A 72089-nucleotide genomic window follows, 5' to 3' on the forward strand; every position below is an offset into this window, starting at 1 on the left:
AAAGGATCGATCAGACATACATTCTGTATCGTTGACTCGAAAGTTGTCCTATTAAAGACTGTATTCTTGTTTTTTAGCTAGTTGCTATGGTAGTGTTGAGAGGGACATTAGGACCCAGAGGAGATTCCAACAATGGGACATCGGTAAGTTAGTAAAATGTATTTATATAAAACTTTTCACAGCCATAAGTCACAAAGTGCTTAACATGAGCATTATTTCAGACAAATAATAATGGGAACAACAACTTTTGACATTGGTCCAGAATTGAGGGAGTACACTGCAGCCGACAGATGCTAATGGGAGCTGCAGTGTAATCGCTCTGGGAAACTCCTCACCATCAATGGACGCCCACTATAAGTACTTGTTTTTGCAACTGGCAGGCTCAGATTGATGCTATAAGTCTCTGACAATATCAAGGAAAGGACCCTACAGAGAAATAAAACATAATTCTTACCTTTTTCTTTCTGTTTGTTATCGTGTCACTGTCATGCGACTTGTTGCTCGTCACTGGTGGAAACTGTGACTGAGACAATGTGGATGTGAAGAGAGATTACAGGAAGGAGACTTCTCAGAGCAACAACAAACATCATCAAAAAATCAAGTGAAAAGAAAAGCGTTTTATTTCTCTGTGCGGTTCTTTCCGTAATGTTGTCAGACACTTAGAATAACAATCTCAGCCTGTCAGTGGCAAAAGCAAGAACCTTCAGTGGATGTACATGACGATGAGGAGCTGCTTTGTAATGTAAGGTTTGAGCCATTCGTATTTCAGTGACCTAAATAACGATATCATAAAAGGAATAGGCTGCGGCGCCGCTCAGTCAGGGAATGAGAGTAGGCGAGACTTAAACATACACACTTAAGCACACACATATGGTATGTATACACTCACGCTCTACTTTGGGAGCGTTGCGTGTGAGGCTTGTTGAGTCTGCTGAGCGAGACAGTCTCTGCTCTGAGCTCTGTCTGCCTTAGAGGTTATGCAACACAGGCTGTGCCACACTGATTTGAATATCCTTCCCCAGAAACGGGGATGGTATTCTTTTTTGGCAAATGAACACAAAAGTGATTTGACTGTTCTGGAAGGAAGGGAACTGAAAGAAGGAAGAAAAAAAAAAGCTAAATCAACAAATCTGACCTCCACTGGGTTCTGGTTCCAGTCGCGTAATAAAATATGGGAGGGTACTGCACTTCCAAAGCGTGACAAGTCAAAAAGGAATACGCTGTCTTACATAACAATCTGAATTCCACTTATGTCTGCTATGCATGCATGCGAAAGATATCATTTTTCTATGTGACCCATTCATCCAACACCAAATATAGAGTGACCAAAGCTAAGCCCTTAGCCTCAGCAAAGTCCTCAGCTATGAGAAACACATAATCTGATTCTGGTTACAGCGTGTAAACAACATGGACCACCAGAGATGAACAGACCTACACGAGCTATTTCATGCTGCATTTACTATGACGCGGCTGCAGGCAAGATAAACATGTTGTTTTGTGATGTAGACACCGTGTCTCTCAGAATCCATGCAATGGACCCGGGAGGCGTGTAATATTCTTCACAAAGTGCTGCTATCATCTTCACTCTAATTCTATTTTTATTTTTCATGGTGTGGTCGCTGTTCATTAAGGGGGCGGAAAAAAGCCACACTCTTTTCTTCACGGAAAACCAATATGGTTTTAATACAAAATTGCCTCTGACACATGTTGTGCCGATCCCATACAGTGTTTGTTGTGCATTGAGAAAAGTGCTTGTACTTTGGCACCTGCACACACACACACACACATACATGCTGCGTTTTTCTCCTACTTAATCACCAAAACCGCAGGTGTAGCTTAAGCAAACGGCCATTGTGTCAGCAGATCCACTCGTCGTACGCTTCCTGATATCTTTTATCATTGTGGGATATTGCCACAGAAACACACATCGGTTCTGCTGACAGGCATGGGAGGAAAAAACATATGTGACCTGGTAGATGGTCAACATGTCAGTATCCATGACACTAAACTGCCTGGCCTCGGCCTGCATCGGAGAAATGAATCTGATAAAAGCCCTGTCACTTTCTGTGTCTCTCTGGTCCAGAGGTGAGTCAGCGTCTAAAACAAATCGACATGATGCCAAATACATCTCTGAGGGCCTGGCAGCACCCCTGTTCAGGTTGTCTGTGATAGCAAGGCTTGATTCTTATAAATGTTTGAAAATTGCACCATAATGATTTTCAATGAAGAATTATGTGGCCATCCAATGAATTCTGCTCTATTTATTTGTCCGTGTGGATCTTTTTTTTGATAACTTGAGAAGTCTTTGTTGTCATAACCTGACAGTTATATATTATAAGTCATATAATTATCTTTGTTAAAGTTTCTTTGGCTGCATTAATACTTTATTTTGACAATTGATGACATGCTTTACATTTTAAATGATTGTAATCTTTTTTCGGCCACTCAACCTGCTGACGTGGCATGTTGGCAGACCTGAAGAGGTTAGATAAGAGTTATTGGTTAAAAGGCTGAGCGATTCTTCAAAAAACTAAAAGAAGAGGAAACATGATCTGGCTGCTCACACAAGGAGGCGTGCATATCCAACTCGGACAGTTTGTACAGTACAGAAGGTTCTGGAGCTCTCATGAACACTCGCAGCATAGATCATATCCCATATATCATATTCTCATACTCAGTCAGCTGTCACTTTTATGCCCTTGGCTAGAACAGTCCACAACATTAGTCATGCCCACCTTTATCGCTGTGGATTTATTTAGGAGGTGACAAGAGAAATTCACAATACTTCACTCCATGTCAGTAAACACTGTGCAAGGCGTGAAGTGAGTTATTAGAGATCCTGTAAGAGAGCGAGAGAGAAGATTGAAGGGCCAGGCGTTTAAGCATGTGCCTGTGTGTGCAGCCTGCAGTGTATTTGTTGATTACAAGCCTGAAGGTTCACGACTGTTTGTCTGTCTGTGAGTATTGTTTGCTCTGGGCGGCTCTTTTATTTCCCTTGAGAACACAACAACCGAAATATAGAGATCCCCGGTTCCACAAGTCCATGTCGATGTGTCCTTGGCTGAGGCGCTTCGCTCCTTATTGCTCGTGCCTGCGGTGTGTGAATGGCTGTGAATGTCAGTTAGTTCTGGTGGCACCTTGCGTGTCACGGGTGTGAATGGGTGAATGACATGTAGTGTAAAAGCTTGTAAAACGCCACACAAGTTCAAACCCATTTACCATTTACATTAAGGCCGACAGACACGGCCAAAAGTCGAATGGTTATCATTCACTTTTTGTGTTCTTGTTTTTTTGCCCTCTTTTATTTTTTTAGAAATAGAATAGAATTAACACAGAGATAACAAAATGTGACTGTAAAAGTTACTTTTTGCAAATTATTTTTGCATCATTGTATGATTTGAAATGAATAAAGGATCTTCATTAATATCATGAATAAACAATGCATCATTTATAATCAATTAAAGGACAATTCCAGCATGATTTGAGATGTGTGCTTTTGCAAACAGTTCATGCTCCTTTGTGTTGTGCTCTGAATCTCGGGTGTAAGGAAAGAGGCTGTTGTATTATTTACAGATTGCAAAATCTTTTGTCGCTTTTTAGGCAGAATAAACTATTTTTACAACATGAACTTGATTTAAATTGACTTTCAACTCCCGGCATGAATTGATAACAACAGTTTATTGAGAGAAATGAAAACAAGAAAGGAGTGAACACACTTTCACACAGAGACTGTCCTTTGACGCAGAGGAGAACAAGGCTTAAGTTAAGAGAAACACGAAACCCAATATTTCAGACAAACCACTACTTGAAAGCACAATGACAACAGGTTGTAGTTTTGAAGTGCCTGTATGTGCAAATGGTTTACTGTTACTGTCATTCACGCTGTGGGCGAGATTGAGGTGTGATCTACCTTGTAAAAGTACTGTGTGTGTGTGTGTGTGTGTGTGTGTGTGTCTGCGCAGGTATTTGAACAAACAGACCTTGTTTGTTGTCATGTAGAAAAGTACTTGTAGTTAATTTTTTGATTGCACGCATGTATGTATGAGTGTTTTTTCACACCATGGCAATAGTGCTGCCTACGAAACAGCGGGGAGGCTCTCCTCGAAGTCAGGCCAAGTTATGTTTATACTTTTAACCTTATCGTCTGCAACTGTGGCTCCCCAGATGCCAAGAATGTTCAGCAGTCTTTCAAATGCAGTTTGTAAGGGAAAGGGGTGACAACAACAACACCTAAATAGGCATTCATTTTGCAATTCAGGTTATCGCAAAGTGTATTTTAGCATTTGGAGTATGTGCAATGTCTACCTTTTGGGTGACGATGAATGTTTGTTCCCTATAGGAACCTGTTAATCCCATCACACTGGTGCTGTGACTCCTCTCACGTAACGGTTTGTTGTCTGTCTGTCAGTCACCTGAACCCGAGCAGCTGGGCATGTTGTGTGCTGATGGGCCTGCTCTGCAAATCGACACATCGTATCCTCAAAGCTCAGCGACACCACTTGATGACCAAATGATTTATAGATCAAAGAGGCTGTAGACATGCACATGTTTATGAGTGATAGATCACACTGGTAGCATAATCCACTTTTCAATTAAAGCTCCGAAGCAACTTCATAAGTTACTTTTTGCTGAGACACATTTACATGGTCTTTTCCATTCTTTATAAGCATAAGCATAACCTGTAGCTTTGATATGATCACGTTCTCTAACATTCAAAATGCAGAGGTTGTCACCTTATGTCATTGTCAATTTTTTGGGTTGTGTTGGGCAGTAAAACACCAGTGTAACTGCCCTGAAGTGTCATGTGAAACAAAGAGTCTAATGTGTGTTCATATGTTCTTTTACACTTGGGGTAGAGGTTCAGGATGTGTGTTAATTTGTGCGGCTGGCAATAAAATGTGTTATGTCATAAACACAAAGTGTGAACTTCTCTGCTGAAACACATTGACTTCAGCTGCATGAACTCCAGTGAGCTCATTGTATTGTGAGGTAATACATCAGATCTGCATCCGGTTTCATGAATCTACTGCTAAAAAACATGCATTCAGCAGTGAAAAGGACATTTCTCTGCTCAGGTTGACAGAAGTAGCTCAAAGGCACAAAGACAAAGGGGAGATGTAGACGGCTGTCAAAATGTTCTGCTTCCATGATTGATCATCAACCGCAATTGAGTGTTTAAGATGTGAACGCAAAGGATAGAAAAGAATAGAAATAACTTAATCATGCAAGTGCAGCACAGATCAGGTCTATTCTGTGATACGCAGCTGCAATTGCTCTTTTTTATTCAATGACATTTTGATGTCATGTGCATTCATATATAACATATACATGTTGATTGTAATGCATTTCCCTCAGATGCAAATTCTGAAGTCTAAACTGCAAAATAAAGAGAAGGATCACTCCTTACCTTACATTTGGATGGTTTGTTACGTTACATGAAGGCATCTGAGGTGAATAACCGTTGGAATGCAACAGCAGTGCAAAGCGAGCTGAAATCAAACAGCAGTGGCCTGACTTTTAATTTATAAAAACATAATCATGGCGCTGCAAATATGGCTGTAAAGACTTGGCCCGCCAGCAAACAATCCTCTCTGATCCACAATAGCTCCACGCAGCGGGGGACAGGTTAAACGGCTGTAAAGGAACCCTCATAAAGTTCACAACCCTGGAAAAACCGCAGGAAGGCAATAAAAGCATCTGAGAACACGTTGTTCTGCCTTCCAAAAGGAGCTCAAAGGAGGCGGCCGCCCATTGTAGGAGCAGCACAAGGCAGGTGTGAACTTTGAGGATACCTCAGACTGTCAATTTCCAAATGTGTGATTATATGACTTCATTATATGTGTTCACATTATGGGATTCAATCATATGTGCTCAACTTTATCATTCACTGCCAGCTGTGTGGCAGGGTGTAAACAAGTGATTCTTCATTTTCCTCTGGAATATTATATATAATATAACTTTTAGAATTTAATGTTAAATGGAATATAAATAGAATTAGAAATGAAATATTAAACATAAAAAACAAAAGTATAAATAGTATTTATAATATTCAGAAGTGCAGAAATGCAGGAGTCTAGTTGCAAACACATTTTGTGCTGCTGTACTCAGTGAACTGCTGCTATTTTGACATCTCAAACATGTTCCTCCTGTCAGACTCACGCCTTTTTCATGGCAGACATGTCATAGCAGGAAAAGCAGAGGAGTTATTAACGACTTAATTACATTTTGATAAGCCAGTTACAGTGTCCTGGCATTGTGCGTGTCTCTGTCTCACTTGTTGACTGGAGCCATCGTTGATTGCTGACAAGTCGAACTGTCTGGGTTGATATTTTTACATTTATATATTTGCCATTTCATTTGTTGCATTGCAACTGTTTCAGAGCTAATACGGTTCGGCCTTTTTCACAGACGATATATTTTGTCACAGCGGCAAAAGCAGCAGGTGAAAACATTCAAATCTATGATTTCCATTTCTCTTTTGAACATGAATCTGCCTTTAGCTTTTTACTTCTGCCGATTGCCTTTGTGCAAATCAAAAATCAGAAGTGAATATTTTTCACGCAAACCAAAATGACAGAAATGACAAAAATGTGAATACCACTTGTAACAGAGAAGCTTTTAAAATGTACATTTGTAACCCAACATTTTCGATTGATGAAATGTACAGTAGAGATTCATCACTAAAGTATGTCTGGGGAAATGAACTACAACAGTGTTCAGCGAGTAAATGTTTAAATAGCAGTAACTGCTACTGCGCTCGTCTCGCATGAAATTGTCTGTTTCTTTCCCTTGTTTGTGTTTTTTCCTGCCGTGCATGTCCCAACAGAGGAAGGTGTTTCCCCACTTCTAAACAGAAATAGGACAGTCACAGTATAGTGGTTATTATCATCATCTGTTGTTCCATGTTGATATGCGTGCCATGTCCGCCCATGATTTGCTTCTGTGGCAACCCAGCCAACCCCACCCAACCGCACATAATGAAAAGAGACTAAACCCCGGATTTGGGAACATTGTGTTGATGTCAAGAAGGTAGAACGGCTCATTTTGTACATGAGGGAGGAAATCCCTCTTCAGCCTGAGCATTAAACTGCAGCAAATGGCTCTATTGATGCTGTCATATAACAAAAACAAAGTCTGTCTACCATAAGGATCATGATCGATGATCACTTTAATGATCTTTCCACATGTAACAGTGTTCAAAATGTTATCACGTTATCAATGAACTTTGTATTTCTCTTTATCGTGTGTGTATCAACGACTCAAAGGCAAATCCTCCACCAGCTCTCTACAACACAACTGTATTCACAAGGTTGTCTGCAGTTCATTTCCTGCCCTGTGTACATCTTAAACTTCCTGCAGCCCACTGACAGCTCTCTTCACATGGGCCACAACTAGTCCAGAGGACGAGGGATGTTTACCACACACAGTCACACTAATAGACCACAATGGAGGCGGGAGAGTGCATAATCCCTCAAACAATACCAAACAACTGTTGTGGTAGAAAGTAGTATGACCATAAACATGCTGCAGTAAACTGTTCCTTGAACTCAACACTGTCTTTGTACATTAGTAGAGGTTTACTGAAGGCATAGCAACCGCCCTCATCTTTAAGTATTGCCAAGAATAAAAACTTCCACATATGTCATTTCTTACAATGTCGACTTGCATTCTTATTGCTTGTGTCACGTATAAAAGATGTTGAATACAGATCATGAGATTGCCTCTTCAGAATTACACCCGTGCGGCACTGAACTGCTGTGTGCAGCACAACAATGTGGCCCTTCTGTGTGTTTTTAACTTGATTTATTACAAGTCTTGAAAAATCTGTATCGAAATCCAGTTCCCATAAAGTCTGTTGGTTTGTCAGACTTTTTCATTTCAGTTCTCCCGAAAACCACAAAATCCTGGTCCGTTTTGAATTTAATGATTATTTTACATAAATTGTCTTTTCATGTCCTGATATGTCAAACAATAATGAGGACAATCTTGTGACTGGTGACCACTGGTATGAAGGAGCGTAGCTTGAGAAATGTACATTTTCAGTCTTACACAGGTTATGCAACCATCTCCCCTTTGCCCCTGCATGTGTCACATGGTAGTGTGGAGGTCAGCGGGGCTTTACATTATGTGCAGGCTCTTGCTGTGCAGGTGTTGCCATGAACCCGGGTGCATCACATGAATCCAAAACCAGTGGCTCCTGACCTTTTGACTTCATGAATGAGATGTCCTGAGCTGGCCGCATTCCAAAGCGGCTTTGATCAGTCGGGATACAAACACAGCGGAGAGCATCGGGGGAAAAAACAAGAGGTTCTCAAGGGATCACTCACTCACTCACGAGCCAAGACCCGAGCAACTAAAACGCTAGCTGTTTTAATTGAGTCTTTTATTTTCAGTTATTCTGAAAAACAACCAAATCAGATTTAATTGATCTTGTCATTGTGGTAAAATGACACCAAATGATGCATTTTGAGTTGTTTTCTGTCCAAGATTCTAAAATATTTTCAGTTTTTTTTTTTTTTACACAGGTGAACTGTTCAGAAGAACAAATGGCTCGTTTATGTTGTAGCGCATCACTAGACACAGGGGTTTATTAACTGTAATAAATCAAACCAACAGCTTGGATTCAGGTTCGACTCACATTCACCTTTCTAGAAGCACGACAAACTCCAGACACTTGAACCACAGACTCCCGTGTGTGTAGTCGAGTTCACATGGGTTCGTCAGCTTCTTCCTCCGAATAGCATTATCAATGTTGCCAAACAGGATGTCTCAAAATAATTAGATGTGACCTTTTTAAATTTCAAAACTATTTTATGTTCACAGTTCATTTCCACAAAAAACGAGCAGAGCAAGCGCTTTTCTTTTCCTATCTTTCAGCCAAAAACCCACACACGCGTCAACCCTCTGACCTCATTTCTAATGTTGACAACTTTGAGGATTACTTCTTGGCCCATGATGTCATATGTGGACAAAAATCAATGTGTAATAGGACACACAGCTACATCAGACAGACAAATGCTGAGCCAATGATTCAAGGCTTTGTCTGTGCGGCTGAAGTTTGTCCATTTGAGGAAGTGACGGAGGAAAGAGCCGTGTCCACTGGACATCACACGAGTGAAGACGTTGGCTGACAGTCATGACCAGGCAGAAGTAAATACACGACGAAATCTGGGTCTGACAGGTTGTAACCAACCCCTGCTTGAACTTTTGTGTTGTTTTTTGTTCTTTGACCCTCTCTCCCGCAGAAGTTAACGTCAACACCCACTTTAAAGACTTTTCCCTGTCAGCAGATAAAATAAGAGTTGTGAAGGAAGTCATGTTTTTAAGTTGTGCAAAGTCTTGTGTCCCTGAAGCTAGTAATCAGGTTTCTCATGCGAGAGCAACAACGGCACATTTTCCATATCGTACAAGCGTCTGTCATCGGCAATTTGCAGCTCTTTTGAACTGCTTTTGGAAATAGCGCGACACTGCATTGCAGTATGGCACACAGCTGAAATTTGACATTTGTCTCATTCGGCTTTTGCTTTAATGATGACATGATGAATGTTCTGACATTCAGATGACACACAGGTTGTGTACGTCTCCATGAAAAGCAGTCAGACCAAATTATTCCCCTGCATGCGATCCCTACCACACCGAGGCTTATCCCAGCACAAACCCCTGAATTTCCATCCAAAACAGATGTTTGTTTTTTTTGTTTGTTTCATTGCAAAACACGATCCAACACAAACTCGTCTTCTCTTGACTGCCTGGTTACAAGCAAGCGCCAATCTAAAGTCTAATTCCACGCCACAGGTTCTTCCCACACTCATGTATAGGAAGTGATGCGTAGTCACTGACGCGTTGACTCAGATCTGCTGCCTTTTTTAGAAAGTCCGGCGGAAGCGAGAAATGGGTGCGAGCCTTCAGTCATTAACGAATGAATGTGAACACGTCCTGCACATCAGCCAGTGAGCTTTGAACCAGGGGTGCGATCAATGTTTGATGATTCTTCTTGAACACACTGTTCCGAAATGGCTCCCCAAAATAGAACGACAAAACAAGTGTTGAAGCCAAAAATAGTAAATCAAAACAAAGTCAAAATTGTCGACAGACTTTTTGTGAGCCTCTAGAGCCTGTGGCGTGTACACACGAGCTGTGCAGCCAGAAGAATTGTTCTACTGTGTTTGAGGCTGCCTTAGCCATTAGCACAAGTAAGATTAAACGTCGGTACCTCTTCCTGCTGTTGCCGACCCTGCAGCCTCTTTTCATTGACATGCACAAGGTGTTTGGGTATCTCGTTAAGAAGTAGAAAGATTGACTCCAATTATCTATGCCATCTCCCTTCTCTTCGCTACATTAAACCAATGTCCTCCTCAGTCAATGCGCTGCACATCCTGCCTGCCACTAATTCAATGCACAACGTATTTCAGAGCAGCATGATTGATCACATAGCATCAGTTTTGGGAGGGACCACAGTTTCATGGGGAAAGAGTTGAGCAATGGGGAAGACACCGTGTTTTCTCTGGAGCTTTTTTGTTTTTTTATATGGTGGTGATTCTTGGCCCGAGCAGAGACTCTCTGTTCTCAGCGATAGATGGATGTGAGCCTGGTGTACACACCCGGGAAGCCGCAACATATCTAGTTACACACAGACTGAACTGACTGGCTGCCAATCTGTCTGAAGGGAAATGCTACGAGGACAAACTGTTTTTTTGTTTTTTTTCACTCGGGCAGATTCCGATCCTCTTGCAACCATCTATTATTACTTCAATGTCATTAGTGGTCACGCTGTTTTTGACTTTGGGGCGAGAAGAAAAAGTGTGTGTCTTTCTTCAAAGTCAGAGACGAGTCTTTCCTCAGTCTGAGGAGCAACATGCAGAAGGTAAAGCACCTTTGTCTGACGTCGGAGCCTTGTGGTTCATTGCAACATTGTGTTGAATTTTACAAATCGCATGCCGCTCATCACACAGACATCGTCAAACTCAAAGCCGAACATCGTATATTAAATATTGCGATGGAGTTCCGACCACCTCCAAGAGGTCAGTTCAGCAAACAGACAATGTGTTTACCCTGGAATGCAAATAAGAAGGATTTCAGTGGTTTTCTTATTTTAGCGCCACAAAATGAAGTCATCGTGGGCGTTGTTGCAGCTACCTTATCCGTCTTCCCTGACTGTTAAGTTAAGGCAATGAAATAGATGCTGTATTCAACATTACATCATTTAACTGACTGAGTCTGGGATGGTGTCGCATATTAAATCAAAAAGCATTCATTTTTTTGGTGCATGTTGGTGGTGTTGATGAACAAAAGACAGTGTGTCAACGTACTGTTTTATGTAAACATAAGGTTTATTGCAAATGTGCAGTTGTATCCAAACACCATAGTGAACAACTTTTCCGAGGATACTTTACAGCAACAATACCGTTATCTTTACAAAACACATAAACGTTAGCACTAGCTACAAAACAGTCTTCTCCCTGTGAAGGTTTGCGTGGCTTCAGTTGTTGTGAGGAAACAAACAAACAAAACAAAAAGGGCAAAAAGTCTTTGGTGGCTAGAAAACAACAACAACAGAGTTCAGTGTGGAAATGTGTTCCCCTCTTACTACGGGCAGGCAATGTTGTCATGCCATCGTTTTCCAGTAACAGACCAGATACTGGACGATGCTGCTAAAATCAGGAGTGCATCTGCAGCGACAAATGCTGGTCATCTCCACTGCGTTCCCCTCAGGACGTTTCAACTTGATGTACATTGTAGTGACCATTTACTGTGAGGAGCTAGGCAGACAAAGTGGGCACATATGCCTGTCCCCCAAGATCACAAAAAAACAAACACAGATTTTTGTTCAGGATCACAAACAAAAACCCAAAATATAGCAGGATTCATTTCCCCCATAAGCAGCAAGCCCCAACTGTTTGGCAATGCAAGATTACATTTTATGAATCATTACAGCATACTGGTCAGTGTACTGCAGCAGTCCATCAGCTCTAACCGGCTGTTAACCGCCACCTCTGACGCCTTAGCTTATCCTGATGATTATTGTTGTTATGCTTAGATGTACATGAACACATGAGCAATACATTTCAGGCACAGGGAAAGTCCTCGTTATGTGGTTGAAATGTGCGGCCGAGGGGTGGGGGGGGGGGGGGGGGGGGGGGGTTTGAGATGGGACAAATCCACACGACGGGGCTCTTCTCGTTGAGACGTGGAGGACCGCCTTCGACGGGTCTCCTCTGGGGGAGCAACACTCCCCAACACTTTCCAAGTTGGCACCTGCAGGGCCAGCCCGATCGACACCTCCTCACCACCCTCTCTGGAGCAAAGGGTGTTTGTTGGACGGGTTCGGCCTCGGCAGGGGAAGCCCCCCCGCCGTCTGAAAGCAAGCGCTCGTCGGTGCATCGTCAGCCCTCTCTCTATTCTCTACACGGAGAGACTACGACAAAGAGTTGGGACGGTATCGGAGGCCCGGGCCTGACACCGCACCGGTCAGAGCGTCTTAAGTTCTGTTTTTGTGCTCAACGGTTCTTTTGTGTCCCATCGGTCATTTACAGCCCCGATGCTTCACCTTCGTCGTTTGCGAAGGGTTCTCGGCGGCTGCGATTTACGTTCAAAATGGAGGTCCATTACTGTAAAGAGACAGTGGCTCTGCCCGCCCCAAGGCAGAGCCACTTATACAGCAGAGCCAGTGCGGTGAATGCAGGGCTGCTGCAGGTCTGCGGCCACCTGGGCGCTCAGATTGTCCAGGGGTAGCAGCACGTCTGCCGGGATGCGAGACTGGAACTTCTCCAGCTGCTCTGGACTGGCCAGGTTCTTCAGCAGGTAGTTCTCCCTTTCCAGCTGGTTGTTCTTCTCCGCCAGCTCTTTGATCTGCTCTTTGAGGATCTCCACCTCCTCGCGCACCGCGTACATCAAGTGGTTCTTGACAAGATCCTGTCATAATAAAAGAAACAGAAATGGATCAGTTTAGAGATAAAAGCAGATAAATGCTCTCTGCTCGGCTGCACAGCTGATGCTGTCAGAGCAAATCTTCGACGCCAGTTAGTCTATTTGCTGGAGCTCTTGTAAGATACAGTACAAGTTACAACTTTGACTCAAGGCTGTCTTCAATAATTCTGTGCTGCAAAATAGTTGTCAGTCTTTGTTTCTTTTTTGTGAAATCCCTGCTCTTGTCGTCTCCTCTGTCACATGAATAAAGCATACAGTAGCCTGTGCTGCCTTCACATTACTGCCTCGGGCATTCATAAAGAGCTGGTTTAGTGCAGAATGAATTGGGAGGTTAGAGGTCAGCGGGTTGACATGCATGTTGTGTGCAGTGCAACCTATTCTCGTGTGTTTGTCGTGTGTTTGTCGTGTGTTTTGTCGGTTATCTTGGCTTACCATCGCCTGTTCGATCTTGTTGTCGATGGCCACCACGCTAGCACCAGAGGCACTGCAGGAGAGGAGGAGAAAAAGAGGCCATGAATGAACAGTTCAAAGCCACAACTGCCGTTACCTTCACGTCAACTCAATCCCCAAAGTGTAACTATTCAGAAAAGAACCATGTTGCTGCTTCCTGAATTGGTTGGCGTTTGTCAGCGAAACACAAAGCTTGCAAAAGAGAAAGGAAAACTGTTTACCCCGCTGTTACCTAATGTAGTCTTTGTACACACACAGCTTTGTGAGCAATATCAGGCTTTTATTGAGGTGATAGTGTAACGAGCACAGTGTGTGTGTGTGTGTGTGAGGAGACTGAACGGCTCTCCGCAGATATCAGTTTAAAGTCCAAATAAACAGCAGATGGAGAGATAGCTGAGCACACAGACTTCTGTAATAACACGTTATATCAGACATTTCACACGAGCGCATTTGTTTTGAACGGCTTTATGAAAAACAGGAACGCTGTCTGGAGGCCTGCAGAGAAGGAGGAACAAAAAAAAAAAAAAAAAGGCTCGCGCTCATTGCTCCCATTCATAACTATCCAAGCGCATTATTAAAATAAATAAAACGCAAATCAACATGTGGGCGACTGTGTCGGATATTTACCTGTTGTCAAGTTTCACCGATACTACGTCTCCTCCCAGGAACGAGGAGAAGAACGAGATGGAGAAGTTGTGTAACTGGTAGACGGCCACCTCCATGGGTGTTTTGCCGAACATCTCCGCGCTCATGTTGAGTACCAGACTCGTTTGGATCACGCTTCTCGCCACGTTTACGACTGGTTGTTTCACCTCACTGTATATCCGGATGTGTTTCGTCTCTGTCGTAGCGATGCACTCACTCGCTGCAGTTAGCTGAGCGTCGTGCTGTGTCGCTGTGTCGGTGTGTGTGTGTGTGTATAAGCTTCGCCGGTTTAAACGAGCGACTGTCTGATGCTATTTCTGCCACCGGCTGCTATTTGAATGGCTTGCCTCGTGACGTCAAGCGACGCGCGCATAAATTAGTCAAATGAGTCGGCGGGTCGGGGTTAATGGTGCCTTCCCTTGCCGTAGGGAAAAAAACACGGATTTAGGACCTGGGACCTGGACCTAGGACCTGACCACTGATACGTCCCGCCTCAACTTTTTGCACAATAAACCTGAAGGGGGGAGATAACAAAGACGCCTGCGATTATAGTCACGTATGCACGAGGCTGGCTCTCGTAGTATTTTGCTGCTTTCTTAAAACGTCTACAACTGTACAAACATAGAACAGATTATGAATATAATCGTCCTATAGTTGTAAAGTGTGCTCCATTGACATATTCAATGCTTATCTGATAGTACGACAGAGTTTTTACTTTATTTTGTTTGTATATTTATTGTTCGTAGAGTACGATTATGAGGATATCTCATCAACAACCAATCAAAGACAAAACAACTCAGTGTTATCGTTCCATTAAATCAATGCATTTTACATCTTTATTCTGCAATGAAATGTGCAGAATACCCCTTTCAACCAGTTCATTTATAAAACAAAACGAATGCAATAAAAACAATACATTTTAGGTTGCATTTAAGCTTTCTATTCGTAAACAAAATGAATACTCAAAAAACACACGTTTTAGATGAGCATTTGAATGCAGCATCGCGTGTGTCCTGCCTCTGAACTTTTCTTCTGCCACACTGGCTCTTGCAGTTAACCCACAGACCGAGACCCGTCCTCACTGCAACAACTATCCTCTTAACCACCATCCGAACAAATGTAATCTCAGTAGTCCTGCATAAACAAGTCACTCGTGTTGCTAGTAAATAAATAAAAAACTCGATTTGGGCACAGGAAGGACGCATGTGGTGAGGATTCGTAGAATCTGATGTTCACGTGAATCAATTCAATGAAATCAAGCAACTTCTTCAGCAAAAGTTTCTAGAGTAGGTGATTTTAAAGAAGTAGCAATTTAGTAGTTCTTGATTTGCCACGTGTACAATTGTACAACTTAAGATAAGTCTGCAAACTGTCCTTTATTGCTACACGGCAATGACAACAATAATGTTCACGTTGTTCCCATCACTTTATTGTTGTTTGTTACATGCTCAAACGGAATGTCCTGCACCTGATGTACACATGCACAGGTACTCCACAAAGGTACTTTGCTACCCTCTCACCGGTACATTTCCCCTCAGTCTATACCGGAACTCTATTGGTCTCTAGTGGTGAAAACGTATAATACACCATCCCGGAGGGACAATGTCAATAACAAAGGCTCTGTTTCTGGACACGGTGTTTACCACGGAATTTTCCTTGCACCTTTTCCTGCCTCCACAAATCAACAACTCCAAGTTGTTTTTCCGACTTCGAAATGACATGGCAAATTCTTAAAGGACAATCGTTCATTCATTCATTCATGTGTTTGATGTTTGCACGGCATAGCCTTCGACTTGTTAGTTTTAATTGCACTAGTTCACCCTAATTTGTGCGTTAAACAATAAAACAGTCATGGATATTTCAGAGAAACACAGATTGTAATGCATTAGTTGTGTGTGTACCACAACTTCTTTGAGTATGAATATCCACACCACTGATTGGCAGGGCATATGGAATGAGTCCATAGCACTGGTCTCTGGTGTATGACCTCTTGCACTTCACATACACTTTTGAACTGGCATCTTACAGCATGTGGCGCAACTGTGCTGAGCATCCTGCAAAGTGCAATAAACAATGTGTGTTAGAAGCCAACCACAGAGAAAAACAGAGCTGCTATCTGTTATCTTTTCACAACATTTTTCCACTGAGTGCCGGCAGCTCTATTGAGCAATAGACCTCGTTTTCAGCGAGGCATCCATGCAGGTTTTAATAGCTTTAATATAATTTCTCAGCGCTTCTCTGCTGTCACATTACGTTGCCTTTTGCTGTTCCAATTATCGAATCCAATACCGATAGTAAGCCAATTCATTTTTTTATTAGGGAGCCTCTGTTGCATAATAATTTCAGTTCCAAAGCAGCAAGAACATTTAGAACATTACCGGCTAGTCTCAGCTGATCGGGTCTTACGTCTAAATACTAGCAGCCATTCAATTTGGTTCATGCATAACCTATGAAATGCAGTTAAAAAAAAATATATATATATATATATATATATATATATATATATATTTCAAATTTCATAAAAGAGGCCGCACTGCATAGAAAAAGAAAACATGGATTTAAAATGATAACAAATGACCAAGAGCCTACTCTTTGATCATTGCATAGCAAAGGTCTGCCACGTCCTTTGGAGAAAAAAGGAATTCTGTTATGTAACAAAATAATTGGAGTGGAAAGTCTGACTGTTGGTAGTTCTAACAAGGCTAAGCAGAAAGCACATTGACTGGGTATTAGGGCCCATAGCGCCTGTCGTCTCAGATTTTGTGCTGTGGGAGTACAGCTGCCAGGTTTAATATCAGACCCTGTTCTGGCAACAAGGGGCTGGTGAATTACCTTGCCCCGCTGTGATAGTCCCATTTAGGATAGAGGGGAGTCAAACCGATTGCCTGTGGTTCTGCTGAGGTGCACAGATAGAGACTACACAGTGGGGAGCCTTCCTGCATGGTTCAAGTAGAACATATGAGCCACATGCAGTAAGACGGCGACAATGTAAACTATGAAGCCCTAAACTTGATATCCGCTACAACACAAATATTAACCAGTACAAAGTAAATAAGCAGTTCTAGTTTAAATTGTGTTTGCATGTTTCTAAACCTTTTTAAGTGCCACAGATATTGACCATCGCAGCCATTTCAAGAAGTAAAGCCTTTGCATTTCTGTGGAACTCTTTCTGCCTGAACATGTTTGGCGAGCGCCAAATCCAGTGAGTCACGCCACAGCCAGGCGATGGGCCACGTCTTCCATCAGATGTCCCACGCGTAAGAGCCAACTGCATTGTATAATACTGTGATTCATCTGCACCAACGGCTGAAGAAGAATGAAGCTGAGACATGCCTCCAACGTCTGGCTGTTTTTGGGGTTTGGTCGCACCAAATTCAAGATGCAACACAATGCAGCCCAACAAGAAACACCAGTGGTCAAATCCAAGGAGAAAACAAAATCTATCAGTTTGAGATCTCTTCTTGGACAAAAGGTCTTTTCTTTACTGTGTGTCCCATCTGCACTCTCATAATCAGGAATGCATGGCGTGTAGGAGAGTGTGGCCCGAGAGCACACAGCCCTGCCATAGGCTGCAGCCAGAGGCTGTCTCAGAAGGAGCTGTTATTGTGGGCAACAGGAGCGGTTACAACCAATGAATACTGAACAGTCCACGAACACGAGGACACCCGGGGGCGCTCATTATTATCGCATCACCTATAAGTCTCCTGAGCCATGAATAGAAACGAGGCACATGGCCTTGGTCTTGCTGGTGAGGTTTTTCAATAAATTTACCAGGCTGTCAATTTCTGCCCTTGGATTGCATGTGACGTGATCGCTTGTATCAAACACGCAGTACACGCAGAAAATGATGGCCGGAGTGACATTGTTATCCGAGGGCTGCCAGAGTTATCATGTTATGCGTGCATTAAACGCTGCAGCCAACAATTAGTTATGAACTCAAAAGATGAATTTTCAACAAGGTTGACATGTTTTATGTCAGAGAAATGAAAATGTGTTATAGACGCATAATAACGTATTAAGCACAGCTGATACAAAGAAGATTCATTTACGATTCTGTTTTGGAAATTTCATGACAAACACTGCATCTCTCAGACTCTCCTCCGCTGTCCCCCACTTACCGCCGATCTGGCCTCTTGAACAGACTCGGTGAGTAAGGGGGCAAGTAACTCATAGCTCTCTCCGGATAGCTGAAGTGCTGGTAGTGGCAGCAGAATCTGTGGGGCGGTTCGGCCAGGCGGAGGGCACACAGCGTCCTGGGAGAAGGTGGCACAGCCCCAACAGGCGCGACTTCAGTGGGACGCGTCTGAGTGTGTCCCATCTTGGCTTCCAAATGAAGGGGCTGCTCAAGAGGCAGGAGTCGTCTGACTGTTTGCTCGCTGTTCTGTTGCCGTTTTGTTCCCAGCAACTGTGCTCTCAAAGCACAAAGAGACCATTGAGGGCTGGCGATACCGCTGGATATCCAGCCATAACTGTGAGTGCCATGCTCTGACTGGCACTCGTATGATGTGTCTCCAATCCAGTTGAACACAATGCCCCGGAGTCACACTGAAAATGGCAGTTTCCTGAAAGGGAATCGTTTCATCTCAACACTGCTGGAGTTTCTGTTTCGGGCAGACAAAGCAAAAGATCTTTCACTGAGTTTGCCTGAAAGGGACAATGCCTATCTCCATACCTCATTTAATCAGAGGTAATATGTGTAATGAAACACATAGTTGAGCCATTGTTGCATCATGTGAAACAAACTTGTTCTCCATATCATGACCTTTTCCCGACCGGAACCAGATTTGTTTTGCTTGTATGCTCACTTATATGGAATTGATTTGGAGAGCTCCACCACAGAGAACTTATTGGACCACGTCTGTAAAATCAAACTGAGGCAGGTGAATGAGTTCAGTGGCATCTTTTGTAACATTTCAGATTTGCGTGTGTGTCCTATTAAACGCTTTGAAACTGTGATTAAGTGGGTTTGTCAGTTCCAGTAAGTCTCTCTTGTCATGCGGGCTGTAATTAATCTCGTGATGTTTGGAGAGCTATTGCTGCTGGAAAAGGTGTAACAGCAAACGTGAGCCGCTCTCGCCATGATTAATTGCAAGCTGTTTTCAAGTTTGACAGTTCGGTGTTCTCGAGTCTGTCGTCTGCAATAAATGCCTCTTTTTGGCAAGTGCAAGGCTTTGACATTTGATATTCTGTACAGATTGTGACGCACAGACGAGTGTGGTGTGACATGACAGAAAGTCGTGTAAAACCAGTTTCTGCATGTTGTCTTTTCGAAGATGTATCTTTTGGGTTGTAGCATTTGCATATTGGCATTTATCACCAGATGGGAATTAAAGTCATCCTTTGTGCCATGAAGGTAAAAATTCTGAAGACAAAAGCATAATGAACTAAATGTCAAGCAATAACTTTCGGGGGCTTTATAGATGCAAGTCTACTACAGTATAACCTTTAGAAGAATACGGATATTCATTGAAGAAAATGACATTCATAGTAATGTATAATTAAATATTATCGATAATTTGGCCGGGTAAATATCATCATGCGCCCTCTGAAGTCAACAAAATATGTCATAGCGGCGGAATTTCAGCTTCACTCAGTTCAGTTTCTAACAATCGCTGCTCACGACCATTATTCAGCGTTACTTGCCCGGAACAGCCGTTCACAGAAATGTGTTTCCCTGAATCTCAGAAGAAAGGGAGCACATGAACGAGGCTGTGACTGTGACTTTTGCTCTCATATCATTTTGTGATGGCAGTGATGTCAAACATCCTGTAAAACCAAGTTTCAAGGCTGATGGTTTCAGGCTTTAAAAGTTGAAACATTATGTCACATACTCAACATGACTCTAAATTACAGGCACCAAAAGATCAATTTCTATTAGGCTGTACTTCGCTACAGGAGGGTTTTAATCATGATTGCATGGTAGGAAACATAGAAGCATTCATTCTCCTGTATATCCATGAAGGCAGGAACTGCTCCTCACTTGCCTTGATTCAATTTCCCCAGATGAAACATGGCCACTTAAATGCTTAATTTCTACTTAATTTCACTTTGTACGAAGTGATAATAAGTTCATTAACAGTAGCCTTTACTGAAACTAATAGCAGTTTACAGCAGGACCAGCAGTACAGTAGCTAATGGTGCTGTGTGCAGTATATTGCAGTTAACAAGCTTGGGGACATGGCAGCATCTGGCACCAGGCTGTGATTCAGCAGCAGCCAGACAGCTTCAGGCCATAATGTAGAGATTTACCTTGTGCTATAACGGGGAGAATGTTCTGGCTGGATTTACGATGAAAATACTGAAATAGAGCCAAGACCCAGATGAGTGCGCTAGGGATAATGGCAGTATAGTGAACCCATGTCAGGCCAGGCTACAACGTTGCATGGCACCTGTGATTAATACACTGTTGACTGGATCATGTCCCAGAACAAAAGGTTACAGAGTTCAGTGCCATCTGTCTGTATTCATCTGCCTATGCTACTTTAGTGTACTGCATACCTCAGCTGACGTATTTGGTGTGGTTGTGTGTATCTATTTCTAACCCGAGTAGCCCTCAGACTGTCACGGCGCTGAGAAATGGAAATCTACCGTCAGTGCTGTGAAGCTGACATACTGTAGAATCAAAGCTATGGGTGACACCGCGCTATCAGACCTAAGTTGGCAGGTTGTCTTTTTCTTGCAAACCATATCACCTGTTGAGCGAAAATGTGCTACATGTGCGTTTTCCTACGTCAACTGGTGATAACAAAAAGTGCTTTTGACACAATTATCATTAGAAACAGGAAGAAACTCTTTTCTCAACTGACCCTCACCCACGTACAACATTATAACTTATTCCCTCTTTCTTTCCTCGCCTCTATTTTTCTCTAAAGAACGCCTCACTCTAATGTTACCACCTCCTTCTTTCAATCCATTCCTCCCTTTTCAACCTCTCCGTCTCTCCACCTTCCACATCTTTTTGCAGCTGTGTGACCCGAGTCACCGGCAACTGGGACAACACTGGAGGGAGCTGGGCCCTCGATGGGCCGACCCCTGGTGTGTGTTTGTGTGCTCGCTTGTGTTTTTGTTTGCCCCGTTGTGTATGTCGATGTGTGCGCTTCGCCACACGCTTGCATATGTGCACGCACACGCACGTCTGGCCTTGTCAGCACGATCTGGATTTAACTGGATGACAGGCACCCTGCTAAGTATCGCTGTCAGTGTCATCCAAACACAGAATAGTTCCCACAGACTCCAGCAGGCTCCTCCGCTGAGCATTAAAGCGAATCCTTTGTCACCTGCGAGATGACGATGGAGCAACGACTAATTTCCCACGGGTGAATTTGAGACGAGTCATTGGCGGTCATTGGCTGAAGGAAAGTGCATCAAACTCAAACGGCGACCTGAATGAGCATTAAATATTCCTTCATTTGAAAACAGACATAGTTCAACTGAATTCTACCAGTAGATGTATAAATCAGCCACTCGCAAAATAAAGACACGTCTGTCTAACACCTCTCAGTAAGAGATCGCAGTGACCAGGGCCGCGTTTCTCATATTATTAGCCTGAGGAAGCCAAACAAATGATATTAGTCTCCTTCAACAAGACCACAGGAATGACTCGGATCACAATTCAATCAAGCTCTGTCTCAAGCAAGAGCGCTGTAAATCTCAAAGGCAAGAATAGAATAACAACTGATCTAATATACGGCAACTTTTATTTACAAAACCTGCAGAATACAGATACTGGGGAGATCGTACAGCAAAATGAAGCATTTCATTCATTTATCCTGGTTAAATTGTGGACTGTACACTACCTAGGCGCACACACAGGACACTAAACACTGTGTTCAAAGCATGAATAGGAAGATGAATAGAAACAGGACATGGACCACTTCTCCTTGGCAGTGAATGTACTCTGCAGATCTTTAACGCTCACTCCACCCTCTTTGTGTTTTCACTTGGGGCAACACTATTGAAGCCTGGATTGATTGCTACAGACGTAGCATCTGCGCAGTCGGACATCCAGCTACGCTGCGTTCATATGTAAATATGCACATCAATTTAGTCAAGCTATACAGTTGTGTTAAAACCATTCACAGGCCACTTTTCACTTTCTTTCAAAAGGGAACCTGATATAACTCAAAGAGCGGCCGTGGAGTGGTGAAACAGGGAACTCATGTATATTCAGCACCTTGTATCATTGTCCCTTCCAAATAGCGTCACAAATTACAACCACTCCTTGGACTTTGGAGTCTGAGAAAGCCGAGTGGCAATAGGTCTGTGCAGTCCCACATGCAGACAGAGAGACGGGCCGAGAGGACACGGTGTACTGTACGCGATGTTTCCTCAGCCTGTCTGCGTGGGTGAGGATCGCCTACCATCAGAGGACAGGCAGAGACAGACGAGGTCAGGGCCAGATGTGCGTGCCCCATTCTACTGAGTCTTAAAAGGAAAATATGTTGGAGTTTAATGTAAGAAAGCCCAATTAAGGCAGCCACATGTCCGTCGGGAGAAAAAACTGAGATGTATATCCAGATGTCGACAGCCCGCGTGAAGATTGTAAAACAAGTACGCTCGGGCTATAAACACACACATTACATCATCATTCTCAATTCTCTGTTTAGTGTTAATTGCAAGTAACTTTAAAAAGAAAAAGCAATAGAAGTAATTGCAGCCTCGAGGATGCTTTATATGTTTTGTTAAAACCCTCTGTCCTAATCTGTGCCAGAATTCAAAGTACCGTAGTAAATGGTTCACTCATGTAACAATTGAAGTGAAAATAATTATGTTTTACAACAAATAATGAAATTATTTATGTTTAAAAGTGTTATTACATTGTTTCTTATGATTTGCATGTATAAGTATGTATGTTTACACTTACTAACTAATTCATAAAGAATGAATCCAAGTGAAAAAAGTAGATTTTTATCTTTTTTCACCACAGCTGCCAGGATGAACTTTTTTTCTGTTATAATATACAATAGAATAATTCAATCTTGTTTTTCTGACATGCTTCATTTGTGGAGACATCAGTGTACATACATATCTGTAATTTATCTTCAGCAATGTTTTACACTGCATGGCTGTGTGTTCCTCACACGGTGCATTTACTGTTTCTTTTTATGGTTTATTCCCACATCGACCCTGACCACAGCATGAACTGTATGCATGCCTGAGAAAAACATCTGTAATTGATGATAGACAGTACAGTTACACAACAAACGATAGGGCTCCCTACGAGTGGTATGTAACAGCATATCTGTCACTGCATGGACAGTTTATGTAAGTCGGATTCAACTGTGGAGATGCCTGCATGGCTACGAATTAACTCAGAATCATTCACGTCTCCTCTCTGATGCGCTGTTGAACTGTGCATCATGTCAATGGCACTGTGTCCTTGGTATTATTATACTTGGACTGACGGTTTCATTGTATTTAAGTTATATTGAATGTCCTAAATATAAACATATATATTTTAATTGATTTGGTTAATGTTGCTGTAACATGTAACTCTGTTACCGCTAGCCATTTGAAAAGCTGACTAGGGCTAGTTACAGAGCTTGATTCAAGTTCTTCCTACTTTTTTTAAAGGGAATTGAAATTCCCTCTTGCATTAGTGTGTGAATGATACCAGTTCAGCAGGATGTAGTGTAACACAGCAGCACTATGTAAGGATGTGATTCAGTCAGGGGAAGGATCAGCATCAAAAGCTGCTTGTTCCGAATAAACAGGGAACATGGTGATATCCAGCGCTGTGCGGTGCGGAGCTGAGATGTTGTTTGGGAGTTTACAGGAACCCCTGCCTATCCTGCCTTCAAAAGGCCAAAAAGCCTGCCCCCCACACAAAGACGCAAGTTGTATAAGCTTCAGTGATTGGCCACTTGAGTTGTTAAGTTTTCTTTTCTTCGTCACACACACACACACACACACACACATTTGTAGACTTACAGCAGGGTCCAGGAGAAGGGAACAGAAGAGAATTCGATTTCAGCATATTTGGTGATACCTCACATAGACCAGTGGTTCTAAACTGGTCTGGCTGCGGGACCCACCATCACCCCTTAATGACAAGCCGGGACCCACGACCCAAATTATATATATATATATTCAAATTATTTATATATATATTCAAATTATTTACATATATATATATATATATATATATATATATATATATATATGTTCAAGAAGTCTAGTAATGTCTCTGTGTAGTAAACTGTCAAATCAAGTAAAGAAAGTACACATCAATTATATTTTAACAATTATTCTCATTTTTCAAATTTAACTGGATGGATTATAAATAATACATAGAAATACATGAAGAAATGTTCTTCTCATATCAAGTAAAATAACGGCTGGATTAAAGAATAAATTACGTAACACAATTCATTTTAGATAAATTATGTTCACTGAATTGACCTGCAGCTTTAAACTCAGTTCATTCAGGATGAAGTGAAAAAGCCACGATATTTTATTTTTCTCATCTTCTAAAAAGAGAAAGTAGTGTTGGAAGAATTCACCTCTATGAGTCTGTCCAGTCAGAGTCTAATGACTCTGGTCTCTCTGGACGTTTTCTCCTTTGGAAATCGTTCTATGATTTGACTTTCACAACTCTCACTTCAACTGCTCTGCTCTCTGTGTCCTCGTCTCTCCCCGTGTGTCACGGTGTGTGTACATCTCACTGAGTTAGGAAACTTGTCAGAATGCCCATATTTGATTGGCTGAGCTGCATCACGTGATGTGATTCACAACGCATTGGTCAATGTTTTTCCTGCACCGCTGAACAAGTGCTGTAAATGCTGGAATAATTCCGCTGCATAACAAATGCCCTTCAAAATAAAATCACAATTTTCTTCTTTTTTTTTGTCAGGCAAAGGCCCACTGAAAATGGGTCCGCGACCCACCAGTTGAGAATCACTGACATAGACAATACAATGATGTGAATAAAATAAACATTGGCAGTTTAGCATGCACAGTATCACAATACAGTGCATCCATTGAACATTTAGAGATGCCACTTCCATCAGTGTGGTTTTCAGGCTACTTGGGAGTTTCTCTCCTTTTTCTAATGGGATTCTCCTTGAAAACACGTGTCAGCAACAGTGAGCATGCTGCTTTGTAATTCATGCAAATGTTTGAACTAAGCAAGTACGTTATGTAGTCGTTGCTGAATAATCACATTAATTGTGACACTTTGCAATTTGCAAAAACAAAGCGGTTCTGAATAATTGCAAAATTGTTGTGAGGTTGTGACAAGTCTCATAGGGAACATTTTATTCGCTGCTTTGAAATACAAACAAATCTAACTGTCAGGGATTTCCATTGACAATACGCTGAATTCCACCTCAGTTTGATGGCCACAAATAAAACAGTCTCTTTAAAGTTGAGGATTTTGCAGCAAATGATTGGCTGACAGCAAAGTTAAGGTTCAAGCTCTCCTCCGAGAAACAAACAGGAAATACTTCCACTTGAAGGAACCCTTGAACTTGGAGTCGGTCAGAGTACACAAGACAAATTGTGTTTTTGAGTTGTCATTTTCCTGGTCTCGAGGCAGCACGGCCGAGTGAGCAAACACGATCTACCATCCCAGTCATTGTTTAAAGGCTCGGGTAAACAATGTAGGCTAAATTGGCCTCCCTCCTGCGTGTAGCCGAGAGGTCCAAAGTTCACTTATGAAACCACAGAACACCCGTATTTGTTTTGCACGCACGCACCACACAGGTACACAGTCACACTCCATTGCCACAACACTGAGAGATTCATATCCACGTATGCGTGCAAAAAAAGAAACCAACGTGCACCAAGACACGTAGTCACACGGAAATGGACATGTATTTGATATGCGCGCAAATCTGAGGTGATCGACATATGAAGACAAAGCACACACACAGACACATGCATACAAGCATACACTCTGTTTTGGTCTCTGTCTGGACGTGTAGATTGCCAGCGCTTGGCAGGCGGCTGCTTACATTCTTAAGACACTGATATAGAGAGATTCTTCACCAGCTTGACACTTTTCTTAGGACTGAGCTCTTTTATGTTGGATGAGATACACTTAAGAAAGAAATGCTCTTGGAGATTTAAGGATGAACACTGCTAGGAGGTGAGATCGAAGGAAAAACAGCTGACTCAATTCTGTAAATGTCATTTTCTGGCATCAATCAAAACATGAGAACATGATGCTTGAGATCTTTTTGGAATGATAGCTGAGGCTGACATGAAATCTCTAATCAGATCTGTCTTATTGACGTAGGGAATTACGTAAGAGCACTCTGTTGTTTTGGAGATGGACAGATTTGCCCACGTAAGCAGTGTCCGGGAGCCAGTAAGTTGTCACCTTACCTATACCCAAGTCACAGAGTCCAAGCATTGCAGGACAAGGTTCCCATCAGCTTGGTATTGACTCTACACCGTGACGGCACAGCAAGGTGAAGCAGTACAATTCATTCAAAATATGTTCCCTGGAAAGCAATTAAAACTATCCAGAGAAACTTATATAAAGAGGAAGTGACTGAGGGGTCAGGGAGGTCAAGCAGTCAGGCACTGCACCCCAGAGCAGCGTACTGATCCAGGGTTGTCGTTGGCTCCAACCCCTATAATAACACCACAGCACGCTGCAGCGCATCATGAAATGTGAGAAATACACCAGGCTCAACTTTGTTGTTGCAGAGTTATTGCACAAAAGTGCAAGTATGTGCCAGGGTGTTTGACAGAGACCAAGTTGGAACTCTGTCTTGGCATTTTACCGGCCTGTAATCTAAAATCTATCCATCATACAGTGAATCTAGTAACAATAAGTATTTGCCTGATTAAACTTAAATTGCGTCATTTCTGGGGATCCACAGATCTTGGACCTTTCAGCGTATTGGTTTCTGCATAAGATTTATTATTATCTCGATAGATTCTCATGAAGATGACTGATTTTTTTTTTTATCATTTAAAGCCTCTGGCCCTCTTTGTTATTCCAGTAAATTAACCTGTGAATTGTAAACGAAACAAACATCAGTTACGCTATGCAGGCTGTTATGAGAAACCATGTCAGGATTTGCAGAAGTGAAACGAAAGCGGGTATTTCACAGGTTCCCACACCCACTGGACAACTCATGACACACACACACACACCAAGTACATGCACCCCGTAAAAAACGGCAAGTCATTATCCGTTTTTCCCAGCCTACGGGACTGATTGTCTTCTTCACACCGGTTTAATGGCCGTGGTGGGCTTTCTTGGTGAGACTGTAATTATAATCCGACCGCAGAGGAAGCAGCTCGCTGTGGCGCCTGCAAGGTATACCTGGCAGCCTTTATAATATACAAATCAAAATAGTAACAGTATGTGCTCCTTGTGTTTTTAAATGTTGTGTGTTGGAGTGGCACATTTCTGAATGTATCTGATTTTTGGCCATGTAACTTTTGTATCTTGCCTGCCACCTTGTGTACAGACGTTTGTCCTGCTGTCTGTGTCATCAGCCTCGTTTGTTTTCAGTTCTCTAACACCCTCTTTGTTCTTGTCTGTCTGCTCCGCACGCCTCCCCCTCCAACAGTTATTGTTATTCCTGTCCTTTCACACAGTCTCTGAGCAGTAAATCCTATCTTCCTGGCATTCCCCAGGTCTGCCTGAGCCCTGACTCGAGGTAATTATGCTGTCTCAGAGCTGTCTCGTCATACTTTGTGCCATGTATGTCCATCTGACGGACAGAGGCGAGTGATTGCGAGACTGTACTGGATATGGATGCAAGGCAGGAGGGGTCACAGTGACACTTGTGTTTACTCTGAGCTGTATTTACGCAGAAAGGGTGACCACACAGTGATGCTGCCCGATCATGCCCTTCCATCTTGTTATTTAAAAAAAATATTAAAAAGCATTTCGGAGCAGAACGTCTGTCTGTTTCAGTGCTGAAAGCAAAAGTACAAAATATTCAGTCACACACACACACCATGCAGAAACTAGTTTTGTTATTTCGTCTGCTTTATTAAACTGAAAAAGATGGGATTTTGTGTAACACAGCCCATGTAGAAGCACATATTATAAGTAGACATGTGTATGTGTGTGAATGAGCAGATATCTTATGTACATCTCATGAATGACCTGTGTTCAGGCAGATTAACACTTGGCACACTGACACGCCCATGACTGCAAGATATGCATATTTCCTGTAACATAGATACAGCGAACCACATTTTGAAGCAGTATTTCCTCTATTTGACTAAAAGGACACTGTGTCACTGTGTGACTACAGAATATTAGCATTCATGTCGTGTTATTTTGATTTCTATTCTCTCTCAGCTCTTCCATCAAAGCTGTCTGTCTGTATATAAAAAGAAAAAAAAAAGGCAGAAAGTCAAATTTGTGCAGTAACAAGAATCCACGGTATCGCCTGTCCTCAGTTCACCAGATACTGTCTGTCTGCGCTCTGCAGCCCGAGGACAGCCCTTTGCTTTGTGTTGGTGACTGAGCAGGGAGCCACCAAAACAGGGAAATGCAAAAATGAGGGCGAGACATGAAGAGGGGGAGGAGAAAAAGGGAGGGAGGAGAGGGCTTTCACAGCTATTGTTGGCCAGTGTTTCCTCTGGCTTTGGCTGTACTCCCAGTTCTTTCGGTAAACTTTAAAAAAAAACATGGTTACCTTGCGATATGGGGGGGGGGGGGGAGGGGCATGCAGGTTTGTTTGCAAAAGAGAGAGAGCGATAGTCTTAATCTGGCAAAGGCCTCAAATCTGACTAAAATGACTCCCTATTGGCTTTGGGTTTACTCAATCAGCAAAACGTTTTGGCCCGTTCCATCTCGTGAGTTGCTGCCGCACATGATGCGGTGGAAGCCTCAGAGAAACACTGTCATGTGAAAACACCATTTTAGAAGGTTCAGCATTTTCTTTGGAAGCAACGATACCATGGACACGATGATTCAGCATTGTGTTCTAACGATGAGTGATAGTTAGGTATGCCAGATAACAACCCCACCTGTGTTTATATGATGACACATCTTAGAGCTGGTTCAGTAGAATGTTGTTCCGCAGCAACAGTGCAGACATCTGCAAAACTCGTTAGCCTCTTATCACGGGGACGACATCATAAGCTGAATCTAAGTCTTTAATCTGTCCCACTGCACGACTCTTTGTGTTGGTGACAGGCAGCGGGTGCCATTGACTGTTTAGACTGCAGGGCAATGTGATATGCAAAGAAGAGTTACTATGTGAACATTTCACCAATGTGCTCAGGCCTTGGCTAAACTGATCTGTTTTCGAATAAAATTCAAATGCCAGTTAAGATGCCAACATGAGGGCAAATTAATAGAATAGAATAGAAAAGTACTTTATTCATCCCCAAGGGGAAATTTGTCGTGAAGGGGAAATTTGTCTTTGGACAAACAATTTGGAAATGAGAGTCTCACCTCAAAAGACGGGCCCCAGGAGAGGCGCTTAACGATGCTGTTTTCAATGCAATGGCCGAGATATTATTGTACTCACGGGGACAAGTGCTGCCTTGTCTGAATCTGATATGATTTTCTACATATTTGAATATCAAAAGGAGGAAGTATCCAGCTTGTCTTTCTGTTTTTATTCTTTCATATCAAGCCCTTGCTAGCTGTCAAAGAATAACAGCAAGGGACTTTGTTTTTTCATCAGGGTGTTTCTCTGAATTTCCCACTGATATGAGCTACAATAGCATCCTCTCCCTCCAAAGGGCTGGGAAGTGGGCCCGTGAACAAATAGAGTCCTAGAAATACACCAAACCACTAAATGGATCAGATCATGACACATTCATCTCGATTTAAAGTGATAATTCTGCTGATAAAATCATGGAAAGAGCATTGAAGCCAGTGTTTTTCCAACACTTCTGTTTGTTTCTAATGCAACCTCGGGTGAGAAAATGACTCAGCGCTCAGCCAGTAGACCCACAAATTATTCATGGTTGGAGGGTCAGAACGTTCGCCGATTAATCGCTCCAACCCAAAGAGGATCCTCATCCCCCATATGCTACTTGGATTTACCCTCAGGCACGAACTGCTCCTTAAATAGTGCTCCAAATTAAAAAGATAGTTTATATTGTGGAAAATGGCACCATACCTCATTTGTTGCATATTTGCTGCTTTGGATTTGAATCTGCACCTCTAGAAACTCTATTTTCTTGACTTGTTTCGGGTGACCTGAGCACCGAGCTGTAACTGTTTAGTTTAAAAGGGGGTCAACTGTCTCCCTGCTCAGCTCAAGCTCTTCTACAGCAAAAGACGCTCCTACTGATGTCAGAAGACCTCCTGATCCCAGCTCACTTCCACACCGTCGGCTCGCAAGTAACGAAAGGTTGCGACCTCGAGTGTTCCATAAATGTCACTCTTTTCTCTCTCTCTAGCGGTGCAGGCTCCACTTCCCCTTATAGGAAGCCTTTGTGTGCATTGCAGGCCCCTGAAAGACTTGTGTCAGGGACGTGGATGGAGGCCCGGATTGAATATGTGAGTGTGTGTGTGTGGGTGTGTGTGGACGAGTATATGCACAAGAGTGTGCGAGGGACAGTTGAGAGGAATACACAAAGAAAGGGAGGGGAAGAGAGTTTCAGCATTCATCAACATTCCTCCCCGAGTCCCACACTTTCTTGGCATTGGCCTTGCTGGTTCCTGAGCCCAGCATCTATTACTCTACAGCACAAACATCTACACGCTTTCAGAGGGTCGTTGTTTAGCCTAAACCCAGACTGTGTAAGCACCACAGCATGCAAACATAATGATGATCTGTGACTCATTGCTCTCCATGACACCGTACTGGAAGGAATGCAGAAAGAGGTCATTTAATGTCACTGGTGCTAATTGCTGCTTGTGATGGCACAGTAAAATGACAGGGGATCAGATACGACCGGCCCGGCCCGCTCCATGGTACAACTGCTTCTTTTAAACACGGCAACGCAAGGACAGAAAATCGCTCTTGGACAGGATGCATCTTGGTATTTTCGCTCATTTAATTCTGCTCGTCTCTCTCTCTCTCCCTCTCTCTTTCTCTCTATCTCTGCTGGGGAACAGCCAGAAAAAAATCACTGAAACTTGGCAAACACTCGTTTATTTTTCTCTTTTCTCTCTCGCAGGCTTTTGTCTGCCAGAAAGGCATCCACGGGGCGAAAAAGGGCCTCGTGGAACAGCTCCACCTTTTCAGCCTGCAACTGGGACCAAACTGGTCCTTAAACCAGCAAACCTCTAAAGTTGTCGGGAGGGGAACTGACTTGATATTAAGAGCCATGGTTGTATGCAATAAACTGCCCATAGCAACAGCTTTATTTGTTCATGGTCGGTGACTCACCATGATAACTACACTTGCCCTTCCTGGAAAACAATCTGAACATTTGGAGGTCTCTGCTGCATTACCGGTACATTTTTTTTCTTTTTTCGTTTTGCAGTTTCTTCTGTTTTCCTGAGCTCCTCTCCAGCTGTGCAGGAACACTTGAAGCCAATGAGAGTTTGGAAATTTGGATGCAGTAACGAACCATATTCATTACACTGAAGTCTGAGTTTGATTATGGTTCATTTGGATGTGCCTGTCATTTGGCTTTTTTTCTTTTAGAGCATGTACACTGTTAACTGTAACTCAGAGTGGCAGTTCTATTAAATTCAATTTCTACCAAGCACTGCCTCTGCCCGCAGAAAAAAATGAATGTTTTCTTGATTTAGCAAGGACGTTTTTTTGCAAACCTAGATCCATCCGATGAAACAAACTCATTGCACCAGGGCGTGAGCAGGTTGCCTAAAATGTTCTGCTCCCAGCGAGACAGCTGTGTTAACTCTCTCACTTGCTTATTCTTTCTTATCCTCTCAATGTTGTGCAAAAGCCCAAATGAATGATGCAATTATGGATGACAGTGAGGTTAAGGTGAGGCGTGTTGAAACACCACTCAGGTACTGTAGATTAAATTAGGGATATGATTGTGTGATGGGAAGCAGATGTCAGAAACTCCATTATAAATCCAATTACAAATTTATTTTTTAAACACCCACATTCCATAATTGTTTAACGGGCCGAAACAACGTAATGCTGCTTAACTGAGTTTGACATATGCTCCCTGTGTTCATGCTCCTTCGGACCAAACACTTACCATTTGCCCATTGCATTACGAGAGCGTCACGTCTGGGAAACATTACTCTTCTTCTCTGTTAGATTGCACATCCACCCCAAGAACTCCGAATTGTTTACTGAACACAGAAGCACAGCATGTTGCCTAACCTGCAGATGTTCAGCAACTTAAAAAAAATGTAACACGTGATTGGTCCTAGTGCTGCAACCATTCCTGTGTTCCGGAAAGCATGTCCTCATGACCTGCAGAAGCTCTGAGAAGTAATTGTTTTCTTTCCCAGACACTATGAGCACTTCTCAGTAATGGGCTGTGGCAACACCGTTGCTAAAGTATGTCTAATACTAGCTCTGTGCCCTGCAGGGGGAAACACAGCAGTGTTTGTGTGGCTGTGTGTGTGTGTGTGTGTATGCACACTCATGGATATTTGATAAGGCTGCTCTGAGCTGAGAAAAGATGATTTCTGATGTGCTTTCTAATTTTCCTGCACTTTAGTCCCTTTGTGTACGTGTGTCACTATGTGTGTGTGAGAGAGAGAGAGAGAGAGAGAGAGAGAGAGAGAGAGAGAGAGAGAGAGAGAGTGTGTGTGTGTGTGTGTGTGCACCCAGGATACATCATGTACCCAACCTGCATGTGAATAGTGCCCAGGGAGAATAAGAGAATAAGATAAGGCTAATGATAGGCTTGGCTCAGTCCCATTCCACAAAAGCAGCGTCTGGCTGCATTGTGTCGCAGACTATTGTGGTAAGAGACAAACTGACAACAGCACTTGGGATTATGGAACAGGCGTCCAGAGAGAAACAGATGGAATAAGCATCATGAATCTGAAATGAAGTCTGCCAGTATACTTCTAAGCGATGCTGGGGGGAAAAAAATAAAATGTAATGTTGAGTTTCAGAACAAACTATTTCACTTTGGATGCATGTTTAAAGTCAGTCAAACTTTTATGGTCTGGACATGAAAAACATTTGTTTTCACTCCAGATCTACTGTTCTTCACCTCAGCCAAACTTTAACTTGGCCCGTAGTAGCAGGGTGGGTTACCACATTCTCACTTCTCATGCAGAGTAAGAAGAAAGGCAGAGTGGGAAACCCAAACCTTGCCATTGAAAATAGCACAGAATGAAAATGTGAGTGCAGCGCTCAGCCTGGGTGGTACAGAGTGTGCAACTCTTATAACTCCATTATTTCAGCTTCCCTGCATCTACACCATGAACTATACTGAAGACAATACACATATTTTCCGTTGCCTGTCTGAAGGCGCAGGTTGTCGAGTGCGAGCTGCAGTCTGATGAAAAGAGAAAAACGCCTTGTGTAATTGTCACATATTGACTGTATGACACCATAACTCACCCTCAAATACAGGGCTGTGTGTGTGGGAGTGTGCGTGATGAAAGTGTTGACAGGCTGCCTTATTATCTAAATAGGCGCCATGATCCAAACAGATAAGGTCGCTGGCACAAGCCATGGTCACTGCCCCCCCCCCTCCCCTTTCCCTCAGACTTATATAAGTCTCACAGACAAAAACAACTGAGATGGAGAAAGAATGAAGAAGAAGAAAGACAGAGAGAGGGAGGAAAAGATAATGACAGAAGCAAGAGATGTGGAAAATAAAAGAGGGAAGGACTTAGAGAGTTCCACAAACATGAAGCATGGAAGAAGAAGAAGAAGAAGAAGAAGAAGAAGAAGAAGAAGAAGAAGAAGAAGAAGAAGAAGAAGAAGAAGAAGAAGAAGAAGAAGAAGAAGAAGAAGAAGAAGAAGAAGAAGAAGAAGAAGAAAGGGTTTAATGGATGGGCGGTACTGCTTCCCTCTTTTGAAGTATTTGTGGAATATTTAGTTTTTTAAATAATGCTTCCTTCTTTTCATTGTTCTGAAATTCATACTTATTTTGCATGTACTTGCTCCAGGAATTCTTCATTATTTGTTTGTATACGACATTATTCTGGACACATTTTGCTCCATGACCACAACACAAAGAGCCCAGTACGTCCTTGATCAGAGCGTGACACTTTTATTTTTCACTTCCATTGAATTACTTTTGTGTTTTATTATTAGGGTAGGTGTATATTTAATGTATTTTATGAAGATAAGTCGATTCTGGCTGATCAAAGCACTTGTATGATACATGTTGGATCTCTTTTTCATGTGTTTAATGACTTTTGTCAAAATTACTTTTTGGGTAATTTTTCCACAATCACATTGTGTCCAAATACGTTTAGAGGTGAATCCTTTCTTGAAGTGTTTCCCAGCACATGTTGAGGATTTGACTCAGATGACGAATGTTATGAGTTACTTATGGATTTATAATCCACCTCTGGTACATACCGTCCTGCATCTCCACTCTGTCTCTCAGGACAAAGGAGCTTAGCTGGATTCTGTGGTGACGTGTCAACAACAGCATAATGCTGGGTCACCTTTGTGTACTGTATACTGTACAGTAAGTGTGTTTATATGTGTGTGTGTGTGTGTGTGTGTGTGTGTGTGTGTGTGTGTGTGTGTGTGTGTGTGTGTGTGTGTGTGTGTGTGTGTGTGTGTGTGTGTGTGTGTGCGTGTGTGCGTTGCCATAGAGTGTTTCTCACGTCTTCAGCACAGACAGATAAGTTACTCATTCCTTACCCTTGCAGCTGTCAATGAGGACAGGGTTGTTTGATTCAAAGATTGAAGGGCTTAAGAATTTAAAAAACATATTTGCTATCAAGGTCACCATGGAGCCTTTCTAATGACTAACAGAATAGGGGTGGCTGTAATTGTTATTGTCAACAATTCCCATGAAAAGACCAAAATCAACAATCCATGAGTCTATCTTTCCCTGTTCTGTCAGCCACATGCCCATTTGTTCATACTGAAAACATACTGATTTAAAAACAGCTCATGAATGTACAGTTTCATTTTTAAGAAAGGTTATGTAATTCCTCATGTAAATGTTTCTCAAACAAGAGTGTATGGTGTCTTTTTGGGGACTATTTTTCGTCAAGGATTTACAGCAGTAGGGCGATGTATGTGATCATTTCCCAAAACGTTTTTGGAGAACAATGGAGCCCTATGGCACAGAGGATTAGCTATATAAGGTTTTAGCAACATAAATAACACTTGTAAGTAGGATCACTTCATTGTATTTTTAATGGGATTAATTGTCAATTAGAAAAATATTGAATATTGCCAGACCTTGTATTATATCTTAGTATTATATTAGTATTGAATTATCTGTCAAAAACACTTTATGGAACTTGTTAGAAATGTGATGGGTCTGTTGTATTGTGTAAAACAACAAAGTAACATAACTCTATTAAAGGGGCGGGGAATGTAAGATTCTCTGGTTCTTATAACCATCATATAAAAGGTCATTAACACAGAAAGAAACGTTTGCAGCGATCAAAGTAAAGTGCAGAGAAAGAGTTACTGTGACTGCAACATGATTGGCAAATGATGTTAATGTGTTGCTAGGGGAAACCAAATACAGAACCGTAGCGGTGTTGGTTAAGACATGCAGAGCCGTACACAGGAGGTTGCATCAAACGATGGTACAGGGTGTGTCTGTGTGTTTCCCAGTTGACACACACTGATATGTCTGCTGAAGTGGTGTTTGGACAGCCCTGTCTCCAAAAGATTAAGTTGCATTGGGAATTAAGTTTCGGGGTAAATGTGTGTTGTACAACTTGATACCCACTTTATAGAAATAAGACCGTGTTGAATCCACTAGTGGAGGTATGTAGAGTACTCGCATATACCCACACATATACATACAAATACACTTGCACGCAAACCAGTCAACAGAGGTTCCAGGCATCTACTGGCACGGCACCAAGAGCAGCCTGTTCACACAGTCTCAACACAACAGGGCTGTAACTCAAGAGGTCCATTAACAAGTCATTATTGTACATCCCTCTTTAAATTGCTCCCTCAGTGATAAAATCAAGCACAGGGCTGCGCCGCGGGGCAAACACACCAAATACCAAACATGTGTTTGAAAATCTAGGAATTACTAATATTGTGAATCAATCTCTTGCTCTGTCTCTTTTCAACACAGAAGTGGTTTAAAGCCTGTGTTATTTAGGGAACCCATAAAAACATCTGTAAAACAAACACGTATTATAGCTTTTCGCTTCCTGCTGCCCCCTAAAGAACGACTTCCTTTAACTACAGAAAAAGGTTGTGACTTTAACCACAGACGTCTGCAGTCCTCATACATATCAGAGTTCTATCTAACGTCAACAGCACACTATTTTTAGCAAGTCCTGTCTATGTTTCGTCTTTGCAACGGCCTCCTGTCTGGCCGTTTGTCTGTCGCTGACGCTCTCTCTCCAGCTGCCTCTCCCTGTAGCTCTCCCACTCCCTGCCCTGACGTTGCTTAGACCTCGCCTTTGTGGCCTTTGTTTGTTACGGATTGACTCCTAAGACTTGCCTGGCCATGAATCTGTTCTTCCACCCCAACATACTTCCCTCTGCCTTCTCACCACTAATCCCTGTTATATGGTCCGCATCTGTGTCTCCTGCCACCTGCAACCCATGCAGTTATGTAACTCTCTGCAAACTTCTGTCGGACCCATTTTTCCACCAAGTTACACAATTTCATTTTGTTGCAAAGAAGAGCTTGGATCAAAGACAATGTAATTGGATACAGGGGCTGTCATCAGCAACGATGTCTTTATCATGTATTCGCCTTTTATGTGGGCAAAACAGCCTCACTCGCAATGGATTGTGTTGTATCTATGCATACCTTTAGATCATGCTGCTCTCTGTCTTCGTGATTGCGTTGTAGCAGTAGAAGGGATGTGAAGTTTGAATTTCAACACTGGTGCAGATTCACTCTGATCCCTTCGACTGTTACAGCTGGTCGTATCTTATGGTAATTCACAGGCAATGGGTGCCTTAATTGTGCTGTATGTTTGTGATGAGTGTGGCCGATACTCTGAAGATGCTTTTCATTGTATAGCATCTGTCTGCCAATTTTACAGCGGTGGAGAATACAGAGGAAGCACTGTTTTGTTTGCCTTATCCTTACGTCTTCTAGGGGTGGGGGGAAAATCGATACAGCATAGTATCGCGATATTTTGCGTGGCGATATTATATCGATACACGGACGCCAAGTATCGATCTTTTATTCTATAAACAATTTTTTTTTAAATTTTAAAAATCAAATCAATTGCCTTTTCAGTCCACCAGATGGTGTTGAGTTGTTTTCTGGCGAGGTCAGCAGAGGTGCCGGGTCTGCGTGCGTGATTGGTGGGAAGTTGGTCGAAACAAAGATGGAGACATCAGAGAAAGAACTCAGATAAAACATGTTGTTGACACAGTTTTCCTTTGGGGACATAATTTGAAGTTGAAAAAAGTAATAAATCGCAATATATGTTATCACAATACTCAGAATATCGCAATATCGCGATAATATCGTATCCCAAGTATCGCGATAATATCGTATCGCGAGATCTCTGGCAATTCCCACCCCTAACGTCTTCCCGTCCCTACCTGATGTGTGTGTTTCCATACCGTCACAATGTTGTCTGCAGAACAAGCCTGAATACACGTTGTTTACACCCACGTTTCAATAGTAACGCAGGAAGTCTAGAAAGCATTTGTACACAACAAGCACATCCAGAGAAGGGCATGGAACTGGGTGCACTATGATCGCTGTAACTTCTCCAAAAGTGTGTGTCTCTTTTATAACTAGTCTTTTATGCAAATGTTTGCCCTCAAACTATGCAGGCAGAGCTGCCCTGTATTCAGCTCTACCTTGACTGATAGGAGATATTTTTTATAGGTGTGACCTACATGTAAATTATTTCAACAGGTCCCTCTACAGTCATATCCAAGATAAAGAAGGTATAACCTTATTATCATATTGTATTGTAGAGAATTGAATGACCGAAATGTACTAAAACTAAAATATCAAACCGACTTATTAAGCAATAATGCAGACTGAGATGGAAGTTGTTTTTCTGGCTTGCAAACATCTCCTGTAGTTTCACAGACATCATTTTACTTTTGGGAATTGTTAGAATTGTTAAATATGCATTTGTATGGATTCCTGGATGGCTTACACATGGAAAATACACTATCCCTAACCTCCACAGTGGATCACCAAATGTAGGTCTTGGACTTCGCAATGCTATTTCGTGTTTTATGTTTTGATCACAGGGTGAAGCTTTAAAGTGCAGTGGGGTCTCTGACACAGCTGGATCCTGTCTCCACTCCGTTGTGGGAGGGGCTCGGTCATGTTCAGTCGTCAACTGGACCGAAGCCAAAGATCATCTCAGGCCAAAGTGAGGAACGTTTAACACTGTAATGAGGCCTAGGCTTGTAAGAGTGTTAGAAGAATACATACTTATGTCACATCAGAACATCAAACCTAAAAGAGGTTATAAACTTCCCCATCAGAATCCTTTCACTGACAATTTATCATACAACGCACGAACAGGTGACACGATGTGAACCTCATCTCCAATCCGGAAATTCATTTCAGCCATGCAACTTCTTGCAGACACTTGTTATTGTCTCCTCCAGAAGATTCCCGTATGTATTCAGCCGTGTCTGTGCGTGTCCATCTCTGTTTCTGTCTGTCTGTCCACAGCTAATCTCACACACTGCTGGACCAACCAGCATAATTTTTTTGTGTTCATTTATAAGTCTTTCCTCAAGGCACTCCCTTGGTTGCGGTGATTCACACTTTTTGTTTTATTGTGTTACTCCCTCAATGGCTGCTGACTCCTCACTACTCTTAACCAGCCGCTAGGGCCCACAAGTTATCAATAACTGCTTCAGTTTGGACTCTTGCTTCCATACGGATGAATTATTGTTCCTCCATTCATTTTCACGCCTAGATAAGTCAATTGCGTGCGTGTATTTATGTATGTGTAACTACCGCTTAGCAAATGACAAACTGGACCGAGCGCTGACTCTGATCTTGCGTGTACGCACGTAAGATGGGAGAAATAGACTTGACGCGTAAAACACCTCAGGTCGTGGTTACACCTGTGAGACGCAGTTGGCACGCAAACCTGCACAGAGCCGGTGCAGACAGCCGTATGGATTCAAATGAGAGCGGATCTGTTGCGTAAGACGTGCGAGGGAGAAACATACCTGACATGTTTGCAGTCTCGACGAGGGGTTGGATGATTGTGGTTTGTATTCATCGATGAAACATTACAACAGTGGCTGTTGCGGACACTCTACTAAATGCATTTCTCTTGTCTTGTCCATGAACCTGGAGGGAGCTCTGCAGGCTGAAGTGTGCAAACGCTTCTTCAGCCCTGTCATGTGGTCACATTGGTTGCTGCTGCAGAGAAAAACTCTTTCATGAGGTCTTTGACACTTTGTGACATCGTCTGTGCTGCCGTTAAGTTATTTTCCCTTTGTTATTTTGACTGCTTACTGACTGACTGGTCAAAGACCTGAAGTCCTGTGTGATCGCTGCCATGTGATGGTGTTTAGTGACTGCTGAGTACAGACTGACTGCCTGAGGTGAAGGTGTGGAAGAGTGCCTCTCTCTTTGCAAGTGTGGCTCTCTAAGCCTCAAAGTAAATCAACACATTTTCTCTGGTTTCATCACAGGTCTCTGCCTCAAACGCCAAACTCTCTGAGCACATTTCTGTGACCCTCGAATCATTTACATAACAACTTTGCTGGCCACAGCCTCTGCCTCTCACTGGTATTCAACGAGCCCAAAAGATGTCCTGGCATGCTTCCCCGGGCTATGCTGAACCTCTCATTCTGCTAACAAGTGGCAAATGGGTGTGATGGCTGCTCGGCAGATTGACCACCCAGGGTGAGGTCACAGTATAAACCTCGGCCAGGCTTTCATCGGGAGCCGGGCCCCTTCGAAGCATGCACTCAAATAAAATCGATGAACTTGTGCAAACCTCGGCTTAGCAAGGCCGCTTTCTTGCTTCAACTGACAGGATTAGACTGCAAGCACATGCGTGAATGAATGAGTGCGTTTGTGTTTCTGCATGGAAAAAACGTAAAGGGCACACGTTTGAAATCAATGTTTAAATCCTGCGAGAAAGCTTATCCACGAAAGCCACATGATCCGTGTCTGCGATTCCCTCTTGAGAAGGGCAGCTTCAGGAACAAAGTGTTCTGCTTATAGATTCTGTTTGTCAGGTAAACAGTTGAGCTGACACAGACAGATGCATGGCGTGAGTGAACACATTGCCTCTGGTAAAAAAAAAGACATTGGCACTTACAGCCGGATTTTTCTCTTCCCCAAGGAAATGCCAATCCTGTGTGTAATTTTACATCTGAACTGCGGATACATTTTTGACATGAATAGATAAGGTGAACGAGATCAAGATATGTAACTCTGTGGTTGGTGAAGAAAAGCATGAAGCGAAAACGCTGTGTCATTATGACAAAGTCTGAACAGCGGAGCAGACAAACACTGTTACACCTTTAAATAAGCCCTGCCGGCAGGCATTACTCATGACACTGTATACACTGAATACAGTGAATAATAACTCACCTGAGCATCTCCAAGTACAACTTCAAGCCTACGAACATGTTCAAAGTATTGAGCTGCAGTCCGAATCCAAAGTTTCTCCACCCCTTGTTCTTCATCCTCAGAATCATAACGACATACCCTCGCTATCGTCAATAAATCAAGAACAGTCTGTTCCTTCATTGACTAACGCAGCTCCACAGCAAGAACGATATCCCCCAAAACCGTGTCAAATTAAAGAGAATTTAACGCGTTGTTATGTAAGATGGAAAACTAAAGCGAGTGCGTCAGCCAGAGTTAAACCCTGCTGTAGACTGCAATGTGTCGGGTATTAAAAACAAAAGCTTTTTTCTAACTGCCCAATGCTGCACTGATAAGTATCGACAGCTAAAAGCTGCAGAATCAAGTTGCGCACAGTAAATGGTTTTACTTCTATTGTATGGTCTAATAATCAATCATCACCACAGCAGATATGAACAGTATGTCAAATATACAGCAAAGTTAAGGCTGGTTAAAATGTAACTTATTTGGCAGCTTGGCTCCTGGATAACTCTGATAAAGTACTGATAATACCTCTTGGCAACAGAACATTGCTGATGTGATGACATCTGCAATTAACTGAATCTATAACAAACACCATTACTGTTCCAGGCACATCTTATCTGGGTAAACACCATCACAGACTTTCTTTCTGACCAAATATGAGATTTTACCTGAGAGAGGTCACTTAATAATATTATTATTTTTTAAAGAATTCACAGAGTAAGCACCTTATGTTATAACATGTTGTATTATGCTGCCTTCCTAAAAAAGAAGAAAAAAAAACATAAATTAGAATTAATGTAATTCAGTAGTAGTAATTCAGACTTTTTTTACGTGAATACTTTTTTAAATATTTGGTTGAAATGAAATGTTTCCCATTAAATGTCAATGGAACAAGAACTAGTTGTACATGCTTCTTATAATGAGGAAATGGAAATGAGGAAAAAACTCAACGGCGCTAAAAGTCAGTCTGTCACTTCCAGTAACAAGATTCCTTCTGTACACCACCATGAACCAAAAAGAAAACCCCTCTTTTATTGAGAGAGTATCATTCAACATACGTATGTCTGAGATATTTGTTATGTCCTTTAACACATATCTCTGTTTTACTGGCACAGATGATGACAACTTCAGAGTATATGACATTCAAAGGTGACTCTTACGATGATAACAGGTTTGTGTCGTGTTTACTGCCGTTTCCCTTCTAGATCTCTGCATTTTACTGCTCCGACAACCAAACAGACCAATACATAATCACAGCTTCTCAAAGTAAACACTGGACAATAACTTCTGGCTCGGGTTCAGGAGTTCAGCGACGGTCAAAACTGTGGCCGACTGGAAAGATGGTAACTGGTAATTTGAGGCTGAGATCATTGAATGCAAGCTGCCAAACTAATTATCCGACTGACAGCAACTTTGTAGTAGGACATTCTCTTCCTCACAAACTGTTGCTTCAGAAGAACTGTATTTATTAAGCGTTCTTTTTAGCTTCGATTTTGTTTACCTCTCTTCCCGTATTGTGATTTGAGACATGCACATGTAGAAGTGAAAAGCTGGACTTCGTACTAAATGTTCCAAAGAGAATAACTTTCAGAACAAGTTCAAATTTCATGTCCTAATGACATCAGCCTCTATATTAAGTCGTAATCTTATCAGATAAGCGTGTACCTGTCAGCTGAGCAAACAACAGACATACCTGTGGAAGAAGAGCAGTATAGACAGCATGGTCTGGTCAATGTTGCTGTTGCAGATGCCCTCGTTCAGCAGGAAGCAGGGGTCCCTCACCACCGATTCCAGGGAGTCCTGCGTCATGATGTTGTTCAGCTTGTCCGTGTTCAGGTTCTGGTACATCAGCTGGCTACGGAGTAGGCGAAAGTGATTGACACTGGGGCTGGTGGGGCTTCCGGGCAGGCCCCCTGTAGTACCGAGGCCCCGAGCCGGACTGCTGGCCATGGAGTAGTCGCAGCCATTGGCCAGGTCCAGACAGCAACTGCAACAGTCCAGGCCAATGGGCGAGAGGCAGTCATCGTCTGACATCTCTTAGCACAGGTGGATGGAAAGGAAAGACGCCCAGGTGATGAAGGGTAGGTGCAGGAATCTCAGTAAAGGGCTACTGAGACTGAGGTGTATGAAAGAAAGACAAAGTAAAAGACAAAACACGAGCAGGGTGTTTTCCTCAGCTCAGCCTGGGCTGGTCTAGTGTCGCCACTGCAGGACCAGGAAGGCTAAATGGCAGGTTGAGAGATGCAGTCACGCTGGGCCACTCTGCCTGCTTCTATCCCTGAGTTTCTCCTCCTGCGGCTCTGCTGCGTTTAGCCTTTTGTTCGGGGCAGACGCTGCTGCAATGTGTTGCTACTGTGGCAGGAGAAAGAGTGAACGCCCCACACACACACACACACTCACGCCGATTCAGCAGGAGTGAGCTTGAAAGCAAAACCCAGAAGCAGCTTGCTGCTTATCACTTTTTTTTTCCCTGCACTTTTTTTTTTTTCTTCTTCTGTGGTTGGTGTGCCTAGAGACAGAGGGGCTGAGCAAAAAGGGAGGGATGGAGTCAGAGAGGGTGGGGAAAGCCCTTTGATTGGTAAAAAGCATAGCTGGTTACACACACTGGGCCCTCCTCTTTTCTGTTTCAGCTTAGCCATGCACGCATTGAGGGGAAGGCAGACAGACAGAGAGGGAGCGAAGCTTCAGAGCCTACTTGAAACATGTGCAGCTCCGCTGACTCCACCCTGCTGCCATGCTGACAGACACAAGGAGTGGCTGAGTGAGGCAGGCTGCAGGAACACACACAACGACACGATGACATTGTGGTTTTGCTCATTTGTGAAAATTTGGAGTGAGAGTTGACAGCATGGCATTTTATTGGGGTTTTTTTCTTGTGTGCTTTCATCCATTTTGCCTGCCTCTATTGAATATGTTTAATGTCGTCAATAGTAGCATCAGCATAGGCTAATTATGCAATGAAATAAAGTTTGTATAATCGTAATTATTTAGCTCTAGAATTGACTGTGAATAGGTTTGAAGAGTTCATAATACAATACCAATACAGATGGCAATGCTTGTTGTTTTACGACAACATGTTTTTTGTACCAAATCAAGTTATTGTCATAGTAAATGTGTAATGTGTAATGCACATTACTGTCATTAGTATAATTGTGCATGTTTGTGTGTGTGTGTGTGTGTGTGTGTGTGTGTGTGTGTGTGTGTGTGTGTGTGTGTGTGTGTGTGTGTGTGTGTGTGTGTGTGTGTGTGTGTGTGTGTGTGTGTGTGTGTGAGAGAGAGAGGGACTGACAGTGTGCTCTCGACTTGCATAGTAAACATAAACATTACCTAACACTACCTTATCAGGCCTGCCTTGTGTTTGTTCACGATTTAGTCATGTTCCATATCTGTTCCCAACTTGTTTGGGGTTGGGTAAGAGCGTGCTGTGTTCTTGTCCTCCAGACGAGTGTTTCACAAGCCCTGATAAATACCAGGACAATGTCATTGCAACCCTACAGACAGCTCCGGGAGGAATGCACTGCTGAGCCCCTGACCTCGGCCGCTGACCAACAAGTCTGCTGCATGCTGCCTACAGGTCATGCAAGAACAAAACAACAAGATAATTACAATTTAATTTTTTGCACTCTGAGGCAGGCTGCTGCAGTAAAAAAAAGTCCCACCACGCGTTGTTGGTTAGCAGTGGGATCAATTAAGCAGAGAAAATGACTGACCATTGCTTTATTGAGTGTGTAACGATGTCCTCGGGCTGCCTTTGGAAGGACGGGCCGAGGACTGATTTGGGTAGAGACTGCCCTCTAGTGGGAATCTGTTAGAATAGTCACTGATGTACGTGGAACCCTTTTCTGTGAGCATTATTAGCCGATAAGGCAAACACTTTATGCTGAAGAAAAAATAAACGGTGGTTGGCTGAGCTCATGTGGGATGTACAGAATTACTGCTTTAACGATTTAAAAAGCTGTACGTGATTACAATTTGTATTCATTTGTATTTTATCTCAGAATTCAATCATTTTATTTGACTGAGACACCTGTTATTTCTGTAATTGCGTGGCAGTAAAACTAAAGCTCAAATCAACAATCACAAAAGTATTTTTTGAAAGTACCTATAATGGTACAACTGGGGCATTTGGGGAGTAAATAAAAGATTCTTGACAAAACAATTGGATGCAATCATGTCAGTTAAACTGCTGGAATGTTGCCAATACTGGTTGCAACAGAACACTGAAACCAACTGCCGGTGGCAGGACAGTCAGTAGTTTCTGAGATCGGAGGACACGTCTACATTACTAGGACAGAGTCCAGTGACGTAAGTAACACAAGTCAGCCAGTTCATCGCACAGGTTGTAAATAAATCCCCAATTTAAACATATTATCAATACCACTTATTTGATGTTGAAACTAAAGTCAGTGCTCCTGGGAAAAGAAACTGTGTTCATGCAAAACTGTTGGAGGCCTATACCTTAAAGTTTAAAGTTGAATTTGAATAATAAACAGGTGTTCTCAAAAGACAATGCACAAAATAATTGCATTGCCTGAATTTTCTTATTTTGACTTCTCCCCCAAAACAACCCATCCACCTTGCTTTCATCGTGGAAATGCTGCTGCTTTCCTTTTCTTTCTTTTTTTTTGCAATTAAGTCTGTGAGTAGAGTTTTATTGTCACACATATGAATGATGTGAAAAAAAAAAAAAAATTAAATATTGAAGAGGTTAATTTGCACTGAATAAATTGGGTTGACCCAATCAGTGACATCACTGCAGGTGTTTTGACTTTGACAGCTGATGGAAAACACCTGCTTTGACACCACTTATTGGGGTTGTGGCCGGAGGTGCAAAACCTTTGAAGGTTACACACTATAGAGAACTGTGTGGCAGCATAACTTTCACAATGTGTGATTCTGTGTGGACTTCTCATTTACATTTAAATTTTAAACGTGCTGGCAGCTGCAAAACATGTGTAATGCATATTGATCTTGGTTCTCTGGAAGCTTGTTTTTGGAGTTTTTTTCTTTGTCTCTAGAAATGCTGACGGCACCGAGCTAAATAATGTGGACTTGAACATGTGGACTTGACGTGAACAGACGCACTCCCCCAGCTGTCTAAACTAGGTCGGTGAAACCAGCATCGTGAAAGCTCATTGCTTCAGTATCAGTGGCGCATTCCTAAAATCTGTCCAAATAACAGTGATAAGTTCAGTCAGGCCACAAGACATTTGGCCACATTTTGCTCTCGTGTGCAGTTTGCAGGTAAACAGATAGTGGGCATGTATTCTTGATGTACCGTAATAATACTTGTCTATTTATGCAACTACATAATAATAATGAGCATAGTGGCATATAAAATTATTATCACTATAATTGCAATTTCTTTTTTTCAACAGCATGAGCACTTAAATGTGCAGGCTCTGAAGTATTCTTACTAAAGCTTAATGAAGGCTAACATAGAAATAAAGACTGTAATAAGGAGAGTTTGTTCTTCAGACTTTTAGAGTGCACCAAAAATGACCGATTGGGCTATTTACTGTAAGTCTTCATATTTGTTATGCTGAAGTCTTTTTACACTGCCAAGACAAACTTCAGGATGTTGTCTCCTCTGCTTAAAGTTCTTACAGGAACCTCATTAAGCTCTGCCAGAGGGCTTCGTTCGAAACGGACAACATGAGTGCGTATGGGTTGGCACCGATGTAGTACAGCTGAACTTACACCTTCAGTCTGCAGCGATGGGATGAAAGTTGTATTCAGTTCATTTCCCAGTGCCCAGGAACTTGTGAGAAGTGGATTTACCGGTGGCTTGTTTATTGGAATGAGTTTTTATGGGCTGCCGGTTATAAAGTCATCATCAGGGTGAGTCGAAGCCAAGTTTATGTCTCTTCCTATAACTTTAGCTGAATATGACGGATTCCTCGACAGTATATTCTTTGCTTGAATTTTGTTTTGCTTATGCTCACACGCATGCTGTAGGAACACTTTAAGGAATAGTAATATGGGCTTTTATACGGACTGGCACACAAAACACGTTCCTGGCATTAACACTTGTCTTTCAGATGACAAGGCAAAGAATATATTCTCATTTCCAACAAGTTTGGGGGGAAGTTTCAGGGCACACAAGAGACATACTCAGAGAATCCAGCCCATTGCATGACATGAATGGCCAAAGTTGACTCTGCTGGAAGTCAGAGAGGTGGCCCAGTCAATGGGTGAGAGGTTCAGAACAGAGCATCCTCAAATATGTATAAACTGAACCTTTTTATTCATCTTATCTTATCACAGGCAATACAAATAAACAGATTTGATCTCCTTTATCAAAGGAGTCATTTTGATTGTACACCAATCTAGTAGCTGACGTTTCTTCCATGTATTTTATACTGCCCCTCTTTGGCAAACCATTGAAACAGCATTAATGATCACTGTCCATGTAGGTTCTGTAGCTCAGACTGTTTGGATTGTATAATAATAATAAGGGCACATGGTCACACAGAGACAGAATTACCAGTTCACAGCTAATGAGTGTGTTTTAAGATGACTTGAAGAGCTCAATCGTGGGAGAGAATCAAATAGTGGGCCGAAGAGAATGCTAAAGTTTTGCACTTCGTCCTGGATCTTGGGACAGACTGAAGTCTTTGGTCAGAATATCTCACTTCTCTGCCAGCATGGTATGGAGACAGGAGTTCTGTCATGTAAGAGGGGGCCAACTCATTTAAGAAAAGACTGGATGATACCAAAATACGAGTTGCAATCAGCAAGGCGGGAGGATACGAAGGCATGGGGCCAGAAAAACAGAGAATTCATTTGAGTTGAGTCAGATGCTGCAAAGATATACATGAGAAGTTATACAGAGACTGTAAATGACATTCAAGAGGGTACAATAAGGTGACAATCATCCAAGTGCAGTGGATTTTAGCTTTTGAAGTAACACCAATGTTCTGCCGCTAGATGGCAGTGTATGCAAACAGAATATCCGTACACATTAATAACACACACACACACACATAGCTAGTGCTTCATGCGAGGCCATAGTCTGCCTACTTATTTGCATCTGTATGTGTGAACACAGCGTCAGTGTGAGTGGGGCCCCTTTGTGTTGTTTGTAACACTTGCTGTTGTGTGTTGGTGTCGGGTGATTCGGGGTGCCGGAGCTTGATTACGGCTATTATTTATTCAAGTTTGAAAGTACCTTGTTTTTCTACGACACGAAACAATTTGTAGCCATCATCATCATGCTCAACCGACCTTGGTATTTCTGTTTCCAACTTTTGTATATTTTTGGTGCGCTGCAATGCAAATTAGAGCAGAGTAGGTGCAGAGATTGGAGAAAATGTGGCTGCACTGCAAAATGAGGAAAGAAAATTCTGTGGTTTCCAAAGCACTCTGTAAAATATCATTTATTTAATTAATTTCAACTTGAATTTCAAGTGTCAGAACAAGCCGAACAGATGAAAGCCACTATGTATGCTTACCCAGCATTGATTTGATAGACGCCATCACGCTGAGGAAGTGAATCCAAACAGCACAAAATGTTCTCAATGTGATGTAAGTATTTGATTAAAATGTAAAAGAACAGCTTTAAAACGTACAGTTCAACAGTCTGTGGCATAAACATCGACATCAAAATGATTGCTGCGTGTTTCAATTGAACACAATACACTTATTATTTTACAATGAGAGCCAATGTTACATGAACGCATAACGAACATTATCTTTTCTTCAGGTACATTTCGGTGTTCTGCAGATCAGTATAAAGCCACTCCCTCACACCATGGCTCTCATAATGCATCGTTTCTTCACCGCTGCTTCCTCCCATGTGCGCTTGATCTTCTGCCTCAGGCCGTGATTGGCCAAAACATCGGGGCCAGATGGGCTTAAATCCTCCAATTGGCTGGTGTGACATAAGCTTCTCTCGCCCTTCTGAGGATTACATTTGCTGTCCAGTCATCCTTAAGAAGTGTGCCCCACTGCTTAGGCTTGGATTGTGGAAAAGTAAAGCACAACTCTTTACAGGCAATCTCTCATCACAGGAACTTACAGCGCCGAACCCAAGTGGTGAGCATTAGTTGGCTGTGAAGGAGATTCAGGCCATGAGTTAAACCAGGGAAGTAATTACCGCCAGGAAATGGAGGTTTCAACTCTCTTTCCTCCGACTATCAGGCTCGTTCTCAGTCTCTCCAGTGCTCTCCTGTAGCATCTCTTTCACTGTCCAACTTTAATTTCATGCTTTTACTCTTTTCCTTTTTTTTTCTTGAACATATCTTCTGCTAGGTCTCGGTCTGTCTTCCTGTCTGAGGAAACCTGTAGTGACTCGGTGTCAGTACCTATACCGCTGTTGCCCATCAGCTTTGTTTGAGTTCGCTTTCTATCAGAACCCAGGCTTTGCTTTACTTTAGGGCGGCTGTGGATCAGGAGGTCGGCGGTTCTTTCCCCGGTTCCTCCAGTCCGCATGTCCTGGGGTCCTGGGCAAAATACTGAACCCCAAATGGCTCTGGAGGATGAACATTCGTTTACATCCTGATGAGCAGTTTGGCAGCCTCTGCTGTGTGAATGTGTGTCTGAAAGGGTAAATGTTGGCAGGTAGTGGTTGGAAGACTGGAAAGATGCTGTATAAATGCAAGTGCATTTAAAATGTACTTAAATGTTTGTAAGAAATTGGAGCTATGTGATGAGCTGTGTGAGTATTCTGCCACTCATAGAAATCCAGATGCTCCTCCTGGGAAGACATCATTGAGCTTAATTTGCTGTTGCCCCCGAAAAAGACCGTCAGTGATTTAAGTCAAACACATAACTGCACATCCTTCGATGAAGCTTTTTCACATTTAGATTCAGAAAAAGCCTTTCAGTTCCTCTCAGTCACAGATGCTGGAGGAACCTTTGAGCTCAGGTTAAATATAGCCTTTGGACCAAATATGTGCGGGAGAGTTAAGTATTGAAACTGATTGATTGCTTTGAATGAAGCATGATCTCCTTAAATACATCATCTAAATGTGGGAAGTATTTTGTATTCAGACCCCAGCACCAGTAAAGTATGCTAAAACATGTTTTTTGAGAAGCCTACAGAACCTGATCGCAATTCTGGCAAAAGATAAAATAGAAACAGGAAATATAAAATAATATATTTCCATTTCTGATTCACTTGTCCCTGCAGCCAGTGTTTGAAGTGCTGCTACTTTGATTTCTATGCTTGATCTCTCCTCTACATTTGTCTCCATCTTATTTGAAGTTCAAACAGGTTTGATGTGTTTCGATATTGCTTCCAACAATCTTTCATTCAAAGCATTTTTTTCATGACGGTCGTGCTATCTTCTGGGAAGCATCAACAAATAGAAATGTAGGTTGCAGCCTACATAATGGTAATTGGTCATGTGCTTCACACAATAAGTTGATGTTTTTCTAATAGTTTCAGCTCTTGACCGATATTTTTATTTGGAAACTATGAAAGGGCCCGGAAATATTCTGAGCATTGCAGTAAAAGTGGGAAGACATACATTAATGAAAACGAATCTTCTTGCTGATACTGAATTTATAATTCTGACTTAAAGTCAGACCAACACACTCCGAGCACTGCTCTTGTTATTTGTCCCTAAATATCATCCCTTAAAACGGCCTGTAATTCCAGGTGTTGATTGATGTGAAAACGGTTTAACCATATTCTCATTGACATGTGCACATAATCACCCAGCTGTGCCTCTGCTGCCAGTGTGATCGTGTTCAGGAACGAAGCATGAAATGGAGCAAAAATGTCTTTTGCGATCACTAGAGTACCGGTACATGGATTATCCTTGATGGAGGCAAAATAAGTGAAACAGTCGCAGCTAAAAGCAGGTAATAAGCGATCTGCCCCATTTAAAACGTGTCTTATCTCGAGTTCATTTCCAAACCACTTGTCAAGACATCTACGGTAATCTACTGTATTTTACCGTCTGCCTTGTCTGGTGTAAGGTCCCCCCTCATATGCTTTCTGTTTGCTCCGGAGCCCATGTTGTAGCACTCAGCATTTGTTTGTCTAGTCAGAGAGGATGCGTGTCCTCGGTGGCAGGTTGAGGGCAGACACGCCACAAATGCCATGTCCGCAGTAGCACCGTCGAAACCAAGTTCTCTCTCACTTTTTAGGTCATTAAGATGGTGACGCCTCTACATTTAAGAGTAATTAAGCCAGGAAGTGCTTGGTGCCACATGACTAAGCCCCTCACAGTGGAAGTACTAATCCAGGGTTAGCAGCTATATGTCTACTATATGGTCACATTCTCTGACATGATAATACTTGAGCAATTAAGACGAGGCTGTTTCCATTCGTACAACGAGATTTTGCCTCCAGAATGAAATGAAACCTTCCACACTGTGCAGCAGAGTTGTATCTTGCATGACAGGATAACACAAATAAAAAAACCCGCTGCAGAACACAGCGCCGCAGGTCTCGGGTTCTGTCACTCACTGTTAATTAAATCCCATCAGTTGTCCCATGGACAGGTCCTTGTCTTTCTTGGACAAACACCATTAGACCAAGCACACAAGCAGCAGAAGGTGGCCTGAAGTCCGTCCACTTGCACAGTCGCACGACATTTTCAAAGGGAGACTTTACAGAAAGAGTATTTCATAATGTTATTTGTATGTATTTATTTTTCTCATATGCTTTGTTGTCTCTAATGAATTCTCTGGTCATTGAAAAGGAATCAGCCTTCTTGCCGCTGTTTTGAAACGATGCTTTGTGTAGTTTCTCTGCATTTTTAACGGTACTGAGAGAAAATGTATGGAAATTGGCTCACTGTGTGTGTGTGCGTGCGTGTGTGTGTGTGCGTGTGCGCGTGCGTGCGCCTGTGTGTTGCAGGCAGTTCATCTGGAGGTATACTGTAGGTCTCCCCTGAGTCTGATTCCAGAGCATGTAGAATTAAGAGCATGTTTCTTTTATCAAAAACTTGTGATCAAAATATTTAAGTGTGAGATTACTTCAAGATTCAGGTTTTCAGTCGCACTCATGTGAGTATGATATGCATCCCGAAAAGGTGTCAGAAACAAATGACACACTTCTCTGGGATGAGGTTTGAATTTAAATGCACTGAATGCATTATGTAGTATTTTGTGTGTGAGTTACAACAGCGACTAACAATGGTATCTTTACAATGACTATCAAAAACAACCCTGTCTTTGTCGTTGTTTTTAATCCACGAATAGATCCTTTTGTGATTTCCATTTACAAGTCCTTCGATGAACCAAAAACCCTTTGAAAGACAGAGAACAAAATGCAGAGCAGTGAAAACATCTTCACCTCTCTCCCTGTGTGGCTCCACTCCGAGCACGCTAACTTTAGCAACAAAGCACTCGTGGGCATTCATTTCCCCATGTGCTACTTCGAGAGAGCCTGTAAGGGGTTACCGATGCTGCTGCGATTGGGTGACTTAGAGATCAAAAGTCAAGACAACTGTGACAGATTCCCAGCTGTGTCTGATTTCTGGGTTAGTTAGACTGCGAAAGCAAATAAAATGCCTCTCCTTAGAAATAGAGGGCGATATTAAACAGTGGAGGTGGTGAATGATGAGTGCATATGACTCTGTGGTGTGTTTATGTGCATTAGAGTGCATGGTTGGGTTTTATGGATGTGGGCTCGTGTGTGTACATATGGAGGAAGCGAAGTGCCGCTGGGTCGCCCAGCGCGACAGAGAAAGTATTTGAGGCCTTTGCCTTTGATGTCTGTCCAACAACACAGCATGATCTCCTTCTGCGCCCTGCTGGGTTGCCGTTGATGTGGTGACAAACAACGTTCGTGTGCAGCCCTCTCGTTTACCATCGCATTCAAACCGAGGCTCGCTACGAATTCCGGCTCTTTCTTTTATTGTTGTCAGCCAGTAACCCGCCGTCACATTTACTGGCGTTGATGAGAAACCTACAAAAGATGAACATCTTTCTAAATTCTTCTTCTTTTAAGGCCAGCGATCTTTCAACAAAAAATTGTTTTTTACGTATTCGTGGATGAAATGCTGCAGAGGAATGTCATTAAAACATTTCCATCATAATCTGTGTGCATGATTGTGGATTCGTATGTGTGTTACAGCATGTCTATACTTGTAACTCTCATGATAAAGATGCACTTATTCTTCCTCTCTCCCTGAGCCATGTCCTATAGTCGTGTCCTAAATCTGTGGGCAGCTGAAGGCAGGCAGTCCCTCCTGTAGGACTGACGGATCAGGAGATTGTTTGGGGAACCATGACGAGTGGCCGTGACCCTCAGGTTTGGGCAGGTCTTCCCTCCTCATTTACAGCACATCGGTTCGCAAATTGGGAATTGTGTGGACAAAGAAGGGGGACAGTCCGGAGCAGAAGAGGAAAGACGTGAGGGAGTTTGAGTTAATGTGCTGTCATTTTGTACCTGCCTCACTGGCGTCTCACAACCAAACCACTTAAAAACAGGCCTTTTTTCCAGCTCTGAGCTCAGACATCCTGCTGCAGCAGTGACTGTTTCAGTGAACACGCTGCTTCTTTTCACAAGCCCCTTATCGCTAGCGCCATCTGGATGTATTGATAGGCTATAAGCACCATGTTTCCCTGGAAATAAGTCCTGAGGTTTTTGCACCGCATAAAAGCATGCAGCTATATTGTATTGTTTTGATTTTTCACAGACAAATGTAAGGTTTTTGGAGAGGAGACTGGGTTTTTTTTTTAGAACAGAGGGCAAAATCAAAGAGACACACCGCAGATGTCAAAGTTGATCATGTATCATGCAGCACAATACTGCTACACATGCTTTTCGTTTCAGATTAGGTTGTAGGGAGTGGCCATCTAGAATGCAAACACAATTTGAAGTCAGAAATTTGGAGTCACGTGGAACTTGATATGAATCTTCTTTGCTTTTTTCCGCTCATTTCTCCATCACAACTGATGCATTATTTCTCTCATTTTTTTTTTTGATTCAATTATTTGCAGAAGAGAATGTCCTGGAGGTTTTTTTCACAATAAAATATGTTTTAATGTTCGTCGGCCTTCATGTTGACAGTCAGGATTAACAGTTGAATTCCACACGCCTGTTAACGGAGTGATGGGGTAACAATGAACAGAGCTTGGAGTCACTAGAGCTGCTCACAGTCTCGGTGTCAGTAATAATGGAAACTGTGTGACAGTCTGCTGATTTACATCATGCCCTATCAACAGGATGGCAGATGTTTTATTATCCGTTTATATGGTTAATGAATACAACAGTTGTGTACAGAATGGAAGCCGCAGAGACGCTAACCTAAAATGGGCTTTACTTAATCAGGAATATCAGCTTCTTCCCATCAGCTGGTCTTAACTGTGTTCAATTCATTCCCTCTATCTCTCTGTCTCTCTCACTTTGTGCTCCACTGCCGAGTCTTCTGCACTGTCACAACTTCCCCGATAATTTCACCCCTATCTGATTCCATCGCACTGAGAGCCAAAGCCGTTAAACCTATTAAGTCCTTCCCAATTCAATTTCAGGATGGCGACACTGCCTCGTGGGCCGCTGCCAACCAGGACTGTTGTCGTAGGGACTGTTGTCGTAGACAGGGCCCCGAGATAATCACAGACCCTTCAAGGTTTCCTCATCTGGCGACGCTTCCTGGGCAGGCAGGAGCAGATGCTCAGGTATTCGAGTCAACTCTGCTGTGACATGAGACCACCCGTTAGGCCTCTGCAGCTGGGAGAAGTGTTATCCTGCCATCAGGCGGACATTTAATTAGCTTGAGAATGAAATGGACCAGGTTAGCCTATATACCTACTGCTACATCCAGCTGTCTTTCATTCTTCAGTTATCAACAAAACACTCACTGCTTGCTTTTCGAGCTTGGCACAGAGATATGTGACTCCCTGCTATACCTAAATAAACCACACTGTAACCTACACAAGGATGAATGTGTGCCAAAGGTACAACATAACATGAAGGAGATTTGATTTAAAAGTACCCGGGCAGAGAGTAAACAATCATAATCAAAGACTTACATCAATTCTCAGCAAAAATGTAAACAAAATGAGCAAACACTACTTTCCTCGAGGTTTGAACTGATACAGTTCATCTTCAGATCATCTTCAGATCAGATCATCAGATCATCTTCACAATGTTTCATTCAGAAAAACACTGCCATGGCTAAAACGAGTTTTTTTTTTACTCAAAACAGAGAAAAGCTTTCAAATCTATTCACCAAGGACACATATTTAAAAATGTGTGACTGATTTTACTACGAGCCTTTACATGAGGCTGAAATGCTATCTTTCCCTTGCTGAGGAATCAAAAAATCTATTTCGTTCATTCTTTAACAGTTTTGTTTGCTTTAAAGTTCAGAGAAATAAATGCCAAATCTTTCCTCAACTCCAGGCTAGTGGGTCGATTTCTTTCCCCAGCTTGTTCCATCCACACCCACTCTCACATGCACTTACTCTCTTTCTCGTTTTTGTCATCTTCGGGATGTTTTTACCCCTGAGCTATGCCAACTATGCCAAGCTGTTTACAGTTTTAAACCTCGATGCCACCTGCTGAGCACTACCTTCATCCATCTCACTTCATATCTCTCTAAATTTTCAGACACATCCAAGTTCCTATTCGTGTCTTATCGGCTTTGAATCAGTATAGTGGAATAGTATTCGATGTCTTTACACTGCAGGATACCCTCCTCCCAGTTGAAGAATCCCCGGGCTAATCCGATTCGTCATCTGTTCCTCAACAATCCACTGTTCTTCCGATTTTGTGACAGAGAATTCCCTCCGGTAATGCAGGCGATAAGGCAGTGGCACCAAATCTGCAACAATTACAGAAATATTACAACTTGTGTACCTTGCTGGCACAGGGAGACAATTTTAGATGAAAGAAACTCTCTGGTGTACTTCAAAGTAGAGCAAGGTCAGTTGGATTTTTACATTAAATGTACAATAAACATAACATTTGATTGATGTATTGTTTACTTGGATGTGAAACTAACACATTCAGCCGTCTTTCATATCAAAGGTTAAAGTTCAATCTAACATACCTTGCATAACATATGATCCTTTTGCATTTATTTTTTTAAATCAAAACAGTACAAATGCCAAGCACAGATACAAACTGCAGTTCTGCTCTTAGATTTTCTTTTTTAAATGACAAAGTTCTCTGAGGAACTTCAATCACAATCCTTCCATGGCCAGGGCTTTTTCAGAACTTTTTCTAAGCATGATTAGCAGGTGTATTGTATGAATCGTAAGCCTTTTTTATTAAACGAGTAAAAAAGTGAAAACATATTCAAATGTATTCAAAGTGCCGGAAGGTTTGCAAAACATGATCAGAGTGTACAATTGTAGACGTTTGTTACACTCTTTCAAAAAGCACTGTGAACTGTAAAGAACTTGGTGTGAAGAGTGTATTTAATGGATTATTATGATTATTCACAGATTCCAGCAGTACGTTTCGGATGACTCCTGATCACCCGAGGTGTTGTCCAACTTGTCCTGCTGCTTTGGCTGACCTGCAAACTTTCCCTGATAAAACCGTCCCTGCAGTGCAGCAGACGTACTCCGGCATTTATGAGCGGGTGAGATTGCGGTGTTTTTCTTTGTGGCTGGCTCAGTGGCTGAGGGAACTGGCTGGACAGTGAGCTGAAAGACAGCAGCCGGCAGCTACTTACATCAACACTGATCCTCAAAAAGCCCCAGACAGACAACAAACACAGTAATATCCTGTAGAATTGCGAAATAAAGTAATGTTTTTAAAACTTCAAATGCTGAAACATGCAGTTGGAGAGAAAAGATTGAGCCAATTAAAGTATGTCCAATAGCTTTTAGTCAAAGAGCTCACAATAGACTGAATATATGTCCACACAACATCATGGAACAAACGTCTTTTCATTTATTTTGAAATTCAAGTAATATTTTCTTTTTTATTGATTTCTTTACTTACTCATACTCCAACAACTTCAAAATGGGTCATTCTCAGTATGGGATACTTAATTCTACTTAATTAAGTATCCCATCTGCACCCAGCTTCATCAATCATTACTTTCCCCCAGCCTCAGTTGTCCCGCTCCGATTAAATATGCATTAGGCCTGTAAGGATTAACAATATGTTTGGGCTAATCTCTATGCAGATTAATGGAGCTTTGTTACAGATAACGCAATGAGACACTTATCTGCCCACAATACTAAATGCTCTTTATCGACCTCCAAGGGTTCAATGTTGGTGAGGGTTCATGACGAGCTTTCCATTGTTAGTGTAAAACTACAACGATACCAAGGCCCATATTTACAAACACATCAGTATTTCTGCTCACTGACAACTTCTCTTCATTTAACTTCTCTCCTCCATTGTGTGTACTCCCATGAGCTCGAATAAATGTTTCCAACACACGTTCCTCCCTCCTAAAAACATAAAGCAAAGCTGATTTTTAAAATATATATTTAATCTTGCATCACATCCATGTTTTCTTGGTCTCTGTCTTATCCGCCCGTTGCTACGTTCCTTTGCACATTACCACCACCAACTGTCGAGGAAATTCTCCTGCTGAACATGCAATGATGCAATCATGTACAAATTGCTGACCCACTGCTGAATGCACTGCTCCATATCGCTACTAGTGGCCAAAGACTCCACACGGTACCTTTTAAAGCCTCTTCTGTATGTAACAGTTTTTGTTTGGGCAAGAGGACATTCATCATAAAAGCGCTCCGTCAAATGTTTTCTCATCCTACATTCCATCTCATTATGTTTGAGCTGTTTGAAAGGATGAATCCACTTCTTTGACAGTCTTTCATCTGTAGAAAAATGTGGCATTGAAAGATGCTGGGTTGCCGGGTTCACAGGGACGAGTGATATTGTAAGTCAGAGTGACTTCAGAAATTGAAATCATTTATTCTAGAGAGCGCACTTCTACATACCCTGCTTTGTATGCATAAATGCATGGATTGCTTGGAAATTTGAGACAGTGAGAAGGAGCCCTCGTCAGGTCAGGGGTGGTTTCTGCATCTGCCACCGTGTCCTGACATGACCTCGACGGAGATGAAACCTCCCTCGCTATAGATGACATGTCCTCCAGGGAGCTACCAGTTTGCAGTTTTCGCACGCCAGCGGCAAAGATTCACCTGCCACCTTTGATATTCAGTCCCGTGGACACGCCGAACCCTTGGGATCCAGTTTGTCAACCTCCTGCATGAACATAAATTGCAAGGTGGGAAGGAGCCACAGCACCCCTATGCCTTCATCATCTGCCTTGCCAATTGGTCCCATTTCAAAGACCGTATACAAATATTCATTAATGCTCTCCGTGCTGAGGACGATTGCTTGGTTTCCCTTTTCAAAGCTGTTTTCCTGTGTGCATTCCTCCACCGAGAGCTTCCTTTGTGCACCACATTTGCTTCTCGGGTGTGCTTTTACAGGCCAAATGGAGAATTGATCTTTAAATGGGCCAAATTGAAAAGGCATGTTGAGAAACAATGTGATGTGTGCTGAACATGGCACAGTCTCTGTATAACAAAATTCAATCAATAATGGTCTGTGTTACGGAAACGGTAACTGGCAGTGTGTGTGTGTGTGTGTGTGTGTGTGTGTGTGTGTGTGTGTGTGTGTGTGTGTGTGTGTGTGTGTGTGTGTGTGTGTGTGTGTGTGTGTGTGTGTGTGTGTGTGTGTGTGTGTGTGTGTGTGTGTGTGTGGGAGCGAGAGAGACAGACAGAGACAAAGACCACCTGTCACTTCCCCCTCCAGCATTAAGTTGTCCTTCTTGTCGCCACTGAATGAGCACCTAGTCACAGAGGAACCAATTAAGATGCCAACTCCTACGACTGTACAGCTCTGCTGCTATTTGACATCTGCCCCATTTGCATTTGAGAGCCGTTTGAAGGCAGTAATTTAGCAGACAGATCCTTGTTTCTCAGCAGCACACCCACGTTAGCTCACCTACGGGCTTGGAAAAGACAGCTCCTCTCATCTTCGTCTTCAGGACAATAACCTCATTTCCACAGTGCTTCGGCGAAAAGTGTGACAGAACAATTGAAGATGCACGCACTTTCCAGCCCCCCTCTTTTTAACTTCACTTGGCACTGCAACGTTGATCTGCCTGATCAGTGCTGCCTGAAAAAAAAGAATCACTTCATCCCCATTGCAAACCGTGTTGTTATGAAAGGAAACACTAAATATGACTTGTCTGGAGTCCAGCATCCTTTCCAGGCCTGCCACCTTCAACATTTCTTGGACCTGACAATTATTATCCTATTCCACCACAGGTCCAAGGTTTCCATCGCAGTAGCTGAAGTTGTTTCCATTGTGCATGCAGAGCAGGCAGACAGCAGTAATGATGTGACATTAGCCTGTCTGCATACGCACAGCAGGCTAATGAGTGCACAAGCAATGCTGTTTCCATTCGCCCACCTTCAAAAAGACCACAAGTAGCTGAGGAGGTGGATTTAGCCTCGAAGGTCTCATGTTGTTGACCAAAAAAGAGGATTTATTCAACAATTGTACAGCAAAGTTGATGTGTTTAGGCTGCTTTGCAAATTAGTGAGAGCAAAGCATGTTCACACACCTCACCTTTGTTTTTCAGAGATGTATACAGTTGACTTTGACATTAAGATCATATATTTGAGACATTACTAATACATGCTCTTCATTTTGAATATTTTATATCAGAATGGTCAGAATATCCTCTGGGGCCATGACTAAAGCCTGGAACATTCTTCAGCGTCTGTGAACTGGCATGGACGTTGCACAATTGTAGCTTCTGTTCCCTCCGTGTTCCAAACCAATCAGCATTTGTTTGATGCAAAAGACCACAGGGATTTTGTTCACTTTAGCTCTTCTGGCACTAACCATGTTTACTTAGAAACCTGAAATGTTGCATCCCTTCTCAAGGGTGTTTACATACTGCGTATCTTCCAAGAATGTGCCAGGTGTCAATAATCTGCACTTGACACACTGACAGTGTTTAAAAAAGAAACACTGGTGCTCATATGAGGTATTCAACCCCCTGATTATGGTCACCTGCCATGTCAAAAGACTGAAATGCAGGGATACATTTGGGTATCCAATATTCTGTCACTGGCTGTAGGCTATATAAGAAGTGGACGTAGTCACTCTGACGTCATCCGTTGGTTCGTGGGCTACGGTTCTGAAGCCTTGAGCTTTGCAAAACAAGACATTTTAGGGACACCAGAATGTTACAATTAACTTTCATGAACTGAGAACACACTGTGAAAGTGTTAAAGTTCTCAGACAAAAATGCAGACAACACCCAGACTGGACAACGTTGTGGTAGCACCCTGTCAATCAAAAGGTAGCAACGCCCTAGACTAGAGCATAACCTGCTTTATCCTCTATTTGACTCTGAATGAGACCATCATTTACTAAATGCTGTATTGAAGAAGACTTGAAACGAGCGCATTCAGACCATAAACTCATGTTTACAATGTTTGCTGAGGTAATAATTCAAGTGAGAATGAGGGTCATTTTTTCATAGACGTATACAATCAGACTTCATACAGACAACAGTGTATGGTATGTGTTCTCTGTTGATGCAGGGAAAGTCAGGCTGAGCAGTTTACAGTTGTAGCTTAAAACGAACAGTTACACTAAAAGTAACAAAAGGTTACAAGAGGAGAAAGCAGCCACAGTGAAATGTAATAGGGCTATTATTAGAATCGGTCTTGGAATTCTTTAAAAAGGCTCTTGTTTTACAGAGGGAGCCTGTTATATTAAGAAAATGCTGCATTGTGGGTTGTTTGTAGCTTTAATTTAGCGAGATTTGCAAGTTTCTCTCCGTTCGTATACTCTGCTCTACAGTGTGCAGAGTTACTCATCCCCAGATATGTCTAATAATCCCCGGTTAAACTAGAGTTTCTACTGGCTCATTTTTTACTGTTACAGAGGGGAAAAGGTGGAGAGGAGGGAAGAGCATCTCCCAATATTTTGCCTGCAGAAATGGGCCAGCAGATTGTGTCAGAGATCTTTGGTATGGTCCAGCGTCTGTTGTTTTTCACACATTGTAGGTGTGTTCTCCAGGCTGTTAATTACATTATGAAGGCTGGTTGCTTTTATTTTGAAGGTATGAGAAGAAGAAAAAAGATGCACGGTAAAAAAAGGAAGGTGGGTTTTGTTTAGCACCTGGGTGGGCGACAAGGCCACAAGGTTTGTCAAAATGTCCTTGTTGTTGTGAATGAGTGACTTTACAATTTAGGCCATTTTTTTTGTAGTTTTGCAAAATTGGGTGAGTGTGTAAGCTAGCAGGGATGCTATGTTGGCTCACTGTAGCCTTTAGTAATTTCAGTCATGTTAACAAGCAATTAGCATTCCCTGGCTGTGCTACATGTTTGAAGAAATGCTGTAACGTTACTGTGGAAGTGTGTATTGCATGAGCTACAGCAGCTTATATGGGGCGAAGCGTGCTTGAATTGGATTGTTGGAGCTACATTTATGATTCTAAAAACTCGTTGAGTTTGTATGAACTGTGTTATGTTGATTGTAGTTACAAAAAATAAATAGGCACAGTGTAGCCTGCTAGTAGCACCCTTTCATAGCTTGTCATTTTGTTCAGTTAAAAGATGTTATCTTTTGTTTTGTTTTCTAGCTCTCATGGTGTGTTTTTGGAGCTACAGTATTATCAATAAGGCTTTTGGAGTAGACCCTCATTCAGCCGAGGATACTAAGAGCTATCATCAAGTGCCAAAGATACGATTTATTTAGATATTAAACATCAGAGAGAGAGAATAAAGTCTCTCCTACTTTAAAATTACTTTTATAATAATAATAAAGACTAATTGTCTCAAATGTTGGAGCCAATACAGTTTAATCACACATTTCTTAATAAAGACTTTATAGGTAGATGAGACAGGTGCATTTCCACAAAGATATCTAGCTTTCAGTGCAACTTAAGGTAAACATGACAGCGACACCGTGAGGGGGGGGGGGGAGGAGGCAGGGGGGGGGGGGAGGGAGGGGAAGGGGGTGGTTGGCGGAGTGTGGGTGCGCACAGCTTGGCTTTCTTGCACGGGCATGGGAGCAGCGGTATAACCGATCACAGCTGCTGCCGTGGGGGGAACTCGAGCTATTCCCGTCCCCCTTGGGTTGGTCACGTGTCCTCTGGGAGCGTTTAGTTTGGGCACCACGTTGCGCACAGCCGAGTTGGACAGCAACATCTTTAACAAACGTTAATCCGGCGGCGAATCAACCAGATCGGTTTTGTTTGTGGGGCGTCGTCATAAACACTCCTCCGTGGTGCGTGAGATACACAGATCCGGCAGGCACCGACGCAGCGCGTGTGATCTCCTCAGTCACTGACTCGTCAAAAACTTCTGCGCTCACCGACTGTGGTTTCCACTGCGAGCGTCACATTGTTGCCAGCAACTGCTACAAGTCGACGAGCGGAGCTGTGACGGTGAACTGAGGTAGGCTGCGCTTCTTTCCTGTGGGGTTAGAGACCAGACAGAGTAGCGCGCGCTTTGGTCGAGTACAAACACCGTTAGCGTGTGTGCACGGTGCGAGGATGTTGGATGGATACCGGGTTGCAATGTGATCATCGGCCGTTATCAGCTGCGCACGAGTGAATGACAAGCTTTTCCCACTTGCACGGAGACATGCAAGATGATAAGAATGAGCGCGTGACTGATCTTGTAAACGCCACGAGAGAGCAAAGGTGCCCTCGCAACTCTCTCGTATGTGGTGCGTCAGCATTACAGCATGGACTCAATATTTATGCATTTAAATTTGGATTTCATTGGGCCTACTGAGCCACGAGGTGAACTGTTAAGAGTGCTGAAACTACACTTAGTGTGACTGACAGTTTCACTTTGGGGTCTGGATGATGTTGCTGTTAATTCAATTCAATTCAATTTATTTTTGTATAGCCCAAAATTACAAATTAGCCTCAGAGGGCTTTACAATATGTACACATTTAGAAGGTTGCTTCGCTGAGTGAGATCTTTTTATGCCACATTAAGCTGCACTGAATAATTTTGAGGTTTACTGAATGCATTTTCACATTTCCTGGAACCATCATTTCCGTCACAGTGTAGAAGTACTGTAGGATCACAGAGACTGACCTGAGCTGACCAACCACGTCCCTGATGCCATCCAGAGTGACAGTCTGACAAACAGCAGATACAGGAGGTGCTAAGCCATTTTCTTATTTATGTGGACAAGAAAAGGCATTTTTAATCGTCAAAGAGACAATTGGTGTGTTCAGTGTTATGAATGCGTGTCGTTTTTTATTCTGTGTATGACAAAACATAATGCTATAGTCGTACAATAGAGTGAAGCACATCACCATGAACTCACTAACGAATATAATGGGATGCCACACAGTCCCCATGGGCATGTTGCCTCCTTTTGTGGCTCTGACAGTGTGTCAGAGTGGTTATTGTGGCGACAGTGCTGCAGGTGACAGTGGAGGCACTGTGGCTTCAGAAAAGCAGAGCGTAAAATGTCAGTTCCACATTAATAATGCAGGAAGCCAAAACAATGGGGAAGCAAGGCAGTGGGGTCCAGTGTTGGCCCCGGCTTGTCCCTTTCTCTCAACGTGCAGTTTGAAACTATTAGATAACAAATGATTTGTTAAAATAGATTATACTACTGACTAGATATCCTAATACAGCCCCAATCAAGCACCCGGTGTGCTTAAAACCAGCATTGAGAAAGCTATTATACTTTTAAAAAACTGTGGGTTCACATCTTATAGAAAATGATTTATTTCCACTCTCTGTCTGTCTCTCACTCTCTTGTTGTTAAGGCATGATCACTGTGGTTAATGAGACGGGTCTCAGCGCATGGGGCCAAGCCCTATCGGAGAGTGAATACAGCTGACACCCTCATTCATCATGCATCTACAGGGTGCTGCTCTTGCAGTCTATCCATGCCTGCCCCTCGCTGTCTCTGTCTCACTACCCAGTTGCACTGTTGGATGATAATTATTAAGGCATTATGATGACAAGCAGTGCTTTTTTTTTTTCCGAAGGGAAAAACGGCGTCAGCTGCGTGCTGGGATGAGTGTAGCCGTGACAGAGGGTTGCCATTCTGTGATGTTGATTGTGCAGCTGCAATGATGTCCTAGAATAGATGTGTATACTGCACAGTGGTGTTACCGGGTGGACTCTCTGCTGCTGGAAGCGTGGTTATGCCTCTGAAATCCTACCTCTGCAAACCAAAATGATTTTAAGAAGGAAGTGCGGACTTCACTTTGAAGCAATAATAAGAGTGGTGTTTAAATGTGCTTATTTTGCTATTTTGTTCCCATATGTATAACCGTCAAAAAATGCCATAGCAAAGCGACCATGCAATATAAAAATGTTCGAGGTGTAACTTAACAGCCATGCATAATTAGTGCTCTCTTGTCAAAATATGACAGTGAGATTTGTTCTATGAAACACTGATGAGCAAGAGAGATTCTAACATAGAGATCGTTTACTCCGTTATTGAAAACAGGAAGTGTCTTAATCCCAGTTTTGTTGTGACTGCCTGTCACTACAGTTAATCTTTTAAAAGATATTGGTCACGTTCTTTGTTTTCTTAGGGATCTTCTCTGTACATTTGAATCCCTTTATCCTCACAGATCACGTTGCCAGAAAGGACACCCATCACAGGGATGTTTTTTTTAAATTCTGGGCTGTCTGCCAACGGCTGAAGGCAGTTTGGTTCTGAATGAGGCATTTCTCTAAGAGGCAGCCTCTTGGCCATGCTTTCACAGGGAGCCTCTTGAAACAGCAGGGGGCTCGGCATGCGGTTTCAGCTTTGCTTAAGCTGGTAGAAAGATGAAACTCCAGCTTCATGAGGATGTTGTGGACTGTTTGGTTTTGTATGATTTACTGAAATAGGTGCAACAACGGTGCACACGCAGATATTGGCAACTCCAAAAAGTTGACATTTCAAATTATTACCGGTCAAAAGTCATCGTTCTTCACACCAAAATCTTAGTGGTCACCCTATCAATATGCGCAGGTGTGAAACCCCAGTTTGTTTTCCCCAAAACCCTGTGGTTGCATTTCTGTTACAGCAAATGTTCTTATTTTTGAAGAATGTAAATCATGTTCCGCCTCAACATCCATTTCATACATCAGATTATGCAGGCAAGAAAAATACAATTCCTTTGTCAATTAACTCCTTATGTCCTCTCAACATTTAGCTTTTAGGCGATATGACAAATACAATAAAATTAGTTTGCAGAGTCACGGGTTGCTCCTTTGTCGGTCAGATCAGATCTGTTGCCGTCTTCAAATCTCCCCCTCTTTGTCATTCAGCATGCTGCATTGAACAGGGATCAAAGTAAAAACACCAAAAGCCAAATTCATTTCTTGACTCAACTGAACACATGTTTTTACAGCCTTCCTGCAATTGCAATGCAATACAGCCTTCCTGCAATCGCCTCGGGGTCGGCAGGCTGACACTGTCTTCAACAGCACCACACGTACCTCTGCTAGGAACACATCACCGGTCGACACCGCAGTGGTTTGCCTTGCCACTCGTCGGGGGTTTAATATTCAATTATGAGGGTCATTTAGTTCAAGCTGTGTTGGATTGCTTGTGGAACAGCCCCGCTGATTGATGAGAGGGCATCTCGGCTCAACAGGCTCCCAGTTTGCCCCTGAAGGAGGAAGAAACCACGCAGATGGCTTGTGGAGGTGTTTTTACTGACGTGGCAAGAGTTTCTTGTAGCGTTGCCTTATTAGTCGTATAAACAGTGACATGAGTGCAACAGTGAGTCAGTGCTTCAATCAGATCAAGCTTTTTTCAAAGTGGCAATCCCTTAAGATGTCAGTCCTGGTTTAGGTTCCAGAATACTGGGGGCAGCAGAACAAACAATTGTTGTTTTAATAAAGAAATCCAGACATAATTGGCTTTTTTCCATCATTCTGTGACCAACTGTGATCTGATTTTATGCTGCACGCAGCACAATTCTGCAAAAGTAAAAAATACATGGTTACCTCGCTGAAAGGTTTGAGGTGTGCAGGCTGCCGCCTCACTGTGGCTGAAAGTGACCTTTGTTTTATTTTGTAGAAGCATTTGATCAATGATAAGGTCAACGGGAAGCTCACTGACAAAACCATCGCATTTTGTGCCTTCTTCAAAATTCAAGTCAACTTCTGTTTCACCAGTAACATGCTTGTAATGTCGAGCTGCTGCAGTAGGAAATGTTGACTTTGCATCAGCAGTAACGTAAGACACCCATTTCATCGTGCTGCAGACATATAAGTGTTTCCTTTTATTTGGCGATAGATGGGGACATTTATTGAATTCAAATCTTCAAGATGACACTTTTTTTTTTTACATGCATAGTGAAATCATGAACCCCCTTTTTTTCCTTGGAAGTAATGAAATTAACATGCATTTAAATGTGTGCAGTGTGGTCAGATTTCATACACAAATGAGGCATCAAGGGCGAATGTGTAAAGGAGTTCTTCAAAATGCCTGCAGACGGGTAACATGACAGTGTCATCCCACTGCGTTTCAGTTTGTTTCTGTAACAGTCTGTCAAACTGTCACATAGCTGAGTCCGGAGGAGTGCAGGTTTTACAGTGTTGTGCTGACAAACAACAAGCAGAGAGGGAGAACCGTGAGGGGAGAGCAGCTCCTCCTCTGTCATCTCATGGCAGATAAGATTCTTGGGCAGTCAGGTATTCGGACCTTGCCGGTGAAAGCTGGACCAAGCTGTCAGTCAGCTTAGCGCTGTGAGCCATCGGTGGGAGTGCGGTCCTGTCCTCGGGTGGGGGACAGCCGTTAGACAGATCCGCAAATCCCCCAACACACGGGCACACACGCATGCATGCAACCCCCACCGACGAATGAAGGGGCGAGATCAAGCCAGGTCATGGGAGGCTCTTTTCAAATGAATTCCTCCTTGGGGAGACTGCTGCCTCCTCTGTGCCCTTCATGCACATGTGCATGTGTTTAACCTCGAACACACACTCGGTTCCCTCTGAAGACAGACGGCAAAAACACTGACTAACTGCTTGCCATCCAGTGTTTATGGGTCACTGATTCGAACGGCAGTGGCCTGTACTGTAGCTGCTGTGTTACTGCCTGTATAGAAAAATACTTTCACTTGCAATTTTGAAAGATTAAGCTATATTTGATATCAAAAGGTACAATCATCATACACAACACCAAAGAAAATAAAACGTATACATCATACAATCTCATACAATTTGTTCAAACATATATTTTTAGTAGGGGTGTAACGATACGCGTATTCGTATTGAACCGTTCGGTACGAGGCTCGCGGTTCGGTACGCATGACGAACCGAATACGTTTGAATAAAAAAAAATAAAAAACCTTTTTAAAAACCTGAGATTAAAAATCTCTTTTGCAAGATGTAAGTAACAATACTACATAACATGAAGGAGCAGTTTTTGTTTTTTATGCTTATGTGTTGCTAAGAAGACACCCCAGAAGATGAGTCACTCAGGTATAGTTCCATCATTGTTCAAAGTCAAAGAATAACTTCATGATGTTAGTTGCAATGAATAAATATATTTTAAAATCAAGTACATTTCTCTGGCATTTATAGTTTTCTACTGTACCGAAACGTACCGAACCGTTGCTCCACTGTATCGTACCCAACCGTGAATTTTGTGAACCGTTACACCCCTAGTTTTTAGTATTAATATTAAATAAATGATATACCAGTATGTGTAACTTCACTATGGTGCCATTCTCATTATCCGGGTTTCTGTTGTTCTTGTCAGAACCAACTGAATGACACAAAGTCGAGCACCATGATGGCAGATTGCATGACCAAGGCGACATGTCCTGCGTTTACAGCGGGGAAGGTGAAGCACTGTATAGATGAGTGATCCAACACGGGGCCAGAGATGTTGACTGCGTGAAATAACCCTAAAGCAAAACTGCTATGATAAATACCCTGTGGCCTTCAGCTGCTATTTAAGAAATGAAAAGGTTTCATTCCAAACTGCTTCTGTAGCTGAAGATTGCTTTGCCAGGAAGGCAGCTTATCCTCTCGTTTGGAACGGCAGGGTTTTGTAGGCAAATGTCCTTTTTAAAGCTTCAGATTTAAATGAGTGTGTTGATGCATTCTTCCTCTGACACGCATAGATTTGGAACAAGCCTTTAATATAACCTGGCTGGATTAAGCTTGATCCAATTTTTACAGCCTACATTTACTTCAACCTGTCTTCTTCTTCAGTTACAATAGTCTGTGAAATCATCACCTATGTATGGTATGATGTATGTGAAAGGCTTGGTTTTTCATTTTGTCCTGCATCGCTGGAAGAACGAACTTCATCGATTTAAAGCTATTTGTTTAAAAATATGAAATGCTTTAAAGTACTCTTCTCTTGCAATGATATCTTAGCACCTGATGATCACATACTTTATCATTGGCTTTCTGGAGAGGGTGGAGACGCTATAGGAGTTTAAGTAGGAGCTAAATGGAATGTGACAGCATCCTCTGGTTGTCCTCTCCTCTCACTGTGTCTCTGACCTCTGCTGCCAAACCGCAACGTAAGGATTTCCATATACATGCATGAACTCCACTCAATTCCCCTTCCCGCTCCTCTCTCCTCATCTCCTCCGCCTTTCCCGCTAATTGTGTACCTCCTTTCTTTTTCACATAATTCGACACACACACACACACACCCTGCCTACAAACATGATCCAAATCCTTCCTTTGTAGTTTCTAATCATCTCCCTAGCAGGCCCTATCCGTTCTCCGCGCACTGTTGCCAGTTTCCAGCCAGATTATCTGTTACGTGTCCTCTGCTGTGTTGATAGGAATGTTAATTATTGGGTTTATAGAGAGAAGAAACAATTTGTCACAAGCATACGGTGATAAATTAGAAGGTCACGTCCGTTTTTTTCAGTGACCCGCGCTAATTGCTGAACCTCAGCCGATTCAGCTGCCAGAACAGCTGACCGACCGATCTCTCCCGTTGAACTGACAGTCCCCTGAATCCCCCAGAGGCGGCTCTCATCAACATGTCTCGCGAATTTACACTGATGAATAGTTCCCTGTGTTCAATAGTCTGCATTCCACGTAATCGGATGATTATACTTGCATGATTATAGTTGCACACATGCATTTAGAGCAGGGGTCTCAAACTCATGTTCACTCCGGGCCACATCAGCGTCACGGTCGGCCTCAAAGGGCCGGTTGTAAATGTAAGACTGTGTAAATGTAACTACTCCTAACATGTTGGTAAATAACTGTCTCTGCATTTGATTATTGTTTATTCAAGTGTAAAAATATTGTACATGTAGTTATATAAATGTAAACATATATTTAAGCACATTTCTGTCATTATAACTTAAATCCTTTTTAATTTAGGGTTAAGAAACCCACATTACTCTATCAAAGATCAAACTATTAAAGAAAATAACAAAGACAAATATCAAACAAGTTATTACAATAACTTTGTTCAAAGCTTAAAATCCTTTCAAGGGTGCGTTTGCACAATCCTACATGAAGTATTTCATGTGTTTTTAAAGCCACGTTTGAAGTAGTCTTCAATGTACTCACAATACATTTCCATTTCAAATGTACAGTAACCAGTCAAAGAGCTGCTTCTGTGTTTAAGTATCTCATCATTATGACTTTCTATCATAGTTTTGACTTTCTATCTCATAACTTCGACTTTCTATCTCATAATTTCGACTATGGGGATATTTTTATTATCAAGTCTAACTTGAAAAAGAAAAAAAGATTATTTTTTTTAATTTAATTTAATTTTTTTATGCTGGCGGATTCGCGGGCCACATTAAATAGACGTGGCGGGCCGGGAGTTTGAGACCCCTGATTTAGAGGGTCTCTCACATTCCTTTGTAATTTCCCACACCATGATGTGAAGATGCTCGTTACAATCATACATTGGTGCTCCAAAATGTTTGGAGTGCACAGCATTCATGAATTGTCAGGCAAGCTTGATTGGTTTTATTATTGTATTACCACACCGATTTTGCATGGGTAGCGATTTGGCATGGCGTGACTTGTTGACAGAAATAGAGCTTTTACTTTTAAAATGTGGGGCAAGAGAGTCCTCCTCCCGCAAACCTGATGTGACATATTTTCACACTTCTGCCAGACTCAACATGAGTGCTGAAAGCTTTCATGCTAAGCTGCAGGATCATATGATCAAGTCAGCTACAGTAACTCCAGAAAACTCAAAAGGACTCGAGGGCTGTACTACTGAGATTCTCTCTTTTATTTTAAGAACCCCCCCTGGCCATGGAATTAAAGAGTTGACCTCTTGATCAGAAATAAGTAAGGCGGGGGAAGGGAAGGTTTCTTGAAAAAAATGTTGTTCCAAAACGTTGATCAATGTTTAAATCTTTCAAATTGATTGAAAGTTCTAAATGAAAGAAGACAGTACTTCATAGAGAGGATATAAGGAGGATCTAGTGAACTCACTGCCCATCACCGCAGACTGGTCAGGTCAGCTGTGGTCATACACGCAGGCTTTGACAGTGATCTGCTCTCAGAGGCTGGACAAGCTGCAGCATTCTGGCCCTCCTCCTCCTCCTCCTCCTCCTCCACAGTTTTATTTTCACACACACAATAAAGACTCATACTGTTGCATCATTTTCAGATCACATGGTTAAATTCCTCGACCGATGAGAGAGGAAACCTATCCTCAGAAAATCCTAACGGAAGCAATCTGGCATCGCCTGTGCAGGCTAAGCATCCTGGGAAAATGCATGCAGCCCACACCCCGCCTCCCTCCCTCATCACTACCAGCCCTCCGGCAGTCGAGGATGAGATCTAAGATAAAAACCACTTTCATTCTAGCAGTGTGTTTGGCTGTCAGAAATATGCCATACACAACTCTGAATGTGGCTGGGTGTTTCATATGTGCTGAAGTATAAAACTATGATGATGATTTTGTTTCAATGGGTCGAGATAATAAAGTGGAGCCTTTATGTTAAAATTGCAGCACCATGGACTGTGTGGCTACATAATCTCACCCGTTAACATTCACATCTGAGTGCAGAGATCCAAGTGGATTGGTTAAAGGCTGTTTTCCTTGTGATATCCTTTGATATCTATATAGATTTTACACCTCCCTGTTCATCTCCTCTCCTGTAGGCAGTGTGACTCAAAAAAAGCTCAATTTTGGGTTTGAACTACATTTTTACTGGATAATTCTGTGGACGTTTTTGACAAAAAATATCGCATTGGCATCTGACACATTTGTGTTGATGTGATTGCTGCATCATTCTGGTACTTGACTTTAATGGTGTTCTTGTTGGCTGGATCCATATATTCCAGATTAGATCAATTAAAAATAGCCAGTAACAGTCACAACATATTGGATGAGTCATTCACTTACTCCTCATAGTGATTTCATACTGACTCTCTTTTAAGACATAATTCACATAATGTATGCCTGCAGCAACTCTTTGGAATTTGCACAAAAAAACATGTTTTAGGATAAGACAAATTCAATAATTGATTATTTTCATGATTGATTCATCTGTCAATTATTTGCCAGGTTAATTGAATCCTTGAGTCTTTGTAAAATTGATGTATTGTTTCATCAATAAAATATCATAAAACGATGACTATTGTCAATCAATTGTCCAAAATGTATTTAATTTACAATGATATAAAGGCAGCACATTTTACCATTTGATAAAGGGACACCTGTACTACACAGCAGGATCCTTCGCCTTATGAAGTGCAGATTTTTTCTTTCAGAAATGTTTTTCAGTGGTAGAGCGGGTCGTCCTTCAATCATAGGATTGGTGTGAATGGGTGTGAATGGGTTAATGACATGTAGCGTGAAAGCGCTTTGAGTCCGAAGACTAGAAAAGCACTTTTCAAATACAAGTCCATTTACCATAAGAGGAAGTACTAAATGTACTAGTTTGTATTCGTTTGCGCTCTTGTAAAAATAATTCTTGCCCAGCCATGGTTTCATTTTTGAGAAATACAATCTGACTTTTAATTTCTGTTGCTGCGGGACTTCTAACTGCATCGAGCCTTCAATTCTGCTGGACAGCGAGTCCATTTAGAATGACGGCAATTGACAGAGAGGCGGACAGCATATCGAGCAAGAGTTTCTCTTGTCTGCCCCAAGGGATCCTGTCGGCTCACTTCAAATGGAGCCGGCCATGCAGTATCTGGCCCCTCTCTGCCTTGTAATTAGATCCTTACTGCTTTGCATCAAAGTGCAGCCCAGAGGCAGCACGGTCTCTCTGTCCCCTCACAGAGGACTGGTGGTACATTTCCCACAGACTGACGAGGCTTCACTTGTCAGCAGTGTTCCGCAACTGGTCATGTTTCACTTTCCTCCAGAGAGTCAGATGAGAATATCGATACCAGTCTTGTCTCTATGATACATATTCAGCCTGCCCCCTCTTCATAGATTAGTGGACAAATCGGTTGTTTTTGTCTCAATCCACTCAGTATTTCGTCGATTAGTCATTTTTTCTTCTTTTTTTTCTGTTAAATGACTTATTTCCAAGAAACTAATTACCATCTCTGGTAAAATGGTGTCTTTGTGTGATTCTTTTGTGGAGAAGCTCAGTTTTACAGATCTGTCAATTACATCAACTAATCGATCAGTCAACTAAATTTGACGACTGTCAGTCAACTAAGAATTTCTTTGGTCGACGGTAAACATGAAACTCTTGTCGGCAGCTGGTTAGCTTAGCACAAAGACTGGA

At 42.4% G+C, this 72089-nt stretch overlaps 1 protein-coding gene across 2 annotated transcripts; it reads right to left on the reverse strand.

Annotated features, from left to right (window-relative positions):
* Window positions 1-11306: 11306 nt before the first annotated feature.
* tsc22d3 (TSC22 domain family, member 3) lies at window positions 11307-42881 on the reverse strand. Of its 2 annotated transcripts, none has more exons than XM_079268658.1 (3): window positions 42230-42881; window positions 13360-13411; window positions 11307-12912 (listed from the first exon to the last, which is right to left on the reverse strand). In XM_079268658.1, exons 1-3 carry the CDS (start codon window positions 42568-42570, stop codon window positions 12652-12654), a joined length of 654 nt encoding a protein of 217 aa, XP_079124784.1. In that variant the 5' UTR covers window positions 42571-42881; the 3' UTR covers window positions 11307-12651. The 2 variants fall into 2 exon arrangements, with proteins under 2 accessions (XP_079124784.1, XP_079124785.1); XM_079268659.1 differs by lacking the exon at window positions 42230-42881 and adding an exon at window positions 14005-14318.
* Window positions 42882-72089: the final 29208 nt, after the last annotated feature.

The sequence above is a fragment of the Melanostigma gelatinosum genome (genome assembly GCF_949748355.1).
Source record: "Melanostigma gelatinosum genome assembly, chromosome: 5".
NCBI classification, from domain to species: Eukaryota; Metazoa; Chordata; class Actinopteri; order Perciformes; family Zoarcidae; genus Melanostigma; species Melanostigma gelatinosum.

Coding starts and splice junctions, on each gene's coding strand:
- tsc22d3 (XM_079268658.1), bottom strand. CDS start 42,570: ATGTCAGACGATGACTGCCTCTCGCCCATTGGCCTGGACTGTTGCAGT. Junction 13,412..42,229: donor ATACTGCTCTTCTTCCACAG/GTATGTCTGTTG, acceptor CCTCTCCTGCAG/TGCCTCTGGTGCTAGCGTGG. Junction 12,913..13,359: donor ACAAGATCGAACAGGCGATG/GTAAGCCAAGAT, acceptor TTATTATGACAG/GATCTTGTCAAGAACCACTT.